General features: G+C 39.3%; 9 protein-coding genes across 9 annotated transcripts; 5 read left to right on the plus strand and 4 right to left on the minus strand.

Annotated features, from left to right (window-relative positions):
• Positions 1-1,193: 1,193 nt before the first annotated feature.
• Positions 1,194-5,029, plus strand: LOC140934009 (uncharacterized). The gene is made up of 4 exons (XM_073383695.1): positions 1,194-1,672; positions 3,235-3,391; positions 3,945-4,134; positions 4,486-5,029. The coding sequence occupies exons 1-4, from the start codon at positions 1,268-1,270 to the stop codon at positions 4,589-4,591; spliced, it is 858 nt and encodes a 285-aa protein (XP_073239796.1). The 5' UTR covers positions 1,194-1,267; the 3' UTR covers positions 4,592-5,029.
• A 540-nt stretch (positions 5,030-5,569) lies between these two features.
• On the plus strand, positions 5,570-10,604 carry LOC140935445 (uncharacterized). Its single transcript, XM_073384995.1, has 4 exons — positions 5,570-6,172; positions 8,078-8,258; positions 9,384-9,600; positions 10,319-10,604. Exons 1-4 carry the CDS (start codon positions 5,636-5,638, stop codon positions 10,449-10,451), a joined length of 1,068 nt encoding a protein of 355 aa, XP_073241096.1. The 5' UTR covers positions 5,570-5,635; the 3' UTR covers positions 10,452-10,604.
• Positions 10,605-10,966: 362 nt separating this feature from the next.
• On the minus strand, positions 10,967-14,518 carry LOC140935446 (dickkopf-related protein 3-like). The gene is made up of 4 exons (XM_073384996.1): positions 14,432-14,518; positions 12,875-13,043; positions 11,880-12,162; positions 10,967-11,433 (listed from the first exon to the last, which is right to left on the minus strand). Exons 2-4 carry the CDS (start codon positions 13,014-13,016, stop codon positions 11,388-11,390), a joined length of 471 nt encoding a protein of 156 aa, XP_073241097.1. The 5' UTR covers positions 13,017-13,043; positions 14,432-14,518; the 3' UTR covers positions 10,967-11,387.
• Positions 14,519-15,031: 513 nt separating this feature from the next.
• LOC140934845 (dickkopf-related protein 3-like) lies at positions 15,032-20,512 on the plus strand. Its single transcript, XM_073384405.1, has 5 exons — positions 15,032-15,250; positions 16,226-16,364; positions 16,813-17,002; positions 18,390-18,548; positions 19,940-20,512. The coding sequence occupies exons 1-5, from the start codon at positions 15,104-15,106 to the stop codon at positions 19,986-19,988; spliced, it is 684 nt and encodes a 227-aa protein (XP_073240506.1). The 5' UTR covers positions 15,032-15,103; the 3' UTR covers positions 19,989-20,512.
• A 1,075-nt stretch (positions 20,513-21,587) lies between these two features.
• Positions 21,588-25,533, minus strand: LOC140934857 (uncharacterized). Its single transcript, XM_073384420.1, has 4 exons — positions 25,386-25,533; positions 23,295-23,490; positions 22,672-22,885; positions 21,588-22,144 (listed from the first exon to the last, which is right to left on the minus strand). Exons 1-4 carry the CDS (start codon positions 25,515-25,517, stop codon positions 22,084-22,086), a joined length of 603 nt encoding a protein of 200 aa, XP_073240521.1. The 5' UTR covers positions 25,518-25,533; the 3' UTR covers positions 21,588-22,083.
• A 3,021-nt stretch (positions 25,534-28,554) lies between these two features.
• LOC140934080 (uncharacterized) lies at positions 28,555-49,051 on the plus strand. Its single transcript, XM_073383763.1, has 20 exons — positions 28,555-28,673; positions 29,271-29,795; positions 30,499-31,245; positions 32,141-32,205; positions 32,343-32,423; positions 32,552-32,672; positions 33,126-33,251; positions 33,900-33,969; positions 34,940-35,048; positions 35,748-35,794; positions 36,212-36,341; positions 36,600-36,706; positions 41,706-41,814; positions 42,573-42,723; positions 43,218-43,284; positions 43,947-44,013; positions 45,567-45,646; positions 46,072-46,198; positions 47,455-47,496; positions 48,353-49,051. Exons 1-20 carry the CDS (start codon positions 28,616-28,618, stop codon positions 48,500-48,502), a joined length of 2,979 nt encoding a protein of 992 aa, XP_073239864.1. The 5' UTR covers positions 28,555-28,615; the 3' UTR covers positions 48,503-49,051.
• A 3,524-nt stretch (positions 49,052-52,575) lies between these two features.
• Positions 52,576-54,103, minus strand: LOC140934010 (uncharacterized). Its single transcript, XM_073383696.1, has one exon. It carries the CDS (start codon positions 53,967-53,969, stop codon positions 53,151-53,153), a length of 819 nt encoding a protein of 272 aa, XP_073239797.1. The 5' UTR covers positions 53,970-54,103; the 3' UTR covers positions 52,576-53,150.
• A 3,557-nt stretch (positions 54,104-57,660) lies between these two features.
• LOC140935448 (uncharacterized) lies at positions 57,661-59,470 on the minus strand. Its single transcript, XM_073384998.1, has one exon. It carries the CDS (start codon positions 59,326-59,328, stop codon positions 58,573-58,575), a length of 756 nt encoding a protein of 251 aa, XP_073241099.1. The 5' UTR covers positions 59,329-59,470; the 3' UTR covers positions 57,661-58,572.
• Positions 59,471-66,203: 6,733 nt separating this feature from the next.
• LOC140935413 (N-lysine methyltransferase KMT5A-A-like) lies at positions 66,204-67,234 on the plus strand. The gene is made up of 3 exons (XM_073384965.1): positions 66,204-66,360; positions 66,467-66,666; positions 66,912-67,234. Exons 1-3 carry the CDS (start codon positions 66,271-66,273, stop codon positions 67,135-67,137), a joined length of 516 nt encoding a protein of 171 aa, XP_073241066.1. The 5' UTR covers positions 66,204-66,270; the 3' UTR covers positions 67,138-67,234.
• Positions 67,235-68,981: the final 1,747 nt, after the last annotated feature.

The raw sequence follows: 68,981 nt of genomic DNA on the forward strand, positions 1-68,981 counted from the left end.
TACCCATGCCAAGAAGGTATTTATAATTCAAGACAGTCTTGGATTCTGGATTCCATGCTGTGTATTCTATGGACTAGATTCCGGAATCCCTGTCAGTGGATCTTGGACTCCGGGTTCCAATCATTATCTAGATTCCGGATTCCTTGAGCTGAATTACGAAATTCAAAGCCCAGGATTCTGGATTCCGCAAGCAAAAATTTCCCGGATTTCGGAATTCGCACTTATCTTACGTGGGGCGAAATTACAATCAGGAGCCTGATTCAATAGACGAGAAAGAACGTGTCTCTTGTCTTTCCGAATGACGACTCAACTGTTCTGCTTTATAAAATAACTAACATAGTACTCGCGCTCTGATTGGTCGAGAGGAGTGTTTGCATGAGAGTATGTAAACATGGTTGTGGCGTCAAGATGTTTTGTTTTTCACGCGCTAATCACGCAAGCATGAATTTGAAAAAGTTTTCAAGTTCAAAACTCGACAAGTTTACTTTATTTACCCATTCCTGCGTTGGCTAAAACTTGAAAAATCGTCACAAAGAAAGTGTGTCAATTTTTTTTTTTCGCTTAAGCTGACATTTTAAGCGATAAAAGTCCGTATTTTGGAAAGCATCTTTTTGCAAAACAAGAACTTATTACGCGTGCAAGACTTCGTGGACAAGACTTTGCGGCTGGTAAGAATTTCTCTTTTTAACAGTGCCATACAAAGAGTTTTGCGTTTTGGTTTGGGGAAAGTTATTTTATAAAAGCAATACAAAACTTTTTTTTCCTGTTTGCATAGCATGATATAAACAATCGAGGCGTTGGGAGAATCTCGACTTCGTCTCGGGTTTGCATAACTGTCTCGAATTCTCCCAACCCCTCTCGGGTTTTTATATCAGGCTATGCAAACACGGAAAACGTTTTCTATTGTTTAAATGCAACTCTATGCCTCTGACACCGCATTACTGATTCAATTTAAAAAAAAAGTGTTTTTGCAGCTCTCGAATTCAGTTAATTTTGTTTTGTTTTGTTTTGTTTCATCCAAATTAATCAACCATGCACAGGTAGAATGTGAAAGAATGAATATGTCAACCTGCAGTCACTTTTGACAATCAAAGGGCATTACCCACGCGCGCTCTGGTTGGCTGCTTTCCCTTACCAATGTTTAACATCCGGGACCTTGCAAGTGGGACGGTTTCCATGACTTCTTACATACAGTGTAACGTATTGACTACGTAGACTTTGTTTTGAGACGTTTGCCTCCATAGGGAGATATTCTTCGCCTCCTAAAATGAGGAGATCGACGATATTTCTTTTCTTTGCGGCCCTTTTGGTATATAGTTGGGCGATTGACTTCCCTCACTTTTCCACGTTTGAGAACGACGTCGACTTTTGGGACGAAGGTGCCAACAAAAGATCGGACTCGGCTAGTTCCAGTTCAAGTTCTAGTTCATCAAGTTTTAGTTCAAGCTCCAGTTCTAGCTCAAGCTCTGATTCATCAGATTCGTATCAGATCAAAGTCGAAGAACACGAGCAAAAGACGGACAAGTATGGAACTCACGAAATAACGAATATACACGAGAAGAAGAAGCCCGCCGGCGGAAACGAAACTTCAAGTAGCAAAACCATCGAAGTGTTTCGTTATCCCAATGGAACGATTCGTCGAAAGGTGAAAACCAACGGAAAAGGGATGCAGGTATAATTTTGTTTGCAAAAATTACCACCAGAGTTAGTATCTCAAAGAGCAATTTCATTTCTTTTAAAAGTGTTTTAAACTCATTGAAATGGTCATCAGGATCAACGGGGCAAAAATCGCGAGTCTTAAGTCTGCCCCTTGTTTACGTGCAAATTTCAAATCGTTGAATATATGTACGTTCTACACATTCCTGTAAATTTTTAATGTATGTAACCTCGTCGTACTTTTCTCCACAACTTACAAAACAGACGAATGGACCTCCCTGCCCTGTGGATGTATGCAAAAAAAGTAAGCCCGTCATGTAGTACCCAGTCGATTGCTACCCAGTCAATAGGCCCTTTGTAGGTTGCCATTCACGTGGTACAAAACCGGCACATTGGGACGCAAACGTCGCACTGGGACAAGACAAGCAAAGGAAATTACCATTTAAAATTATGCATGCCTTTTGTTGGTCTTGCTCCAATGCGACTTTTGCGTCCCAATATCCCCATTTTCCATCCCACATGAATGGAAACCTGCAAAGGACCAATTTGTACTCACATTTTGGTCAAATTGGTACCTGCATTCGAGTAAATTTGTACACATAAAGATAGCGAAGTGAATACAACTCACTAATAATAAAAGCGTGCTACGCATGAATATATCTCGTTCTTTAAGCCACATGCCGAAATTGTGCACTATAAAAAATTAATGTATAATTAACAATTATTATTCCTCGAGCCTGAATGGGCTCTGAGTCAATAGGCCATGAGGCCTAAGGCCAAATGGGCTATTGACTCAGAGGCCGTGAGGGCGAGAGGAATAATTTGTTTTAGTAAAAGCCAACTAGTTCGTCAAAAATATTGAGACAAAACAACTTTAGCAAGTTAAAGCTAGACTTTGATTCTTTTTTTGCCGCCAAAAAGCTGGCGCTTTTCATTACAAGTGGGCTATAACATGTAGCCTAGTAGTAGCTCAACTAATTGGAACGCAGCATTGATAATGGACCACTTGTTGGATTTTACCAATTGACAATTATTCCTTGAACTCTAATTGGTTCTCAGAGTCAATAGTCAATGGGCTATTGACTCAGAGGCCATGAAGGCAAGAGGAATGATCGTTTTATTAAATTCCAACTAGTTGGTCAAAAATATCAAGACAAAACAACTTTAGCTAGCAAAACACGATTCAGCCGCCATTGTTTTGGTTTGCAAAATATACCCTAGTAGTAGCTCAACCAATCAGAACACAGCATTGTTGAACTTTGTGTGCTTGTTGGCCTAAATAAGGATAAGTAATTTAAAAGACTGAGTACAAAGCAACTAAGACTGGTAGTCAGGGAGCAAGTGTTTTCCGGTGGGAAGTTAGTGCTTAAAGCAGGCCACTGGTCTAGATATGTTGAAGGGACGTTAATGAACATGGGTATGAAATCGACCGAACTTGGGTATGAATGGACTTGGGTATGAATTGTCATGGGTACAAAACAGCTGTAAAATCATTGTATATAAATGTTTGGGGCTGTGTAGAGATGCTATGTACAGAGCACGTGTATACTTAAGAAATTTTTTGGTGTCTTATTCTAGGCTGAGTGCACCAAAAACGAAGACTGTGGTGACAAAAAGTTCTGCAGCAAATTCAGACTTCAGTGTCAACAATGTATCGATGGCTCAGGATGTTTCAGCAGTGATCAGTGTTGTGGAGATAAAGTCTGCAAGCTTGGCTGGTGCAAGTCTGAACCAAGTAAATATCAGTAGTTAGTATACAATGTACCACACAATGTGATCGAAAAGTGCTTTTTGTGAATATTGATTGGTTAGGCCAGGGGTGATTAGCCAGGTTCTATTAACCTCATGCAGCCAGCACACAGGAAATTAAGTTTTCTGAGCATTTGATAAATAAATTAAAGTACTTTGTTAGTCCATTCAGTTCAGCTTGTGCAAAGGAGTAAAATCTTTATAATAAAACAAAAAAAATATTATTTTTCATCTCAGTATTAGTGAAAGTGATAGTAACCAGTGAGCAGAGGTTTCTTCCCAGCATGGCTTTTAGAATTAACAAAGTTGTATGTGTCACTGTCAGCCGTGTAGTTGGTTTTTTAATGCCTCATTAAGTGGTAGATATTTACCTCACTGCTTTGTGGTTTGTAGTTGAATGATAATTTTGTCATGCACTTATGACTACATGTCTAGGGCTATAGTCATTTTAGGTCTCGTCTTACAACTTTTGACTTTCTTCACTGCAGATTTTTTTGAATTTAGCAATGTTATTATTTGTTTTGTAATCATGTTTTTAGAGCGCACTGGCCTTGCCAAGTCCCCTTGTGATGATGACAGCCAATGCAATGCAGGTCTGTTCTGTTCATACAATGTATTTGATGGTGGAAAGTGTGAAAAACTTAGAAAGGAGGGAGAATCATGCACCATGGGAATGTTTGACAGACGCCGCCCTAGATGCATGGAAGGTCTGAGTTGCAAACGAACAAGGTAGGTACACCTAGATCAAGTTTTTAGAAGCGCAGTTAACCTAAATCCTGGGTTAACCCTGAGAGAGCTAATATATTGCTCCACAAAGCTGCAAAGTTTTGCAGATGTGTCTATGGTGGGGACATCAACTTGCCCCCAATCATACAAACGTCTGTAAAATTCCACGATTTTGCGGAGCCGTATCTTTCAAGTTTTCATCAAACCAGTTTCAAACTTGGCAACTTGACTGATTTTGTGGGTTTATTTCCAGCCATGTTGACTTATTTTTGCTATGGTTCCAGTCAAAAGTTGAATAAACTGGGGAAGGGTCTTTTCTTTTAAGGATTATAATACTTTGTTTATCTTCTGTAGTGGTTTTACAGTATTCTTCAAATACAAGTGTTTGAAGGAAGGCAGTGTGGAGGATACATCACCCGCTGAGTCACCATTTGATTGGTTCAACAACTGGAAGAAATAGACTCCAGCCGAAGCGTCTTGAAAGACAGCTCATTAATTTAACAGAAAATACTTTATACTCCAGCAAGAGCGTCTTCAAAGAAAGCTCATTAATTTAACAGAAAATTCATTAAAGTGTATAGGATACCTGTAGATTTTTGAGTTTTATTTAAGAGAACATTATATACTTAATGTCAGATCCGGAGGGAAACAGTTAGTTTTGTTTTCCCGAGAGTCAGGGGTCGAGGGAAAAAAAAACATCTTTTACCTTTTAAAAAATTATGGCCTCTCTAAGAGTAAGATGTAAAATTTTTCTTGTCATCTCCATCACGTTTAGAGGCAGCCGATAATTTTGAAAACTGGTGAACTGTAAGATCAAGATAAGGATTTTTGCGTATTTGTGTGTAGAATACAACAATAAAATCAGAAACTCCTCACTAGTGTGTGAAAAGAAATTAAAGTTGAGCCTCTTTGAGTCTCTTTTTTACTGAAAATAGAGTCCTGAACAATGTCGCTTGCTTTGTGTACTTGACGGCAGATAGTCCCATCAGCGAGGGAGTTGGTGAGGGGGTTCGTTAACTGGCCTCGGAGTCTCGTACCATTTTATCTCCCTGTCAACTGGGAACGAATAGTTTGCGATACGAGCTTATTAACTGGTGAAATGCTTTGAAATGTGAAAGACTGTGGTTATGGCTAGTTGTATAGAAATACTATAATTGTGTTGGCACGGTCTTTTCAGTCAGTTGTGACATCGCCCTCCAACAGTACTAGTTAAGTTTCTAATATTTTTCTATCGAGGACTCTAAAAATATATAGAGCTTTTACAATACTGTGAAATCCTGTCGCCCCTAAAAATTTTGTTCTAGGGGTGTTGACTACATATTCAGTGTCATTAATGGTCATTCCTTCTTTATTATCTAAACGAATTAATAAATAATAGCGCCTCCATTAGCAAATTGCATTAGACCACGTGTTAGCCTGTATTTAGATTCGTAAGTAAACAACAACTGAAAGGGTAAAATCATTGTGTTTAGATCAGGGCTGGAAACAGGATTCCACTACTGAGATGAACAAGGCAATAATTCTGCTCCTAGTGCTGGCGTTGACTGCCCTTCAAATCGACGGTAAAAAGTCGAAAAAACATGAGTCAGAGAAAGAGAATGAGGTGAAAAGCGAAGATGGTGTTGACACCGAAGAAGAACCCGTCTTCAGGAGCTATTTCCCAGGGTTCGCTATTCGTATCCCGGTACCGAATTTCGGCATCTTGTCAAACATAAGAGAGCGTTTGGACAATCTCTTCTCAGGAAAACAGCCTGAAGGACTTAGCGACTTCGTGCCGGGCGACAAAACGAAGTACAAGACCACAACCAAGACAAAAAATTCAACGCGCGGTCCGTTCAAGACATATACCGTGACACAGGAGACAGTATCCACGGAGAACAAGAGTTCGCCCCACGTCGTGTCTAAAATCTTCCAGTCTCTCACTACGCTTGACAAAGATAAGCTACTGTCCAAAGGAAAGAATGGCAAAATTAAGATTCCTTCGATGCAGTTCGAGCTTGGACCATTTGGACCGGCGTTTGAAGATGCCAAGGGAGAGCCGGTGGGTTTTTCTTTTCTTTTCCACTTTGTCTTGTGCTCCTAACTTGAGTAAAGTGCGCGATCTTTCAGTAAACTTCTGGGTTATCTTTATCGATCCTTCTCAGTTCTGGGCACTGTTCACAAATGTTAGCAAACGAAACAAGCTTTTTTTGTACAAATGACGGCGGAGTGATGTGTCTGCTATAAAAATTCTTCTTACAGACTGCTTAAGCTGTGCCATATTTCGAAATACGGAAGTCTAGTAAGAAAAATTCATTTACTCTGTGAGGGACTAAAATATATTGTTATGTCAATCCCCCATCATGCTGTCTATATACATTTTATCTTTTGTTTTTATATATCATGGAATTCCAGTTAGCTGTTAGGTTGAGTTTGCATTAGAGAATGGCAATCAGTGAAATTCCAAACACGAAAAATTAGATTCCTTGACGCGTTAAGGGTAAAAAAAGAAGAATCATCGAAGCATTGAAAATTGTATTTGTCCGAGTTTCCATCTTTGGTCTATCCTTGCCTTGAGCTGGTACCTGCCAGAGAACCTGCTAAGCTAAATACAGTCTCGGCTAATTGCTATCACGTTTATCATTGAGAAATCAGGGCCCAGTTGTTCAAAGGCCGATTAGCACTAACCCAGGGTTAAATTTTAACCCTCTTTTCTTTTTCTTTTGTTCAAAAGCATTTTTCCAAATAATTTTCTCTCTTCTTTATTGAGTATCCAATCATCAAATTGTAGGCAAAAAGAATAAAGCTGAATTTGCTTTTCAAACTTTCATATCTGAAATCAAATTTTGCACTAACTCTTGATTAACTTAAACCTGTTTTGAACAACCCGGCCCAGGTATTTAAGGTGGAACGAGGATGTCAGAAGAGATTGCTTGATGACTATGAACGTCTTGCAAGGGAGAGCGTATTTTTAGCCAACGGGGAACTGTACAAATGTAATTAAACTGTTACTTAGTCGTAACATGAATAGAACTCAATTTGCCTAGTCCCTAGGCTTCATTTTTCCTTGAATTGCGGCCAAAGCTTTTCGGGTCACGTGGTCCATGCGAAATGTGAGGCCGTTTCCCGCCCGTTCGCCTCGGATACGTCACCGAAACGAATTGACCGAGAGGGACTGGGAAAACACTGTACAGGGACTAGGCAAGAACTCAATAATATTACAATCAATGCTCCCTTTCAGCGGATATCCAGCCTAGCTATGTATATATGGGAAGCTCCGCAAATAGACCTAGCTGGCCGCTTTAATATGCATGGCCATGGTTTTTGTAAGCGGTCACAGACTTTATTAAATGTGTTTTTTTTTCAAGGGCAGCTGTAAGTAGAGCTGCTATGCTGTTACGATAGTGTCCTCTTGAAGAGTTTAGCGGTCGGACTGTCCAGTAAGAGAAGAACCTTTGAACCAGGAAAAGTGTTAAAAGTGGTGTCTGAATCGGCCTGCATTAGCCTGAATCGTTATTACTCCCTCAGTAACAACGGGAGTAATAACGACTCGAAGTAATCGATAAATGTCCAAGGTATTACGGGAAGTGTTCGTTGTCTAAGTGTCGCTGAATTAGAACAATAAATAATAAAAAGAAAACAAAAAAATAGGCAATCTCCCAAAAGAGGGCTAACTTCAAGGGTGATCCACGTCTAATGTTTTATCAGGTTTTATATGATTATTTAAAACAATCTGTGCGATGTCATGATTTGCATACTTCACTCTCTGTAACGTTTGTTAATAACGGGCGAAATAAAGACATTTTATTTATTTATTCAAGTGAGGGTTTATAGGCAGGACTTATTGATAAATTGTGTAATCGAAGTGTAAAATAATTGTGGTTACCATTCAGCAATGCATATAAATTGCAAAAATATATGTATCTTCCCTGTGTCACTGAAACGTTATTTCGTCATGCAATTTCAGAAATGCAGCAAACCTGAAGATTGTAAGAAAGGTCTTTATTGTGACGCGTTCTACGGATTCTGTAAGAAGCTTTTGGACGCTGGAGAAGCTTGCACTCAGAGAGACCAATGTGACAGCAAAGGGGGCAAATACAGATGTACCTGGGGTCGCTGCATAGCAAATTCTGAGGAGGGAAGTGCAGGTTTGTCATTATTCCATGAAACCGTGTTCCTGCCTTTTCGGCAAGTTCACAGAATGTAGGTCAGTATCGTGACAATGTAACACTCTCTCGATTTTTTTTAATAATCCAACTCCCACCACATGTGAAACGCTAGGCGTGTTAACCCCGGCCTCTAGGACAGCAAAGCTGGCCTGGGCTCTTCTTCCTTTCCCTTTAAAAGGGAAAAAAGAATATTAATTGAAACAGCTTAAAATCTCACGACCCATGACCAATGACGCGATCATGTAAACTCAGGCAAGGTCATTATCACTACCAGGCTGTGATATCAGTTTTGGGTGTGTTGGTTGGTTGTTATCTTCTTGTGAAAACCAGTTTCAAGTTTTTCATGAATAAAAGAAACTTATCTAAAGTAAATATAATATATATATATGAATACGAGGCATCGTGGCCGAGCGGTTAGAGCACTGGACTTGCAATTCGGAGGTCCCGAGTTCAAGTCCCGCCCTGACCGCTAGCTGGATCTTGACGGTAGTCCCGAGTTCAAATCCTCGACCACGCTTGTAAATAGCCAGCTTGTTTGCCTCCAGCCAGTTGGGATTTTTAACCCTGCTATGTTTGATTTAAGTTATTTGTTTCAGGCACTTGCTTGGCCTCACAAGCATTAGTGCTATAAGTACTGCCGAGGGTAAATAATGGAATTATTATTGTTATCTCGCTCGTCAGAACGCATCCCAATCTTGGTGTCCCTGTGGTACAAAGCCAGAAATTTTTGAGGTATCACGGGTGACTGCCGATTAGCCGCCCCTATTGATTTTATCAAGGGCATCTCGGCCGGGAAACTGAACTCCTTTCAGCTCGATTTCGTTTCCGTGAGTGACGAGCGCGGATCCTTAATCAATGATACCTCTAGTTATTAATATTATTTACGAATTTCAACAAGAATATGTTAACAATACTTAATATTTATTTATTATTAGCCTGGGTAGCAAGCGTTTCCGCGCGAGTTTGTCGAGAACGTCTTTTTTTTGCTCCCGCTCTAACTTTTGCGCAATGACTCAATTGGAAACGCTTGCTACGCAGGCTTATTTATTATTGCAGATAGGAGGTGTTTGTCTATCAATTGACTTTCTTTGCTGTTTTCTGTAGGTACTTTCTGTGACTCCGATAGTGAATGTCACTCCAATGAGGAACTCAGCTGCCAAGAACAAGCTGATATCAGCCGCTTCACCCGTGTCTGTATGGCCAAGTTAGAGGAGGGTTCAGTTTGTGGAAATGCAATTCAAAGCATGTTTAATCTGTTCAGGAGAAGTGATCAAGACTTGTCCAATATCTGCAAAAAGGGGCTGGTTTGCAAGACTGTTGGGTAAGAACTTTCTCTGGCGTCTGATCATGTGCCTTTTCAATCTGGCGGCTTTAATTTCTTTTTTTGATAGGGACCCTACGATTCGACAACGGCGACGCCAATGGAGCCGTCCGACTAGAAAGTAGATTTTTCAAACTTCTTGGCTGTTATTCCAAATCACCCAGTTACTTGAAAGTTAGGATATTGGAAGAGAGGTGAACACCTCCGAGCCTTATAGAGAGATAGGAAAATGTAAACTACTTTGCCGTGTGCCTTCTCCAGTCGACCTAAAATTTGGTCATTTTACATCGTAGTTGTGCAGCGGCGGACGGCAAAGAAATTTACAAAAATGCCTGATGCACGCGCAGAGTTGCTGCTTTGCTCACATAATCTATGATATAAACGTCCCCGTCGCCTTCCCCGTCATAGTTTTGTAAGATCCCTAATCTCCCATTAGCGAACGTCATGCAACCTCTCTTGACGATCACCCTATGTAATGTTCATAAAGCTTTTTCTGTAATCGGGGAATCTGTGCCATTTTCAAGTTTCTGAACGAAAGTTTTGTATTTGATGGTTTTAATTGAGCTGCAACTAATTTCTAGCCAAGTAAACCTGCTGTACTTTCATCCTTTCTTTCAAGAATGGAATTTTCTGATCCTTTAGATGAGATGCTTGCGCAGACTCCCCTCCCTGCCCTTTCAATTTCCATCCTCAAAGGTTTTCTTTTATGTTTTATTAGGTTTCTTGGACGCATGCGCTGTATCCGGGATTCCCAGGTTTTCAGTTCAGAGGACACGAAACTAATCGGATATGAAAAGCCCGAGAAAGAAACGAAATCGAACGACGAGAAGAGTAAAAAAATAAAGTTCTAAATCCCAATACAGAGTTCCTGGGTAGTCGCAGGAATATAGATGGATGCGCAGTAAAGAGTAATGTTATGATCTAGTAATATGAAAAAGAGGAAACTATATTTTGTAATATCTAAATATAACTTAATAAAGAAATAAACAAAATAAAATAAATAAAAAAAGAAAGAACTACAAATTTTGCCTATATTTCAGTCTCCTATTATAAAAAGAAAATTCACAGATACTGTAAGTACTAGTGTGGATGACAAAAAAGGTAATAACGTAAAAGTCCATTCTCTACAAGGCTATATACTGTAGAGGTAGACTAGACTGCTTGCGGTGCGCGTTTTCTCTTAAAATCCATCCAGTTGTTATCCCAGCGAGCGCGACTAGGTAAATAACGACGTCACAATAAGGAATTAGGAAGAGACGAAAAAAGACAGCAGTCTCTCATCTTTTGTTCTCGGGCTGACGCTCTCTTTAGTTGCTCGTGGAGACGAGTAACTTTGTAAAGAAAAATAAGAGACTGATCGCGGTCTAGAGGTAGCCACAAAAGTGGTCCAGTTATAGGGTCGACCTTACAATAAGATACACTGTTTTGTTCTATTTTGTTCGTTTATTTCCTACGGTTAAGAGGCAATCGTCCCACATATATTTGTTTTTAAGGTCTCTTACTATTACTTTACACGTAGTGTGCAGTTAAAACGTTCAGTAACCGCAACACGTATAATAGTCCAGAGCATGTTTTAAAAGTCGTTATGCCTAAAATTGGATGTCTTTGTGATAAGCCATCAGTGTAATGAATTCGATTCGTATGAATAGAGAGACCAACAATTTACTAATTTACTAACTTCTTAACAACTTCGAAAATTTACAAAAACCCATATAATTATGATTGTCACTTAGTTGCCCAACAGGAGACCAAATTTTTTTAAACTTGTTTTAATGTGGCACAAGGGGTCAGTCCTCGTTTTCTTTCAAGCAAATGAAATGGAGGCCTTTAGTTCTGAAACAAAAGGAACAGAAAGCAATTTAAAATTATAATTCTCTAATAACCTACTGTATAATACCAGTTTACTTCTACCACGGAGACTACCACTACCACTGCCACTAGAACTACCACAATAGTAGTGGTAGTAGTATTGGTAGTGGTAGTGGTAGTGGTAGTGGTAGTGGTAATGGTAGTGGTAGTGGTAGTGGTAGTGGTAGTGGTAGTGGTAGTGGTAGTGGTAGTGGTAGTGGTAGTGGTAGTGGTAGTGGTAGTAGTAGTAGTAGTAGTAGTAGTGGTAGTAGTAGTAGTGGTAGTAGTAGTACCACTATCTCCGTATTCGAGTAAGTGCTTAGTCAAAATTACTTTCCGCAACGAACCCCTACAGTTACCACTATACCCACTTCTTCTTGAACCACGTCCTAGTGTGTTTGTTGCGAGCGAACATTCAACAGATAACGTACCCAACATTTTTACATTGCAGTCCTGCTTTGCACGGCCCGCAGTCCGGTTCCACCATTCCTCCGTTATAAATGTGATGGAATAAGTTGATTGGACCACATGACTCAAATTCATCCAACAGTGGTTTGCATAGAGATGTGTGTGGGTTGATGGAAATTTCCCGAACGCAACACGACTCTTTACCGAGGCAGTCCGAAGTCCTGTCGCAATACGTTCCGGGCTCTCCTTCCTTTACACCCTTGGTACAGTGGCCATATTGACAAGTGAAGCCCTCGCAACACGTTCCTAATTTGGTTTAGAAAACAAAAATAATCATCCATTAAATTCTCATGAGCAGCAACGTAACGAAGACTAAGTGCTACCAGATATTTAGTCCAGGTCTAGTCTTGCTAAATGTTACCGATTACTAGTAGCTAGATCATGAAATTAAAACGATCAGTGTTGGGTTCTATGGCTAAAGGATCGAACAGGGATAGTGGACTAAAAAAGTCAGGCCGATGTTTTCCAAGATTGAAAGTTAGTAATGGAACAAATCACCATAAACAATAAATAGCGGCTTGAAACACCTTGGGAAAAAATATATTATATATATTTCTTCGTCCTTTAGTTCAGAGGACATTTCAGTCGTGGATCAGAATGTATAAGTTTCACAATTGCAGTGATCATGAAGTTTAACTAAACTCGGGGAACTGATTTTCGCAATTTACTGACCCTTAATTAATAGAAGACAATGTCCACAAGAGTGTTTTTGACTTGGTATAAAATGCATACAAACGTATCCGTTCACGGCTGTTCGCATAAGGAAGAACTGCTCAGAGGGTCGAGTCTTTTAAGATAATCGTTTGCGTTCTTAACTTGTGGAAGAAACCTATGAAGAAAGAAGTTTGTATGTGTTTGCGTTCTTAAGAGAAGTTGTCTGCATGGTCATAGCTCAAAGGGCCATTTGTCATGGTCGCGTCGTGATAACTCGATTTAACATGTGCTGACATGTTCTCACCTATAAAATGGCAAGCTGCATTCTCGTGTACACAGGCCCTACACGTGTGAACGTCACAAAATCTTCCTTTTGGACAGTCCTTATTGACGCTACACTCTTCGGTACCAGCCTCCACCATAGCTCGGAAATGCCAAGGTGACATATGAGGAGGCAAGCCAGAAATAAATTGCTATTTATAAAAAAAAAAATAAGAAAGGAAGAAAGAAAGGCAAAATCACTTTTAGTTATTGGTAGGAGCCTTGGGTAAACTGCGCTGTTATACAGGGTACAGGAAGCTAGTAAGAGTACTTTAAGGGTAAAAAAGACCCATCCCAGCTTTTTCAAGTTTCGACATGCGCTAGCTGTTAGGAAAAATCGATTGACACAACTGGAAAGAGCACCTCAGTTAAAATTGATACAATTGCCAAGTTTGAAAGTGATATTTCTAATAAGCACGCGAAGTTATAGCTGCTCCACAAAGTTGCAAAAATTTATAGACGTTTGTATGGTGGGGGGCAAAATATTTAGGGAGAACTGATATATACAAACTAAAATATATGAACTGAACTGAACTGAATTTTTTCTGTAAAATTTCGCGACTTTGAGGAGCTCCATCTTCGTTAGTTTTCAGCAAATCACCTTCAAACTTGGTAATTTATTAATTTTATAGCATTGTTTTTTCCAGCGGAGTGGACGGATTTTCCCTAACTTGTCCTTGCCAGAAGTAGAAAAAAAGAAATTAAAAAAAAAATTGCGGAAATCCTCTTGTGATATTGTACGCGTTTCTGTCAAATATTAGCTGCCTTCGGTTTAGTTTGCTGCAAAATTGTACAACAATGTTGCTATGTCACTATTTTTGTCATGTTTGCTTCTGATTGGCTAAATTCGATTGGTGTTTACAACTTGTAAAATAAGTTTTATAGTAATCTTCTGAGCAGCTATCACCTGATTGATCAAACTAAATTTGATTATGGTCATGATTGACCAGTGCTAATTAAGATTATATTTAAAATGTGACATTTTCTCATTTTTTAATTCTACGAAGAAAAAGGTCACAAGGTTTTTTCCGACTTGCTTCCCTTTGGTACCAGTATTGACATCTTGCGAGAAAATACAAACAATGTCAGTTCTTATTAAAACATACAATACGCGCAACGCAAGTTAGGATCATATATTAACCCGATGAGGCTTACATTCATATACAATATGTATTATAGTTAGAGTATTTATATGAACGAACTTCTGCTAAAATTAAAAGGTACTCTCGTTGTAGCAAACTAGCCCAATGACTAAAGGAACTAACCCGTTTATTTCCTATAGTTCCTCCAAGTTCATGTTCTGCTAACGCGTTGGTGGTATTCTTCGTTTCACTGGCACCATATGCATTTATAAAGAAGACGAGCACTTTACAAAACAAGAATAGCCTTTTTTCCAATAACATTTTAAGTCATTTTAACAAGAAGGCAAGGACCCTTGTTTCTAGAGGCTAATTAATGAATATTTTATTAGTCTTGGAAATAGACTCGAACCGGTTAAAGGAAGCAAGTGTGACAGAAGCGATGTATGAATACCACTTACCACAGAAAATCAGCGTACACAAATCTGGCAAGATAAGGCAAATAAACGCACCGAAAGGACTCTTGCTATCTAAACACAATGTTACTTGTCAAAAGATTGTTGTTTTATGGTCAGCGGCATCTTTAATGGACGTTTGGCCTACAGGAATGCAACTAACTACTGGCTCACAGAATCAGCAGTGCCAAGGTATTAAAAAACTAAAAGGGATTATCGTTCGATGAATATCCTCGACGTGAAATCAGAAACGGCAGCAAGAGACTTCTTTGCCGATTCTTTGCAAAGTGGTGAAAATAGAAATTTTCAAGGACTGTCTTCTATTGTCCCAAAGTGCTGGTACCAGCTTTGCTCACAACTCATTGATTCGCTCGTATAAACAGTTGAAAAAAATATAATAAATAAAATAAATAACACTGTACTACATCGAACTTTTCAAATTTCCATAGAAGTTATAATCTTATCTTGGCAAAATTGGAGAAAATATGTATCAGTTTCAAAGATCAGCACCAAAAGAGTTTTAAGATCAAATGTTGACTTTTTTTTTTTCTTTTGACTATTAATAATGAATAAGTTTATGAAATAATAACTTAAGCTTGACAAAAACTCTGTAACTTAGCCGGTCCATAACGAGGGCCTTGATAAAACTAGGGTTTTTAAAGAGTTCATTTGAAAAGAATGAACTTTCAATCAAATTGGTGGCTTCTAATAGGCACCGTATTGAGTCAAGTTTGGTTGCTCTCTGCACTTCCCAAGAAAAAAACCTCCTTAAAGCAACGATGGAGACAGGAATCGAGGCCAGCCGACAGTGAAAGAGTTAAAAAGGTAGGCAACTTCACGCTGGGAAAGGCACATAAGAACTTACGGTAATTAAATTTCCTTCAATTCACCGTGAAAAAAAAAAAAAATCTTGGGAAGTTAGCATGGGAACAACATTGAAAAAGGTTTTTTAATTTTATTATTTGATGCCGTGTAAGTTACCATATCAGTGGAGGTATGGTAAAATTAAAAACTGGGACCAGTCACCAGCTACACTTCAGAGGCGTCGTTACCAATAAAGGAGGATTAATATTAGAGCGATGTAATTCTGCTAGTTGTATGACTCTCATTGAAGCCCAATATAGGTCAACTGTTCTGTCTAACACTGAAATTGTTTTAGGTTAAAGCTGCATCGGCATCCTTTGCCGTCGATATCTATATTGTTTATGTACAGTCACAATAATACTTACTAATTGTGTTTCGAAATCAAAACAAATTTACAGAAATAATAATTTACCAGCGTTTGTACTTGGCTTAAACATTTCCGTGATCCCAGTTATATATTAAAGAGCAATAAAGGGCTGAAGGATTAAATAGTTCTGACAGAAGAATATTATGGTTAAATCTTACAAAGAGGTGTGTATTTAATTATTCGATGAATGAAAAAAACATCACTGATGGGTAATTATATAGCAATATTTTCTTCTCAATCTAGTTAAAGCTAATGTGGATCAACCAGTAAAGATTTGCTTTGGAAGTGAAGCTATATTTCGGTCATATCTATTGAGCCCTTGCTTTTCAAATCACTTTTCTGAAGGCGTCAGTGATTCCACCAAAGGAACACTAACTGCACTTTATAGGTCAACTCTATAACTGCAACACCAGTTCTTATACATCATTTTTTATGCAGTCTGTCGTGGTTGTAATTTTAATCTCGTTCTTCGAATTGTTAGTGAAGGAGACAACTTGTTTTGCCAGTTTTCTTAGAAAAATGTCCCAAAATAAACAACATAGCTTATAATCAGATTTATTTTCATACAGGGCCTGCTGCCATTTCCACAGCTGGATTCCGATGAAATGCCATCAGTTGCTGACAGTGGAGCACAGAGAGCCCAACCGCGCATGCTTGCCCCAGGATATTATTCTCAAGAATGTAATGCTCACAAACGTTGTGACCAGGGTAATCCAATAATTATATGTGCTAGGTTTACTCAGAATCATTGTACTCTTTTTTGTTCGTTTGTTTTTTAAGAGGTCTTAACTATAGCTTGTGCCTGTCTCTGACAGTAACATGGTGAAAGGATATTAGGAAACGCGTGATTTCATTCTTGGAGCCTGGAACAGTCTAAAGAGGTCCTAAAGTTTGCTGAATGTTGTTAATTAAAAATCCAGTCTTAAATAATATTGATGATTTTATACGTACAGAAAGATGGTATACAATATCGGCAATGTACAGTTACCCTATATTACGTGCGCCACTCAGTATGTGTCGATTTTCCACTCTGCAAAATAATAGCTTCGTAAGAACCTATGACACAAATTTGTACAAGACTGCAGCATAAGCTACCCATTTTCGCTTGAAGGAGAAAGACAAATTCGCTGATCAATTTGACTTTAATTTTTTTTAGGAAAATATTGCCACATGTTTCTATGCGTTCATTGTCTAAAGGAAAATGTTGCGTGCACACAAAATGGCCAGTGTTGTAAAGGACAGTGTACTTACGGTCGATGTAAGAAAGACGCAGCCCCAGGGGCACCTGGGACATTTTGTGACCGACACGATGATTGTAAAGATCCACCAGGAACATGCTGTGTGAGGTTTGTACAAAAAATGTTTGAAATTTTCTGACGTTTGAGAGACATGGGACGAATCAGAGTCAGAAATTATTAATCTGACGGCACGGTTGAGAGGCGCGCGAGGGGTTGTGGGATAGTTTCGAGCTATTCATGGCTTTTGTGAGAGGTTTGTACCATTCTACGTTAGCTCAGTCGTCGTGATCGTTTTCGTTTTGTTGTATAAAGTTTCTTTTCCGTTGTCTCATATTCTTTCGAGTTCAGAATAACATATGTTTGGGTACTTTATGTATTTATGCATTTGGTCCTACGCTCTTTTGGAATTACGTAGTTATTTTTGCAGTAGTGTATAACATAACAACGTATTTAGCCTTCTATGTTTTCGCTTGAGCCTTCTCCCGGGGTTTTTGTGCCACTGCATAAGTAGGGATATTTGTTTCCACAGATTTTTTGGCCACTTCTCAAGGGTGTTTAACTGGTTTTTCGTGTCTGGCTACATGTTCTAGCTTAGAAGATATGATAGCGTTTTGCTATAGCTATTGCATTGAAATGACTTAACTAGGATACGTTTTCATCAGATGACTAACCAACTTATCCTAAATAAACTTTTCATTTAATGCCTCGTGTTAGTGAAGTCAGAATCTCAATCTTCAATGCAATCGTAAATGTACAGTGGAACCTCTATTCAGAAGACAAATAACTAGGGACCAAGGCAAGAGTCCCCTGAAAAGAGGTCTCCCATGAATGGAGGTTGGGCTGTGAGGTTTGTTAATAAACCAAACAAACAAATTATTTTTTCCTTTATTCTGCCTCGGAATCTGCTACAGTCATTATTTCAAGCAGCTAGATAATGTCTAAAACAATCGCGATAAAATTATCTCTACGATGTTGTGTGTTGACTCCCACAAGTGCAATACATCGATTTAAGTGAGATTGTTCATCTTTTGGAAGCTGTCGCCACATTTTGTGACTAGTAAACATTTATATTTATCAATGTGTACACTTAAAATTAAATTTAGGTGTCCCCTGATTGGAGGTTAAACTTGGTTTTAAGTGTCCCAGAAGAAAGGTTGCACTGTAAAATTTTTTTTCCCTGAGAAGGTAGACCAAGTTGCTATAAAGTTTTGAGATTGAGCCCTTTCGTAACATTAACTGAAAATGACCTTTCTAGTTAAAATTAGGTTTAGAACAGTTTCATAATTATTATAATGATTATGATTTCTTTCTTCTCTTCTATCGGAAAACCGAGGAATTCTACCATAAGCCTGCGGTCAGCATACCTCATTTCACCGCACTTTCACAAATCCCTGTTTTGTCATTAACTGGAATTTGAATAATTATGTAATGATATGATTTTTTTTTTAATGATAATGGTGAGATTTATTTTTCTGTGAACATCTATTTCTCGTAGAGAACCAGCTATTAACCCTCATATTTCGGTTTGCAAACCTCCTTTGGAGGAAAACATGGTATGTGGCCCAATCAATTACTTTAAAAACGTCTACATCGGAGCTCAAGTCCAACAAGCGTGTGGGCCATGCAAGGCGGGACTGGTTTGTAAACAAGTTGGGTAAGTTTTTTTTGCTTTTTTTGCTTTTCTTTGCTTTGTTTTAGAAAACGAAAATCTCAAACGCGCCGCAAGTGGCCTGTTCCAGGCCTTCATGGTAGCTGATGAGCGAGGTAAATCCTACGCGGGGAAAACGAGGGGAAAAACGAGGGAAATCTGAACGCCTGGAACAAGCTGCGCCTCAAGTTTCCAAAAATCCTAAAGGATGTCAGGAGCCCATTACCCGGAGCCTCCATACACACTGTATTCTTGAGTCTGGCTTTGCTCGTATCTTTTTATTTTTAGAACAGTCTCAAGTTTCGATTTCCCGCTTGTTTTCGCCTGCGTCCGCAAGTGAAACAAAAAAAAAAATGGCGGCGAAAGCGAAAGGACGCTGATGTCCTTTTCGAGTAAACCCTTTTTCCGATATTCTTGCAAGTTCGGTCCACTATTACTCATTTCCAACCCAGGAAACCTGATAACCTTTAAGAAATGTTGATAAATAACTCCCCTGAACTTCAGCTTTGGATTTTTTTCTTTTTTCGATACGAGCCATCTTGATCAGGCACTGTTATAGCTTCAGATGAACAGCCCTTAGTAATGTAAGCTTTGCAATCAATCAATCAATCAATCAATCAATCAATCAATCAATCAATCAATCAATCAACAATCATATCTTGTTTTCAATTCGGATTTTAGAATAGCATATCTGATAGCATCTCCGAAAGAGAAATAATTATAAATAAAATGAAATGAAAATAGAAATAGTAGAATTAAAATACATGCCATATAGACATCAGTTACACACCTATGTAATACATACAACTATTTTTTAAAAGTTTTAAACTGTTTTATACATCGTTTGAAAGTATTTAGATCAGGAGCGCGTCTCGTTTCATCGGACAGAAAATTCCTGGTGGAAATAGCTAAGTACTGAAAAGTGTTTAGTCCAAAAGTAGTAGTGGCCATCTTCCGCACAAGGTTTAGAGCAATGGGGGACTCTGGGTGATGGGCTCCTGACGATGTCCATCATGATAGCCTGGAACAGCCGACATTTCGCGACGTGGAACAAACGCAGAATTTTTACACTGATGACGCAGCGCTAAGTAGATCTGGGTTCATAATGTTTCTAAATTGATTGAAGCAAATTTTTAACCAATCAGAAGCACTTTGTTGCTGGTCCCTTGGACATGAGATTGTTATATCGAGGTTCCGCCTAAGTCCCCGTGTTTTTAAGATTTATCAGTGAGAGTGGACCGTCCTTGTGCTTGCCGAATGGCGAGTCAGACCAAGATGCTACATGAATATAACCTAACTCTGGTATCTCTTTCATTAAAACGCACTAATATAAGAATACTTTGTACTGGAATGTGAATAATATTTATTTTTGTTTTGCTTTTGTTTTTTTCTCGTAGAATATTTGGTGTACATGAGATTTGTGTAAAGGAAGATGACAAGAAATGATGTGAAGAAGACAGGACATCGTTTGTCCTTTAACGGTACAGAGAAGCCAATCTATCAGTCTCAGTAATTTTCGTCTTTTGTCGGAATTCACGGCTTTGAAGACTATAAACCGTCAAGTAGTTTTACAACTGAGAATGTAAGAACATATCTGAAATAACTGTATGGCCAACTGTATAAATCTTTAAATGCTATATACAAAGATTGGTAGGCTGAAGAAAAAGCAGAATCAGTGAAGATTTTAGCTCTATGATCCGTTTTTGCTTTTGTAGAAAGTGAAGTGGATCACAAGCTAGGGTACGTATTTTTGTAACAGTAGCTTTACTCACTTGTAATTGTTTTCTTTAGAAAATGTAATCTAGTTCAAAAGAATCGGCGTAATCTAGTTCAAAACTACAGTAGTTTTCTTTTTTTGCAGAAAGTAAAAGTGGATCTTAAACGAATAAGATAGTCATTCATGAAGTCGCTTATTATTAAATTGTACCTTTATCAACATTAGCCATGCAAATAAAATCATTTTTTATATAGTCCTTTTTTGTTATTGTGCTTTTGGCCCTCGCAGTACACTTTATGGAAGAATAATTGCCGGATTGGTTGGGTGAACGTTAGCTTATACTAATCCTTATCTTTTTTTTTCACTTGTTGGAGCTTGACATTGTTGTTTTGTTTTAGTTCTTTATTCTAACTGAACTACCACACAGGCCCGGAACTCAGAAACCCTCTGACAAACTCCTACATTCCAAGTGAAAGAGAGGGCGAGATCGCTTTGATTCACTTGACTTCTTCGCTTATAACGAGCTTGTGAATCGATACTTTGCATTTGAGGCATTCTGTACCGTGGTTTACGCTTTTGCATGTGTATGCATCCTCATTGTTACTGTTTAGTACATATTTTCTGTCGCCGAGTGTTAAGGAATCGCAATTGACCTACGTTACCTTTCTGTACGTCGCTTCATAGACCTATTCGGCTAACTCAATGTTGTACCCAATTCGAACCCTTTGGGAATAAAACGTTTTGTTTCAGTAATTTCCATATCATTTAAATGTGAATCCCACATTATAATGCAAATACAAGACACAAAGAAGCCGAATTGGTCTATTGGCTTGGTACCCATAGAAAAATTTCCATTCGTCGTTAAGGTCATGTGGTTCGAGGTCTGCTTGAGCCTAAAATTTTTTAGGTTATGATTTGGAGAGAACATCGGTGAACCGACTGAGTATGAAAATCTTTATATAGTGTATGATGATATTGGTTACAAGCTCACTGTTAGAAACTCTAGGGAAATTGTCTTCTGGTGCTGCTGCATCTAGTCACGGACTAAAAGGAATTTTTCTCGGGGATGAACAAGGCTGATTAACCAGTCAGTTAAAAAAACGCCAGACCTCCTTCACTCGGACACTAAACTGGATACCGAGCCAAGTGTTTGCGTTACAGGGGTGTCCGTATCACAGAGAGGAAGCCGGGGGTTGTATGAAGGCGGTCTCCTCGGTACTAAGAGAACTGTCTGTAAAACAGATATTCGTATAAAAATTTAGTGAAGGTGAACGTCAAGAGCGGTTTGACTTTATTCAACTAACGACATACTCACAACTGGACTCTGCTTTATCAAACAAGGGTGTTTATTACTAGTAGTAACTGTGCTCTTTCTGTCCTTCATACCTGAAGCGCGACGCGACAAAACACTGGAGAAACTTACTCAAACTCAAATTTGTTGAGGTAAAGTGGATTACGGTAAAAAAAAAATGGTCGGAGAGTGATTTAATTAACATTGAGTTTACAGAGAGCAAACTTCTTCTATTTGTTCGTGTTCACCTTAAATGCTTCGAAGTATTTCTAAAAGATACGAATTACGGATAAAGCAAGGAATAACTGATTCATGACCACAAATAATCACTTAAAACATCAAAATTGATTTGTTAATAAATATATACTGAATGCTGCACACCGTCGATTGGCACTGATTCAGTGACAACTATTTTTTCTCGGCAAGCAAACATCGGATTTCTCGCACAATTTTGAGCTCTTTATTACTGGCTTAACTTTGAGTTAAATGTTCTTGAACTTCTCATCCTTAAAGCAAAGTTCGATGGTGACTTTTTACTTCTTTCCTACGGAAGGGGTTGATTCTGGAAGACAAACTTGGTGGACGCCAAATATCCTGAAAAGTTAAATAAAACAAAACATTTATCCCAGAGTTCAACACAGGCACCACCAGTCCCCTTACGTGGACGTTCTTTAAGTCTTCATTCTATATGCCTCTCTCCAGGACACAAAGCAAGACTGTGTAGGAGATTAATATTTCACCAATTTCACTAACTTCCTCTTAAATCTATAATCCGAGCACAAGTCCTTGGACCTTTCTATCAAAGGGTCAATGCGCGCAAGGAATCTTAAATCCCGCCTATGACATAAATATAATGACCTCAATTACAAAGGCTGAAGTCTTTCGCCTTATAATTGCATAACTTCATAATTTTTAGATTAAATTTTTTTCCTTGGTAAATTAAGAAAAGAGAAATTTAAGACGTAAAGCAGATATAAACAACCTAAAATGTAACGTGAGAAGTAAAATACAGTGAGACGCCTAGGTCCGCCAACAAATCAAATTGCTACAGAGCCTGCAAGCAGACTATAACTGGTTTATGTGCACGTGAAACTTTTACCATATACAGGTATTTTTCTTACCCGACTTGTTTGCACGTTAATCCTTGCTTGCATGGACCACAGGCTGGTTGCACAGTACCACCAATGTAGAGCGTACGGTACTGATTATACGGTCCACACGTTTGATGTTCATCTAAGGCGGGCTTACAAATCGAAATGGCGGGGTTAATGGCAGCCTCGCGAACACAACAAAGATCTGGGTCTTTACAGTCACTTTGTCTGTCACAAAACGCTCCTGCAATGAAAAACCAGCACAAAGTGATTCAGATTTAACCCATGTGGGACATTTAAAAAGCTTTTTCATTTGAACCTCACTTTTTAACTGCTCCTAAGTGTTGAACAGACTTTCAGCCAAGTAGCATGGAATGGCAAAAATGAATTGTGCGACACTAAAGGCATATTTTCCTGCTAATTTGATGTAATTAAGCAGTGGCGCATGCGCATAGGCCACAATTTGGATTTTTCTCTACGAATCTACATCCTTCCTTCCTCCTCTCTTCCCATCCTTTCTTTTCTGAATTCGCTGCCTACCAACTTAATCACTTATAAGAATCGAAAGCTCAGTCTGTTCAGTTCAGTAATGCAATAATTTGCATCATTGACCATGTCGACCCGATCCGTGACCAAGAAATTAACGATCTTACCTGCTTGTCCAGCGGCAGCCCCAGTCTTACAGCGGCCATAGATACACTCTGATCCAGGACAACACTGACCATTCTGAGTGCAGGCTACGTTTTCTTTTAAACAGTCTACGCACAAAAACATGTGGCAATATTTAACAGGATCTTTGCATCGCTTATGTGCATTACATTCTTGAGAATAATAGCCTGGTGCTATCATCTGTAAAGAGATAAACGAATATCATGTAACAATGCATTTGTTTGCAAATGGCTAAAACTTAATAATTTTTCTTTTAAAATTGTGAAAAGAATTGAAATTACTTTAATTCTGATTTTTTACTCTTTCTGAAATATTCTTTGGCTTCTCTCTAATCCAATGTGCGTTTCCTTCTCTTGGAAAGCCAAATACACAGCTATTTGCTTCCAGCAGCGATTGGCTTACTTGGATGACTGCATCCGCTTTATTTGAAAAAGCTTTACTTTAAAACCGCAAAGGCTTTCTCAAATGTTATTAAGATTATTAGTATTGGTAACAGAACTGAGTGGAGTCCAATTCGGTCTGTAATCATACGAGTGATTAACAAAATCGGACGACCGCGTAGCGGGAGTCCGATAGTTAATCACGAGTATGATTACAGACCGAATTGGACTCTACTCAGTTCTGTTACCAATTAATCATAACTTTCATAACTTAATCTTTAAAATTTGTGATATATAAGGCTCTTTTTTAAATCGAAACAGAAGAAATTCCAATTTTTTTTTTTGCTAGCAGTGAAAAAATGCCATTAAAGCGCGTGTGTGATGGCGCGTACTTTCCAATTAAATTGTCCTATTAACGCTGAAATCAGGGCAGTTGATAGCCAATCAGATCGGAGAATTTTGTTATACTTATGATTACATAAGTAACCGGGAGATACTCTGCAGTAATTGTGTGGAAAATGGTTTTTACAATTTGCACTCGCTACCTTTTGCAGACTGATTAGGCCCCGTCTAAACTAATAAGGAATGGAGTCACTAGGGTAAATGAGCTCCAGGCCCTGGTTGTTCAAACGTTGGACAGCACTATCCTCCGAATAAAACACTATTCGGCGGATAGCGTAATTGATTTCCGTAATACAGTAACTGATCCGCTGGATGGTGATTTATCCGGTGGTTAGCGCTATCCAACGTTTGAATAACCGGAAAGTAATTAGAAGAATTGAACTTGTTTTGGTGAAAATTAAAGGTCGTATTCAAATTTTTATAGGGTGAAAATTACTAATTGGGTAGCAAGTGATATTACGATAATGATGATGATCTGAGCATGATGATGATGATGATGATGATGATGATGATGACATCCTGCCCAATTCACCCTTGATACATTATCAGCGTGACGTTTATCCGCCAGTAATTTTTAAAATATATAGTTACCTTTTGCCGTATGTACTAATTATTGTACTTTTGTTCGTGTTTCCAACAAAGAAGTACTAAACAAATGGTAGAATAACAATCAGCCACTCCAATTTCGCTGCGCTTATATAATGGAGCAGCACGCCTAGTCATGATGATAATATACAGCTGTTTCGAGAAAGCTTGTTGGAAAAAGTGCACACGACAATCCCGAGAGGTATTGTGGGTGGTTTTTAGTTCACTCTTCTACAAAGAAATTTGAAAAAATGGCACGGGAGGCCACGGACTTACGTTTGCGAGTACTAAAGGAAAACAAAAAAAAGTAGGTTCGACAGCTACAGTCGTTAGGTACAGTGTAATGATCATATCCCATATTACCTTTCGGGATGGTCGCGTGCACATTTTTTGCGACAACCTTTCTCGAAAAAGCTCTATATCTCTGTTGGTTTTTCCTTATGTAGGAAAACGGACACTAAAATGCTGTTGCTTCAGATATAAACAATCCTTAGCTAATTAGATAAAAGGTATAGTTTCAAAATGGCTGCCTTGACGAGGTAAAAATAAACTTAATTTCCAATAACTCTACCCTCATACAAAATACAGGATGCTCCTTTCATCGTTCAGTGATCAGGCAAGAACGATAATACACGCAATAATAGATTGTATGTTAATATCGATAATATCTGGTACTTCGTTATAATATAATTATAAATTTTCCCTGACCTTTTTAACTATGATACTCTTTTCCTCATCGGCCGGCCCTTTGTGTCGCTGAGTAGCATTTGACGCGGCGAAACAAATATAAAGCAGCCACAAAGTTGAAGAAATCCACAGAAATCTAGAATTTCCAGCCATGGTGAAAACGTGATTTAACTGCTCATGTCCCAAAAAATATTTATGCTTTCACAACATTTATTGTGTTATCTTGGAAGAGAACTCATTCGTTTCTGTGACAGACGTGTAAATTATTAATGGCTCGTCGTGATTAGCTAATAAATAAATGGTGCTTTGAGAATTCAACGCATTCAACGCCATTGAACACAAAATAAAGCACCAGAAGACTACCTGTTGATGAAGTTTCTGTAGTTTTAGAATTTTTCCCTTTTACGAGTAGTTTATTAGAGATCGCGCAAATGTTAGCAAATAAACCAGACTAAAACTGATGTTAGCGAAACAGATTTCACTGCAAGTTTGCTATAAAACATTTTTAAGCCCCTTTCATTAGAATAGTTAATTTGCGGGAGATCCTGAAAAGCATATAAGGCTGGATTACCAACGGATTAAATAGAAGTCAGAGACGAAATCGTAATGCGTACTATACGCAAGAGCCTTCGCGAGTTACAGCCTGCGCCACACACTAACTTCTTAGGTTGCTAGCCAGGGTGGGGCTACTCTGCGACGCCGGCTATATTTTAAGAGATTAAGTGATAGTAAAAAATCAGAGTCGTATGGTAAGTGGTTATTAAAAATTCGACTCGTGTCAGAGTCGCAAGAACCAGCCTTCTGAGAACATTTTCATGTCCTTTCACCGATTCCGCCACCGGGGAAGACTCCAGTCTTACCGTGATAGGAGACGAAACTGTTCAGGTAAAGGCAAGCCCTGGTTCCAGTAGCGAAATTAGATTGCTTATACGTAAACATTTTGTAATGTACCCGCCTCGAGCGAGATTTTTAAACCCTGGGGACGAGAACAAGTTCCGGGTCACCCTCTTTTTCTTTCCGAGGGCTGTAGCGATTGAGCAGTCCCGAAAAAAGGGCAAAAGTTTGCACGTTGAAAACGAAACAAAAATTAACTCGGCTACGAGTCAACTATCCGTTCCGCTGCGAAGCAGGACCATAGGCCCCTATGTAGCTAGTTGGACCGTCCCAGGAAGTATACCATTTGCACTTAAAATTTTTTTCCACCAGTTTGTCGTTGTATCCATCCATTCAAATGTAAACGAGCTCCGTCCTTTGCGGTTTTGTTAAGACGTTGCCGCATAGTTTCAGGAATTCAGATAGTGGATTGTGGCGCGAAGTCAACTCTTCGTTATTTTTCCTGCCCACTTCTTTATACGCCGCACCCACTATCTGGACGTCTGGAACAGGCTCGTGAAAACCAGATAGACAAGTCGAAAGAAGAAGCGAAAAATATTAAGCATATCACACATATCTCATATCACGTATCACATGAGTACTGCTTGCAGGATTATACTGTACTGAACTGTACTGTACACTGCTTGCGACTTCGATGATCTGCTGTTTCACTAAATCATAAGGGACAGCCTTATAATTAGAATAGCAACCTCCCGGGGGGGCACTCCCCTATAAAAGTGACGGGGGTGCTCGTCGGAAATTTTCGAGAACACCCTTAAAAAGAACCAGAATCAAGTTTTATGGGCGTGTCCCAAATTCATCTCTGCCGTAAGAGGTACCAATTTAACAACAACAAATTATATTACTGGCACTGCAAATTTTAATAGTAATAAAGATAACTTTCAAACACTTTATTCATAAGGACTTTTCGAAAGTATTGTCAGAAATCTTTTTTTTCGCAGCAGTCATTTTAGGTATTAGCACCCTAATCGGTACCAATCCAAATTTAAACCCCTAAAAGGTACGACGAGCACCCCTGTCACTTTTATGGGGGAGTACCCCCCCCCCCAACCGGCTAGCAAACGTCGCCAGTTGCTTTGACCATTTACACTTCTGATTACAATTCTGATTCCGACTCCTCCACTTGTGACAACCAGCCTTCACTCGTTTGAGATAAGGTTAGAGAAAATGCCCACCGTAAAAAATCAACCCAAGTAACGTAATCAAGTAAAGATATTTTGCTGACATTGAATTAATTGTCGAGACTGCAACGAGATCGCCCATTGAACTTGAGTGAGGTCGTTGAATAGCAGTGCTAGATCTATAATTTGATAAAACGTTTGTGACGTAAAAACTCCCGGTAATCATCAGTTGAAGTGCTAGCGTTGGGAAAGATCTTGAGATAACATGAGAAAATATAAGCCATGACCACATCATCATTTATATATATGTCAATTGAAGTGAGAACAAAAAGATTTTTGAATGATATTTAATTTGTAGGAAATATAGTCAATTTGAACATTATTGAATATTAAAATAAAAATTGAAAATTGCCTTGATAGTGATGTGGTAACGATAGGTCACATCGCAAAGATTCTTATTTAAGTGTTGTTAACATTTTCAGCCCCAAGAATAATCAGCACGAAATTTCTCCTTGAAATATTAATTCTATAGAATCATCAATGTGTAATAAGGACAACAGATGAGAATTTGACTTGCGATATGTCAGGGTTTAAAGGATTAATATACTGAATACGTCAACAAATGAAGCTCACAAAGAAAAAAATAATCTCCACTCTAGCTCAGACCTTGCCAAACTGGGAATACAAAAGACAACTCTCCTTATTATCGAGCAGATGTCTGCTAGTTTTTATGAACTAGATTTATTTTTCTTTGGTTAAGCCGGATACTCTCTGATTCATATCCTCTGTATACTTGCTGCTTATTGCACGATGTTCTAGTTTAAGTGTCTTCTAAACAGGAAAAAAAATAAACTTTCTTCCCTGATTTTGATTCTACGCAACTTTCTGTCATGTCTTAACCAAAATTGTCAACTGTAAACCGCTTACTGCCGTTCCCGCCTTTTAATGATGCCGAAGTTGTCATAGGAACGCAAATAGGCGATTTATGAAGGGATGCCCTGTTGATTTAGAAACTTCCGACTTCAAGTTTTCTTTTAAAAGTCATCAATATCCATTAAAAGAGCTTTTTGGCTGTTTGATTACGACAGGTGAAGTTTCTCATTCAAAGCAAACAACACTTCTTCGCAAAGGCGAAGAAAGAGACGTCTTCTTTTACTTACACAGCGTTCTTGAAAGGCAGTCATAAAAACACTGATCAGCTCAATTGCTGAGTCACTTAGCCCCACTGTGATTGCTATGGGTGTTGAGTATTGGATACTACTGATTGTTTTCATAGGATGCTATAAACGATCAGGTTTGTTGCCGAATATTTTGCTTTTTGTCGAATTTATGAGTCGGCTGAGCTAGTCATACAATAGCAATTACTAATACTGTTATGAGGGTTACATGGCAAATCCGTAACAAACCTAATTCTATTATTAAGAAGTTCTTATAGTGGAAGAAAATTTGCAATCCCAGTTCCTTGCAATTGTTATTATAGAGCATCGTTTCGGCGCCTTCTTCATATGATAAAAAAGTCCATCTTGATATTAAAGAGCCTTCCCTTCGATCTTCATTAAAGTGACGAATTCTGTTTCAAAATCAAATTTCGGGTTGCACGTAATGCGAATAAGCTGCATTATCTTTGTGTCCCAGAATGCACCACTGAAAGGAAAGCTAATAATCCGTCGGTCGCGAAAGAAGTTCCGGCTTTCATAGTTGCCGTATCTCTAGAATAAATTTAAAGCAACTAATAAAATCATCAATAATAATTTAATAGTTAACGTGTAATCACATGGGCCCGAGCGGAATTAAGGATAACTGAATTTCACTAGAAAAGGTATAATTTCAAAGATTTCACAAAATTCGTATCGAAGAAAGTAATTTTGCTCATTTTTCTCTAAAATGACAGGTCAAACATGCCCACATCAGCCAAGAGTTGCTTTTGCAGTCGACTCGTCTCAATCAATTTCCAATCAAGAATTTAAAGATCAACTCACCTTGGTCACAAGCATCGTGACAAATTCTTTAACAAGCCCTAAAGACGTTGCAATTGCCTTGTACAACACACAAGTCCGCGTAAACATCACATTTGACCGATTCAATTCTTTTACCAATTTACGAAACGCAATTTCTGATCTACCACTTTTGGATTCAGCAAAGGACGAAAGTGATCTAGTAAACCTTTTTAATACAAAGTTCACCAAACTTCCAGAAGTTTTCATGATGATAAAGAAGGAAAGGAATGCAACGTATTCAGCAGGATTTAAAATCCCGGATGGAAGGCTTGGAAATGTAAAGAAGATTGCAGTCACTTTTGGAGTTAAAAGCAATATCGGGAGCATTGCTGACTTTCACAGAGTATTTCAGTATAAAAAATCTGAAGAATTCAACCCTTACTCACAATACAGCAAGATTTCGAAGACCCTGTGTTACGGTAGGTTTGTTTAATATGTTTTGAGGGTAGACATTGGTGTGTTGGTTGACCCGAATTTTAAACGCATGCACTGGTCGTAGAATAAACGCCAGGATAGATTCTTTACATATTTCTCATTCGCGGCTGTGAAGTCAGAAGGTCAGAGACGGTCACGCGACCTGACTTTTCCCGCGTTTGCCGTTTTTTTGCCAGCCGCAGTTTCAACGTGTGCTTGTGCTTTTAAGAGGTTTTTTGCCGGACGGTTTATAAAAATAATAACAATGAATTCGAATAAGTAAACAATAAATAAATAAAATTAATAAGATCGGCCTCAAGAGGGAAATATGAGTTAATTTATTTCCCAAGATTTTATTGACAGCAGTAAGCTTCCACTATAGGCACCCCATCTCGATTCCATGAAACGTTAATACGACCAATGAGATATTTCTATAAAATAGGATTACTGTTTAGTATGGGGACTTAGCATTGTAACTTCGAGATGTAACTGTGAGTACGCTCGATTGGCTTTTCTATGGTGTAGGAAAACTCAGCCTTATCCGGAAAAGATCCATTCGATTAACCCGCTGCAGTTATAATTTCAAAAGAAGTCGCATCGCGTCTAATCTAGACATTTTTTTTTATAAAGACTATTCAGGAAAAATACAGAATCTATTGCTATGCCAAAAAAAAGGGCTAATCGAACACACCCTCCATTTCGTTGTAGCTTTGGTTTCGCCGTCAACAAGCGTTCCCAAAACAGAAAACTCACCGAAGCAGCCCGTTGGAACCTCCTCTGATCTCCCAAGTTACATATTAAATTCCGTGCCATACGATATTACCAGCACTCTGGCCACTGGAATGAATTATTCTGCACTAAAGTCACCTTTAATGACCGCTTCGCCTTTGACAGCTTCCTACATACTGAGTACACAAAATGGGTTTAATGAAACAAATGATTCCTTGCCAACAATAAAAAGGACGTCAAGTCTAATACTAGCGACTTATGCTTCCCATATGACGTACTCAGGACAAGGAAAAACGTCCCTTTCAAAGGGACGTGTCTCGTTGTCGATTAAACCTTCGCAAAAAGCAAGTACAAAGCCTTCTTCCCTGCTAGTGATGTCTAAGAAAAGGGATTTACCACAAACAGTAAACACTGAAACACAAGGTTTCTTACGTACAAGAAAGTGGTCGTCAAGCTTTTTACAAACGACTTGTGCCTCTCATATGACGCCGTACCCTGCACAAGGAAAAACTTTCCCTTCGATAACACCTTCACTTGAAAAAAGCACTAGGCCATCGTCGACAATTTCTGTTTCATCTCAGGAGGGGGATTTATCAGATACAACAAACCTTTTACCAAGCTCTGTCAAAATTGTGCCCTCCACTGCCGTTAAAGAATTGATCACGCAGACTGTCAACAGTTCCATAGAAGTAAAAAATGACGACTTTATAGATAAACTACTACGAGGTGAGTGCTGATCATAGAACGCTCTGTACTGAAGTTTGGTAAGCTTATCACTATATATTACTATAAAAGATGTCAAGCTTCATGCCCCGTTACAGGTGGAAGAACATTCAAACAGTCTTAAAAGCCGATGCTGTGTTGAACAAGGTTTAAAACTGTTTTCTTTATTAATTAAAAGCTTCTATAACTGTTTTTCAGTGTTGCTAACTCTTCGCAAACGAATTAGGCACGATCGAGCTATATTATCCATTGTGCCACGGAGCGTTTTCTCGCGAATTAGCTAGTATGAATACGGCTAAAAATAACATTTTTTAATAAATATTCTTTGCCTATTCTTGCCGCAAACGGCAAACGTCAATTTGTCGTACGTGTCAAAGTTTCCCTATTCTTGTCGTTTATTGTCAGCACTACTCCTAAACGAAAATTAGTAGTTTCACGCCAGTTTCATCCATAAGAATTTTTTGGAGCTGTTCTTGTCTGCTCATTTCCTACTTTGAGAAATTTCTGGCGTTTGCCGTTTGCCGTAAACGTGACTCTTACTCTACTTGGGCCTTTTACTCCAGCGCCGATGGCGCTTGCTGAGCATCATGGGTAAGATAACTGGTAGCTCATTGTGCGTTTCAAATTTTTCCTTGCAAGTGACGTCCATACGACTGGGATCGTCCGCACCACTTTAGCTAGTGACACATAGCCAAACGAAATTCAAATGTAGATACACTATCCTATTTTATCAAGATCCGTTGTCTGCTGTGGAGCAGCATAACTTGACCTGATTAAAGGACAAAACATCATGGGTATAATGTTTTTTGATCTTAGGTTCATATAGTGGCTTTTAATTCGTTTTCTATAATTTGAAAGTAAACGGTCAGTTGACGTCAATCTATTTTGTTCATCGCAGATCGCCATTTTATCCTTAACTTCAACAGCAACGAAATTGCCACCGACAACAAAACGCTTATACAGGCAAGTGTTGATTTTTGACATTTTGCCGATCTCGATTATGTCGGTCCATAAACTGTTTCCTGGAACAGAATGTTGTCTGAAGAGCTTTTTATTCTTCCACATGTACACCTCACTTGAAAATATTTGTTCGTTGGCAGGATTATTTCAATAAAGCAGCTTCCCTTTTAAGATACGGGGACTTTCTTGACAACGCTTTGAACTCATCTCAACAACTACACGTACGTCAAAATGTTTTGATTTCGATTTTTTTAAGTTCTTTGCTTTGTTAATTGATGCCTGAAGTTGTTCAGCATACAGTAAGGACGAAATTAAAAACGTAATCGGTGATCGACCGGTTTCATTTCAGGAGCTATCTACGTGCATGGCGGTACTACATGCCTTGGAAAGGTTTACTGCGATGGTTGGGCATACACTTGGACAAAGAAATGCGTCTGTTTTACATTCAAGCTACTTTGCTGGAGGACTTGGTAAATTGCTTACAAAGCTTGCATTATCAGTGTTTTTTTCTTAAGGATTGAAAAGCGCCTAAAATGAGTCATGGAGGTTACTTAAGGCAGTCAATAGCAGTTATGGGAGGCTTGTTAGCTCTAGTTTACCAATATGTTTGAACACTATGGTTACAATATATTGTTTGTTCTGTAAAGTCTTACACTGTGGATGACGAAAAAAGCAATTGATAATAATAATACTTAAAAAAGAAGAAGAGGAAGAAACATAATAAGAAAACTAAGACGATGGTGATTATGACGACAACGACTAAGACGATGACGAAGATAACGACGATGACGATGACGATGATGATGATGATGATGATGATGATGATGATGATGATGATAAGCTGTATAGCATTTTTCATTTGTGTTTGTGAACAAACATTTGTAAGATTTTTTACTTGGTTATATTTCTTTCTTTTTTTCAAGTTTGCCACATATTTGTAGTTCAAATTTCAACCTTCGAGGGAATACAGTTGGGCTCTTTGGACGCTGATAACAGTACCATCATTTTTCCAAGGGGCGTGTTTGGTCACATGTCCAATAAAAGAAATGGTGAGTCGTGCAGCTGATAGCAGGCCTTTAGGTCTTCATATGGTTAAGGGCGTGTTCGATTAACAGTATTCCGGAATAAGAATAAAATTGAAAAAAAAATTCTAAAATCATTTGTTTTGGCATTCGTTGCATTGCAATGTCTATAAATCTGCTTGAAATAAAATATTCCAATGCATGTAGCGTTTACGTTGACAAAAAATCACGAAAGAAGAGATTTATAACAAAATGTTTGCGTATTCTTTTTCTGGAATACATTCAATGGAACGCAGCCTAAGTGTCAGTACCGATAAAAGAAATGTATTAACTAGTTTATTTATGTTGTTTGCAACCGCCCGTTCCGTTCACTTTGTTTTGAAGAACTTCTAGGCTTAAACCCTACTTATCTTTACCTCTCGGCGCAAAAAAAATACGCCATGAGAAATTAATCCAACTCAATCAAATTTTATCTTCTGGCGCCATCTGTATAAGCTGAAAGACAGCGAGTACGTCAACCAATCAGAAAGCGGGATTCGCGATAGATATAATAAATACAAGGTAATTTATATTTTTCCAATGCACGTATAAGAAAGAGTTTATCACTGACCTGTTTACGCATGTATTGAAAAACAACCAACGTATGACTCTCTTAAATCTTTTAAATTCCTTTAGAGACTGGCGTTTTGATCACTTTGGTGTTTGATCCATTTCAGCAGCTCCGAGAGCGGGGAGCATTTCCGAGGTATGTTAGCTACAGTCTCAGTCAAAATGGTTGGGACACTTTGGGGTCTCCTTGTCCCCTCAATGTTGGTGTACAAGATTTGGTGACCAAACCGCGATAAACAACTTTGAGAGGGACGAGGGGAGCACGAGAAGGGAAAAAACAGCGTTTGGTTAAAGTGTCCCAACTATTTTTGTCTGAGACTGTAGTATTGAGTCTTATTGCTAGAGCTGCGCTCTAAGTGTTTCCTTTGCATTGCACAATTCTAAAACTAACAAACAGGTTTGCATCTCAGAACAAAACGTGGACTGACGAATCAATGAGAATTAGGTCATGTAAAGATTTGTTTAATCTTGCATCATTAATTGTAAGTGGTAACAATGAAATCAAGCACTAACCTAAAATTAAAAGCGGATGTGAAACTGCTGTTGTTACTGACTGTACTTTAAGATAAAAACACAAGCGCATAAGGATGTTGTAACCCGTTTCAGGTCTCAGATAGTAGGCACGTCGCGAAAACAATTAAGGTCAAGTGAAAATAAAACTTGTGTTATCTAAGAAAGGTCGGGGGGGGGGGGGGCGGTTACTTCCCCGTCCTCTCAACCCCAGCCCCCGCGCACTGAGTTGTTTGTAGATATTGCAATGGATGCACATTCTTGGAAACTGGTCAGGAACAGAAGGATGCTGGGAAACATAAAAAACTGTCAAAACTTCCAAAATGAATGATACTTTTAATTGTTCGGGCTTCCTTTTCCAGTGCATCAACCTACCATTCCCCTATAAGGCCTACCTGAGACATAAGATTTCATGCATTTGCCGTCAAACATGAAATTCATCTTTATTCAGTAAAACTGACGCACAGTTTTTCCGAAGGTTTGTGTTTAATAAATTCACGAGCTGTCCTGCTAGTTCAGTCAAAAAAGGGCTTATTTTTTTTTCAATCGCGTTAGGCAATATTGCGTATTCCTGTTGTTGTTTGTTGATATTTTAGCTTTGGCGCTGACCATTACATTGTGAGCAAGATTGTCAACGCCTTTACCAGGCCTCCTCCACTCTATCCATTGCCCAGACCTATTCAAATTAACTTGCGTCATTTTGAAGTAAGTATGAGAGCCACTTAACTGCTCGCTAAGTCAACTAGTCTTCTTTTCTCGAAAATTTTAATGGATGCGCCGGGGAATCTTTTTGAGCTCTTTTTATGACAGCCGTGCACAGGTCAAAACGGGCGTAAGGAGCTAAATAATACTTCCATTTCTCTGGCCATGCAGTTTTTTAAACAATGAGAGATTTCCATGCCACAGTTGAATGGCTTCAACACTTTCTTTTAAACCTCCATGTTCATCTACTCCTTCAGTTTCATTTAAACTCGACCCAAAATTTAAAGTTTTTTTAATTGTTATATGAAGTAATTAAATAATTTCTTTTCAAAAAATAATTTTGCTGCTTTCAAGCATCTTTCAACGGACAAAATCCGATCTTTGAAACACCCTTAGTTTTTGATACAAAGAACTAATAATTACAAAAAGACAAAAACACCCTCTAAACATCTTAATTACAAGTAGCCACAGTGATAAGAAGGATGTTCAAACCCGGCCTGTTAGTATTGAGGAATTTTTTATTTTGCGGGGTTTGACTTCATCCTGGTAGTGCTGGTGTTATGAAACAGTATTTAGTTCATCAAAGAAAGTATTTGCTAATTATTTGAACTTCTATGATATAAATGGTGTTTGAGTATCTTATCGCATGCGTGATTGTCAACCGTTTGTGTATCTTTATCTTGAATGCTTACTTCTTGACAGGATGCTTACCATGAACCACACTGTGTTTTCTGGGATTATACAAATGCGTACGTATGATTTAGTTTTGGTAGTTGCCAAGAAATTCATCATAAAGAGTAGAGGCCGGATTTCAGTAATACATGGCGGCGCGAAGATGCGAAATTTGTCTTCGAGTGTTGTTTTTTTTATGTTTGATTTATTATTATTTGTCTTATTTTTTTTTCATGACAAGAACAGAAATTTCGTATCTCTAAGCTGTAATCAAACTATTTATTATATAAAAACCAATGCCATTAGCTATAGCATGTGTAGCTATATCAACGTTGATAGTGTTTTAACTTGTGAGGAAAAAGAGGAACATGTTATTTTCATCATGTTTTAGCTCCATAACTCACCTGGCATTTCATTGGTATTATATAATAAATTACTTGGCTTGATTTCCCTTGACTTGGACCTTCTAATTTTATAACGCCCTTCTTTTTTAGTGGAATAAGCGCAAAGTTTGGGAAATGGTCCAGACGTGGCTGTCGTGTATTTTACAGTAACGACGGATTTACCGAGTGCCATTGCGATCACATGACCAACTACGCAGTACTCATGCGCGTAAAAGAACAGGTTAGGTACAATTTCATCGTTGTGTCTTGTTCTTCCGTTCAGGGAACTACAAATTTAAGTAAACAGAGGATACTGTTATAAATATGTAAAGTATTCCTAGCGTTAATTATCAAAGTAGAATTGCTGAACGTGCTCCAACGCGGTTTTACAATAACTAAGTGGTTTGGCGTTCGTTTTTTTAGTCGAGAGTTACAACAATTTGTCTGAATTAAGGACAGAAGTGAAAGTGACGTAACGATTCCATTTGCTTTGTTTCAGGTTTTGGATGTTTCTGATGAGTTCATCTTAACAGTCATCACGTATATCGGCTGTTCCGTGTCTATTTTTAGTGCATTTTTGACAGTTATAACATTCCTATCATTACCGTAAGTAATAACAACTCTTATCATTTTGTCAGGCACTTTTTCTTTAGTTTTGTTTCTTCTCCTCATTTAAGCGACACGTTAAAAACAGATCTTTCGCAGTTGGTAACTGTCAGGTTGCTCGCCAGTGGTCGGTTAACTAGGTGCAGATTACCCCTAGTCCACCGGGACAGCTTTTGCCAGAACTTATATGCCTTTTTGTTTTTCACTCTTATTTTAAAAGAATAATTAACTTGTCGATCCCTGACACTACAAAAAGTAATAATAATAATAATAAGATATAAATAAATAAATAAAACAACAGCAACAACAAAAAACCTTTGCTGGCTACTCAAGGCCACGTCTAAGAAATGATGGCGAAACTGTTTTTCTAGAGTTTATCATATGACACTCGCGTGCAATTTCGTTGTAAAACTATTATAGAAAAAAAGTCCCTTATGAGGGCCGTACACGCCAAGGTCGGGCCGGACAGAAAATTATTTGGCTCTCGTTAAAGCTCGTTAAAGACGCACGGACCTCGCTCGCTGCGCTAGACCTCGAGCCAAATATATTTCCTCCCACTCGGTTAATACTTGTGGTTGGGGAAAAGCGAAAAGGGCCTCATTTGCACTCAAGGTACCATAGACTTTACGTGCGCGGTTTCCGGCGGTTTCGCTCTTCATTGCTTCGGCCTTCCGCCGAAGACACAATCAGCCTGCAGCCGACCCAGAAGCACCTCCGCCGCACTCAATCGCCGCATGCGAGAGGAAAAAACGCTGGTAACTAGAGTATCCCGCTTGCTGATCGTTGTTTGCCAGGAGGAGGCCACAGGCTCCTGTTACTAGCCCTAGCTATTTTCATGGCAATTGCATCGCACAGGATGCCTAAATGTTTTTGACAACATGCAATTAAAGCCGCTTTTACTTGACTTGAGAATTGACCTCCCGAGGGAGAACTCTTTGTCAGCACGTAAGTAATTATTCAAATTTAGGTCGGTCCAACATTTACCGCGGGAGATTCAAAGCGAGTCCGTGTGGTATGCGAGATTCTGAGGAAAGGGCTTGCGAGAATGTTTTAGTAAAAAAATTCCTTAATGACCAAAAGATAGAAATGTTCACTTTGTAACCACTTTGAAATAATTTTAACTTGAAACTCACTAGAAGGCCTCTCGCCTAAATTATAAAAATATGGCATGTAATAAAAGCCATATAACTTTAATTTTTACGCTACAACTGGCAGCCTGTCGTTTCACTGCAGAGTCATTTCGCTCAATTCGCGGCAGTCTTTTGGCGTCAATTTGGAAACAAAACTGCAAGAAGACCTTTGGTTTTAGCTATGTTGTTATGTTGAAGTTTGTATAAGCCATGACTAACATGAAACGTGGTGGTCCTTAGAGCCGTTGGTTTGTTATTTCATGGCATCGAAAACTTCGGGCGACAAAGAAACAGACTTAAGGATAGCGCCTCTACGTGCGCAATCTGCATTCCTGTGTTCTTCTTATCGATACTACTTAAATTTGCGCTGGATTTGTTTTATTTTGCTCAATGAATTCAAAGTGTGTCTTTGAAGTGGCTCGGCTTTAAATGAAGAGAATCTAGTTCATAATGCAGTGAAACGAAACAAAAAATGCTCTGCAGAGAATCGACTTCGATTCGTAAATGCAGCGAAAGGAGTTTGTTACGAAACGACCCGGGCATACTGCTTCGATCACAAGATCGATTTTCTTTCCTTGGTCTTCCCCGGGTTCAAATCCTTGGACATGCTTTTAATCCCGTTTTGTTATACTGCGGAACTTTTCGTCTTTTGTCGGCTTCAGGTCATTTTCTTTTCTAAGCCCGACGCCGAAATTCTCTTTGAATTTCTCGCGCTTTCTGGTGCTTGTTGAATGTGAAGGCGAGTTCACACTGATATATTGCATAAGGGAAGACTCAGTCTGCCAAAGAAAAAAAAAAAGCCATAAATCACTGGTGACGTTCTTTTAAAGATATTTTATTCGAAGTGATTGTAATTCAGGCTTGAAAACATATCTGGAAAACATTTTCACATCATTTTAACTGCAGCTAGGGCGCGACTAATCCAGCATAGCAACAGGAACGAAAGCACGGCGTATAAGTTAACATTTTACTAGGTAGCGAGCGAGCTTGGGTGCTCTGAATTGCATTGAGTTGGGTATCAGTAAAACATTTATACTGGAGCTGAGTTTGGCTACTTGAAATTTCAAATGAAAAATAAAGGAGTTTTTTAAAAAACTGTGTTGCTTCGTCGAAACGTCAATTGCTTTTTCTCTTTATCATAGAAAGTTCGGAATCTGGCCTGAGTGGACTGTCCCCAGAAGATCTCGTCGGCAGTATACGACATTTTACAACAACATATGGATAAATGAATAATTACAATTTAAAAATAGTATTAATAAAAACCTTTTTGCAAAACAACTTTTCCTGAGCACAGTGCACTTGAAAATAACCTTGCATCCAGTCCCTGTTAGCTATATTATATAATGATCGCTTATAATCACTAGAAGATCAAGAGTTTTCATGGAGCAGTCCGTCTGTTTATGGCTTTAATTTTCCTCTTCATTAATCCATGTGTGGCTCTTCTGATGTCTTTCTTGAAAAAGGCGTAGACGATGGGGTTGACAGCCAAGTTGATGATATAGAGGAGATAAATTATTTTCTTGGCAGTGGGATGGACAACGCAGGTTTTTAAAACGAAGCAGTAGCAAATATAGTTTCCTCCGGCGAAGGTGATATTGAAAAATATTAGAAGCAGGATGATCATCATCGACGTCCTACTTTCGGGGCGCGAAGGTTGATTGCAGCAGGTTGTGGGGGACTGTGAGTAAATGGCTCGGTTGTAGGAAAGTTGATGGGTAAGAATGATCTCTTGGCGCCGCATCTCCCTGACAATACATAACAGGCGAAAAATGACCAACAGAAAGAAGATGCAGGGGTAAACTTGAAACGTTAAAATTCTGTTGGCCTCGAAAACAAGGGTGAAAACATCGTTGCCTTGGTAAGAAAACAAAGCCGGCAATGTGAAGAAGATCAATGGCGTTATCCAGCCTGTAAGAATCAGGATATTCTGCCTGCTTGTTTTTGAACTGGTAAAAGTTGCATACTTTAGTGGCTTAACGACAGCTAGATATCGATCAGCGGCCAGCACACAGAGGTTTGTCGTAGAGCAATAGATGAACGTAAAACATACTTTGTACCATATTCCAGCGTGGCTAAGGTCTATCTTGTGAAAGAAGTTGGAAATACACATGACAGGAAAATAGCTAAGCGCTGCGAAAAAATCCGACACGGCAAGCGATACGATGAGGCAGTTAGTTGAAGTACGGAGACTTGCCTTGAAGATAATGAGTAAGATGATCAGCGCGTTTCCAAGTAAGGCCATCGCCGAAAAGAACAATCCAAAAAACCAGTACCACATGATCGTCAAAAAAAAGATGAGATTGATTTCGACGGCAATTTTAGAATGTCCTCCGGAAGCATCACGCGGTCAGTTGTAAAAGGCAGTTACGTGTCTCATTTGTTTTATATAGACACCTGTTAATTAAAAATTGAACAGAATATACACAATAGCATGATGCACCTTTCAGTGGGAGGGTGATTTTTTTCCCTCTTCGCCAAATAATAATTATAAAATTGCAACCAAATGATTTAGAATGCTTAATACAACGCACTGACATTCATATGAATGAAACGCCTGATAAAAAATGCTGCTCTTTGCACTGTGCGGCCCGCGATGCTCACAACAAATTTAACTCATCGGTTCAATTAATCAAAACTAGTATCTTAGAAATAAATCTTCTTTTTTTTTCAATCTAAGGCGAAATTTAGCAACAAGCAGCTTATCAAAATTATCTAAAAGTAAAGGTATTATTGTCAAAAGACTGTCGTGAATAAGCGTTTAATGCTAGCGTCACTGCGTTAAATGGGTGCCGAATTGAAAAGAAGAATTATGTAATACTAGGCTGGTAACCACCAAATTTTTATTAGCAAATTGCTTATGTGGTCATGTAGAAAAATGCAAGTTCAATCAGCATTCTGTCCTTATAAGAAGCGGCGTAATGAGCCAGTGTTTTAATTTCACTGAAAAGCCACCAATCTCGTTACCCCTAGGAATAAGTTTGAAAAGCCACCAATTCACAACACAATTGCATTACATGCAATGTAATTAGGCACAGCTGCGCTGTAACTCAAACGAAGAAGAACTAGCTGCAGTAGATTTTCTTTTAAAACGTCCAGGTTATATGAACAATCGGTGTAAAGAACGAGAGCATAGGGAAAAGAAAAATTAATCAGGTCGGAAGGAGAACTGACCGCTTCCTTGTTTTTATTTTCAAATGAAATAGTCTCGTATATTTTTCATTTCTTTCTGTCCACTTTCATAATTCATTTCTCCTTGTCTTTTTCTGCCTGTTTGTTACCACAAAGAAATAGATGCAATTAGATTTTGTTCGTTTTTGTTTACGGCTCTTTTTGTTTGTTTGTCACTGCCACTGCTGTTGCGTTTGTTGTTGTATTGTTGCATCTCGCGGAACTTCGTTAAAAAGTAGGCCCTAATTCGTTCTGGTGTAGCCCCGAAGCATTTACATCTCCGAAGAACCCCAATAAAACCTTATGCTACGTTAAGGCTTGAAAAGATGGATAAGCTGCCCCATCTTCCTAAGTAAGGAAATCCGGATTCCGAAATCCAGTAAAATGTTTGCTTGCTTGTGGAATCCGGAATCTGGCACATTTTTGCTGTGGAATCCAGAATTCTGGGCTTTGGAACACAGCCAAATGAATCCGGTTTCCCACTAACGACCGAAATTCAGAATCCAAATTCCCCGGACAAAGGCTAGAATCCACTACATGAAATCCGGAATCCACGACGTGGAATCCAGATTCCAAGACTGTCTTGGATTCCCTGGCATGGGGCGATGCCCTTGGGTCTCCGAGAATGTTACACTGTTACGAAACGCATAAAAGACTTATAACCTGTTTCTAACTCAGTTCAATATACATTTCATTCACAGGATTATAAAATCAGAAATCACAAAGATCCATTTAAATCTAAGTATTGCTGTGGGGATTGCACAAGTCCTTTTCCTCGCAGCGGGATCCGAGAAGCTTGTTGGAAAAACGGTATATATTTAAGGAAAGGAAAGCCCATATTGTTAGTACTTAATTGACATTCTTGCTTGGAAAGTTAACGAAAGTTGTTGAGGACGCACAGGAGCGAATACTATGATTGATGATAAGTGTTTCCCATTTAAACCATAAGAAGTCGCCATTTCTAGCTTTCGACACATGCATTCTTGTCCCTCAGAGCTACTCTCTTGTCTTTCAAAAACTGACTGCACGTGATCAGTAATAAATATTCTCCCGAAGGAGGCTGAATGTACCTTTTCATACCAATTTTTTATTCATTTATTTAGTTTTCTCATGAGATGATCGAAGTTTGTCCAAGAGACGATCTTAAGACGTTCTATCCACCTGAAGCAGACGGACAGAGCGTGTTAATCGATATCCAAACTCATTCAAATTTTCATGAAATTAACTTATTTATTTATTTGTTTGATTTACTCAACCACTTCATACACAAAATAACAGCATTACCCTGATTCAGTTTAAAACGAAAAAAATTATCGTGATAGCTGCATAATTACAATCGGCAAAATACATCTTGAATTACAATACAGTCCTGTTTTAAACAAGAACAGTTACATAAAAACAACGTAGTAAGATCAAAATAAAAAGGATTAATTTCTACTGAGTTATAATTTTTAAGGTTGAACCAAGTACCTCTATGATAGTAGAAAAATGACTTGATTATATATCAAAGGTCACCCATTCCAGCCTAAAGTCTAACGAAATTTTATTTGACGTATATTCTTTTACAGGTTATTTGCAAACTATACACTGGTCTGTCATTCTACTTTTTTATGTCTGTGTTCACTTGGATGTTTGTTGAAGGCGTACATCTTTATCAAATGATTGTGATTGCTTTTGTCAGTAGAAGTATGATGAAGTTCTACGTTGCTCTTGGCTGGGGTAAGTTTAATTTACTTCCAATCCACCGTAATTTTAGGGCTTTGTAATAGGTACGTCAGGCCCATTGCCTGGTTTTGATCCGGAAATCAGGAAAAATATGTGGATATGTATTTCCATGCCATTATGACAGGTTTAATCGAAAGCAGATGACTGGAAAGTATTAGAAAAATATAATTACGTGGTTTGAGTTGGTTACAATGAATAGAAATGAGATGATTAAACTTTAAAATCCCCATAAGCAGGATCGTATTTAAGTGGACCTCTTCTTACAGTGGCGGGGAGGAGAGGGGTGGGGGGGGGGGGGGGTGGGGGAGGTGCGTCGGCCCCCGACGAACCACCCCAGCGTACGGACCTGCCGGCCTGTAGATTGCCTAGATGTTTCTTCATTTTTTATCGCGGAGCTTCGTAGGATCGATAAGGCGAACTTTTCAACAACAACGTGGTTTACGGTAGATGGAAAGTACTTAAAGAGCATAATTTTTTTGACTGTTTAGGTCTTCCTGCCTGTGCTGTTGTGATTGCTTCAAGCATTGCGCAAGATGGATTTGGAACACCGAAGTTGTGAGTTTCTTTATTAGCCTGTTCCGGGAGTTCAGATGGTGAGGGGCGAGTTAAATAGTCTTTTTTTTTGAAATTCTATTTTATAATTATATAATTTTTTTTTCGCTCGTACGTTTTTCTCCCACTCGTCGCTCCTTGAACAAGCACATCTGAACGCCTGGACTACGCTATTTCTTTATTTTTTTTTTCAGGTACGTAAATAAATTTTCTGTTAAGTTGAAAGTGTTAAGCGTCGCCCCATGCATTTAAGAGAATCTAAGGTCTTGGATTCTGGACTTCACGCTTTGGATTCCGGATTCCAGAAAATGGATTGCGGACTCCTTGTCGGTGAAGCTTGGATTCCGGATTCCACGAGCAAAAAAAAACCGGAATCCGGTTACCCGTAAGCAGTGTTTTCAAGAGCTATCATATGATGCTGACGAGGCTATACCAGGGGCTGATGAATTTCAAGTAATTTATACCCTAGATATCTCCATTTTGGTCCTGAAAGTCTTGTGTTTCTTTCGATCGATGGAATGGGTTAATCCGAGATAAAATATGCTCTCTTTGTTAACCATAAATTAAAAAAAAAAATGAAACAATAAATAACTGATAAATAAAAAAATCTGGGATAACAGCAAAAAAAATGACCACTAAACCGTATTTGTTTGTTTGTTTGTTAGCTGCTGGTTATCTTCTGTGGGTGGTGCAATATGGGGCTTTGTTGGACCGGCCGTGGCTGTTATAGGGGTAAGATCGTCCCTGATGTAACGTGGGTATAAGGGACTGTGCAATAATTATCAGGAGGGGGGGGGGGGGGGCGCTAAAAAACTAGAGTTATCTAGCATAAACTTAGACAGTACCCCCCCTCCCAAACAAAAAAAATTAAGTTCTAACCCCCCTCTGTTATGTTAAAAATAACGTCGCATCCCCCCACCACCACCACGACCCACCCAAGATTTACACAAAGCATTTGCTAAGTACCGGGTGCTTACTACATTGGCTCATAATCGAAAACTTCTGAAGCCAGAAAGAGAAAGGAGCAGAGAAAAAAAATCAAAGAACAGGAGATTGAACGCTTCAAATAACAGACGAAAAAGAGCTTGCATTATATTTAGATGCTTGGGAGGAGAGCTTGATGAACTTTGGTATGAGCCAGATATATATGGAATTCAGCAAATCGATTCAGTCGATGAAGAAACATTACTTTTATTCCCATCAAAAACCGACAAAGCTTGTCTACGAGATCTGTTTGATTCCCATTGTTTTATGGGGGAAGCTGAAAAACAAGTTCATGATTTTTGCTTTACAAAGGATCAGCTCAATTGATTAGAAGACAGGTTAAAATTTATCAGTTGTGAATTTGTTTTTCATTTTGATGGAATATTTTCAATAATCGTTAAACAGCTGTTCGTATTGCCTGTATTGAGAATCGTTTATTGCGTTTAATTTTATTTACATTTCGAATAAAACTTAAGGCCCCCCCTCTCCGTCAAATGACTGATTTTACTTTGAGCCCCCCCCGATCTTGGCAGCAATTTTATGTAATGCCCCCCCTCTAGTTTTTCAGCCCCCCCTCCTGATAATTATTGCACAGTCCCTAACTTGATTGTGTCTTATTAGTTACAGCTATCCGATGAGAAATGAGATGAAGACTGATCATTTTTTATGACTCATCATCATCATCTCTTCGTTGCCGATGGAACATTTTATTTAGTTCTCCGCTAATGCTCCCCAACTGAGCAGTGACTCATTCTACCTAGGTCCTCTCTCCTTGGGCTCAAACATCCTCAAGTGCCTCCAGCATCGGGTTCTTCTAACTCATTTCATTAACCACCAGGAAACATTTGCCTCTCAAGCATTGCCCTGACTTCTCACTGCTCAGGCACACATACTTTTTGCCAAATTTGGCAAAAGGTATTTCATGGGCGGTTAATAGGTGTCATTCTTTGTTTCGCATGTTGGTTCAATCGCGGGCGTTGTCATCTTGTGCTACTACTTCCCCACTATTGAGCACAGTGACAACGTTAGTTCAGTTTTCGTAATAAGAAGGTTTTACGCGAGGTGCTTATTAGCCTTCCACCCAACCCCCAATTTGGACGCCAGGGGATCACTCTTTTTCTGGCCTCTACCCTTCAGTCTGCTCGGTATGGGTGGCCCTGTAAGGATTATAAAACTCCAGCCAACATATATACATTTTAAGGTCATGATACATGCAAAAAACACACCATGGTAAGTGATCCCATCAGAATAGAAAGTTTTAACTTATCTGGCAAAAAATTTCACTGTTTTTTCGTTGGCAGATTAATTTGTTTGTTTTGGTTCGAGTTCTTTGCGTCAGGGTAAACATCAACAAAGAGGAAGGAACAAAGGCACAGCTAAGGTACTTTAAGGATGGCTAGTTTAAAGTGTCAGATTGTGGGCAGTATATTTCTCCGAACATTTTAAATATTTTCATATATTCTACATACATGCTAACTTGATTGAGGGGAAATATAGGCTACATTATGAATTTGTCTCCTTGTAAGATTTCTTGCAATAAAGATTTCACCCAGAGCTGTGGCTGCTAGCTCTACTTATTTGTTGGGTTGCTGTTATTTTACCCTGCACGATGCGGTAAATTATGCCAACAAATTCTTATCACAACGACTTTTTTTTCCTTCAAATAGTTTAATACACCTGACCTCTTTGCATCCGCGTTATTCTAACGGGAACTCAAGTTCTCTTTTAGGACAGTTTAAGATCTACCAGCCTGAGCGGTGTATGTTAAACATTTCAATTTTTCCATTTTTTTCTTTTCTTTTTCAGAACAACTGCCCGCGTTTCACCCATTTTGCTTCCTCTTCTGGGTATATCCTGGGTGTTTGGAGTATTCGCTGTCAATGACGACACAGTTGTGTTTCAGTATATCTTTACAATATCCAACTCAATACAGGTATGTGCAAGGAATCAAGAGGAATTATCTGATCCAAAGAATTTGCATTGCTACATAGTTGGATGAGTTGAGAGTACATAAGTTTGGTTACTATAAACTGAATACTTTTGTTATCAAATTGCTTAATAAAAACTATTATTTGAGATATACTAATTGGTAATTCACGAAACATAAAAGGTAAGTTAACTAACAAGTGCCCCAGATCGAGTGGGTTTTATGTCGAGAGGTAAAATCAGACTTGATACCCGGAGAAAAAACTTTTTTTAGCCGAGTGACAACCCACATGTAAATCCACGCCACATTATCGGTGGGAGGCGTCTTGCCTTCGAGCAGGCTCTGACTTGTGCAAATTCGGGGAAGATTTCTACGCAACCCCTAATGAATTCTTTGAAAGTGGTGTTATTAAAAGTAGTTATGTATTGGTGTTGCTGGTCATGATTTCACTGTAGCACAAGAATTGCTGACAGGAATTTTTTCTTTTGGTATTAACTATATCTTTCCTAAGGGGAACTGTTAATAGGGTTTGTTATCTGAAATATTCTTTTGCCTTTAACGGGATCTCATACGCCGCCGACTTTCGCTCCGCGACATTTGCTGTTGGTCACTGTCTGATGAGACTATCGGTAGCCTACGTGGCAGGCGTCGAAACAACCTCTTTTCCAGGGTTCTCTCCCACCCGTCCCTTCGGAGTGAGAGACGTGTAGGAGAGAGAACCTGGGAACGAGGCTGGCGTGGAAAGGGATAGTGGAAGAGGGGAAAAGGGGAATCGTAGCCTTTAAAAACTTGATGGTTCTCATATTCCGCCAACGACATCTTGCGTCATGACCGCCGGTACTTTGCCTGGGATACTGTTTCAATATGAGAATAAAAGTTGCCGTCAACAGAGGCCGGCACAACACGGAAAATTGACTGGACTTCAACTTGGAAGGCATGTCGGAGGTAAAGACTTACACTGTTTCTTTGTTCAGGCGTCGTATGTTCTCATATGTCGGAACAGTACCCGTGAGGCGGTACTGGTTACTATGTAGAGGTAGATTGGTGGCATTTGAGAACCAGGCGTAATGTCGGTAAGCCTACAAACTAGACTTCGCAGGCCCGTTGGCAGCAAAACCTGTGATGGCTGTTGTTGTCGGTGTTCTGTTTTTGTTCCAATAATATACCAGTGCAGTTGGTTTTGTATCTTATACAGTACACTACCAGCAGCTTTGTTGTAGGTGGTGCATAGTTTGATGTTGGCTTATTTTACTCAATTCTAGGGACTACTGATTTTCGCTTTCCATTGTGCCGGTAACTCAGAGGTATCTTTTGAGTAGTTTACGTATCTTACGCATTAGTAGAGAAGGAGTCTTCTAGGTTTGAAGCTTTTTCATTCAGTTTGTCATGAACCAAGTATGCGCTAACGAAACAAGTAAAGGGCCAAGTGGTCTGTAATATATGATACATATGATTTCGTTTTCCGATTTGCGGTTCAGACGCCGAACTTTTTATGAGCCGAAACTTGTTCAAATTGGGAGAAAAAACGGCATTTCGGTCAAACTGCTTGCAAAATACATTATAATAATTTGTGCATTAGGTTCGGCTCATGAAAAGTTCGGCGTCTGAATCAAAGCCGTTCCAAGGTCGCTCCAAAGTCGAAATTTCCGGCCGGGCTAGGGGGGAAGAACGTTTGAGCCGTTCAAAATGAAATAGGCGTTCCAAACCGATTCAGACGCCCGACTTTTCAAGTACTTGATTTACTGTGAAGCCTTAGGTTCGGCTCATGAAATGTTCGGAGTCTGAATCGAACCTTGTATAAAAGGATATAGAGTACTGAATACACAAGGTAGATTTTAAACAAATCTGACCGGCAACGATTGCAATTATTGTTGAGGATCAGTCTTACTGAGGGGGGAACGTTATTAGGTAAAACAAAAACAAAAACCTCCAACACACAGTTCACGGTTTTAATTTGAATTAAGCAAAATTTAGATTAATGCAGAATTAAGCCAATAAAATTTCGTTCTCATACATGATCGTCACCGCGATAGCTGAAAGTTTTGCCCAGATTTGCTTCAAGCGAGCCTCATCAGAAATCTCCCTGAAAAGCTGAATTAATTGGTTGAGAAAACAGCCTAACTAAACTAGTTTTGTTTTCCTCTATTTTCTCTACATTAGGTGCGTCATGAGTTTCAGAGAAAAGCTTCCCATCTAAGTCTTATGAGAGGTTTTACCAGCCCTTCCTCGCCCACCACTATCCGAATGTCTCGAATATCACAGCAAGATTTCAATAAAAAGAAGAATGGATGGGTTGGGGGGAAACTGTAGTGCCATTTAAGGTGGAAAATCATGACAAAATCCCATTCACAGCAAATTAAAGCTTGGACATGTTTAAAAATCTGTTCAGGCGGTTAAACACGATTTAAACTTGTTTCATTCATAAAAACTGCTTACTGATTTGTATAGTGATTACAAACTTAGCACAAATTACAAAAGAGAAAAAAAATGTTGAATTTCGTTTGAATCTTTTGTGAAAACCTGTGTTCCAGTTTTCCGTGTCTATTTTTCATTTTTTAAACTTGGTTTAATTACTAAACATGTTTTATAGTTGGTGTTAAGGGGGCAAACGTCTATCAACAGTGATCTGTCCAATGCCCCGTCCACACGTATCCGGATATTTTCTCTTTGTCTTATTCGTCTGTCCACAGGAAGAGGGTGTTTGAATTTCGGGCACCAATGCAAAGACGCAGGTTTTCGAAAACAGTCCCCCGCCGAGTGGAGTCTTATGAAAACGCCGAATTGTCGTTTTCACGCGGACGCACGAAAACAGAGGTCTTCGCGCGAATGACCTGATGTCATTCATCGCACAGCACATCCTCTGTAAGGGATGCGGCTATAGTTACATGGTTTTAGAGTTTTCGTGTTGACGGCAAAAATGAAGAATAAAACAAAAGATTTGAATACACAACTTTTGGATGCATACATTTTTAAAAAGAAGAAAAATTCCCGTTTTCAAAAGTGCCCGGATGCGTGTGGACGTGGCCTTGGTTACACGCTCTGTTTTCAGCAGAAAACTGAGTCTTTTGCAAAGACTTCTGGGACTGTTAATAGCGACAGAAAAAAAAAAAAGCGCTGTTCTTTTGCGTGTTTCCATCGTAAACGAAGCGGGCGTGGAACGCGAGACACCGACGCGCTTGTCTCCCGCTCTACGTAAACGTGCTCACTTGAAGAACGCAAAACAACAGGCTAGAAATTTACTTTCGTACGGATAATAAATCTATCTGGAGGAAATACTTCATAGTACGGTCTTCGGTCTCCTTTTGTTTGAATCGTCACAGTCCTCAAGATCTATAAAGACACTTCGCGTAGAGCGAAAGTGATAGTACTGCATTTCCCCCTTTTCACCAAAATGATAACCAGCTACTTGTAAATATAACTAAAATTGGCACAAACTTAGTGGTCCAAGACCAAAATATAACCTTGACAAAGTATGATCCTCAGAATAAGTGTTTCATACGTACCCTACATTTTTATAATGACAACATGAGTTATTCACATCATTTCCCACGCAATAATTTAAAAAGAAACTGACACATACAGGACTCTGTAAGCTTTTTGGCAAAATACGTTTTAAGGAGCTGTGTCACGGCCGTTCAGTTTAATAATTGTTGTTTTTGTTTTGTTTTTTCATATGATGCCAATTACACGTGCCCTTTTTTTATTCGCTACGGGGCTCGCGAAATACTTGCGAATGACAAAATCAAGGATTTGTGTTAGAAGAAATTCAGAGTGTCCCCCAAGCGTTATATAAAATGTCACAAGAAACAAAATATAAACTTTAAAAAACTGTTAGGCGAACATCTTGTCAAAAACCACGCTTGCAATCCGTTTCAGTCTTCTTCAAATTAATTTTCCGTTCGTGCCTCAGTTTTGTATTCGCTCTTAGTTGTTCATGCCTTCTTCAGTTCTATGCAGTTATTTTTATGCTTGGTGGCAGTTCCCAACTTGTTTGAATTTTGATGAATTTCGTGACATAGCTCTTTTAAGGAAGCGGTTTTCAACAGTTTTTTTACTTTTTTTAATTTTTGGACAAATCCCTCGTTGATACTGCTCTGAGATCAAGTTCCGGTCGTAGAATAATACAACACAGTGTACAAATGTATAAAGACGAATTTCTTTTAAGAAATTAAAATTTCTGATGTTCACTTTCTATATACACGATAAATTTTGCATGTACTTTCATATTCTTATAATGTATATTTATTACCGTAAGATTCATAACTTTTCACTGACCAATAGCTCACGGTATCAGTCTGATTAGTCATCGTTGCCTGCAAGGTGACTCTGAGATTAAGAAAAACTTTTGTCTTTGTAGTACGTGTATATCATTTCCAGTATAATTTTATATTGTTACCCACTCATGCGATCAGTGCCTTGAGTTAAAAACTATTGTCCTGCACCTTATACCAATTAATAATAAATAAATGAATAAGTAATTGAATAAAAATAAATAAAAATTTTTCATCTAAAAGGCGAAGTTTTGCCTCTGTTTCATAAGTTTTTACATTAAGATGCATTTTATTTGTTGTTTAAAGCATTATATACAAACTGAACAAAGCAGAAAGAGGCTTGTTTTGAATTCGAGTGTCTCGCTAACAATCGTTGTTATATTGTCTGGATGATGCAGATTACAAAGTTATACTCCCTGACTATTTCCCTCGAATAAACGCCACATTCTACTAATTGGGTGCGCCGTTTATTCGTGAGCGGCGTTTAATCGACAAGTAATTACTGCAAGTGGAATCCGAATGACAGAATGTCCCTTTTTCGTGCGCATTCATTGATTTGAATGTGCCAGATGGAAAATGTCTGTGCAATATATTAAAAAGAGAAAAAAATCAACCACACCGGCATCTTAAACTAACTTCGCCTTCTATGTACCCCCCCCCCCCCCCACCCCCCCAATGTGCAGTCGAGTGCATAAGAAGGGGTTTGGCATGATTCCTCGCGAAGTGTCAAGCCGCGAGGTTTATAATCTCCTCGCGCGTGAAGCGCGCGTGTATTACACAAGCATCGCAAGGCCAGCGTGATTTCCTCTTGGCTATAAATGTATCATTTGCTGGCACTGTCTCAACAAGTTCATGCATGTTTAGAATGGAGACCAATGGAGAAACTGATCATCTTCAACATGACTTGTTTGTGGACATTTCATACAAATTCACTCTTGCATGGGGGTTTGTTTCTTATGCATGTACACGAATACTATGAACACTTGCCTAAGTGGTAAAAAATTGGTACTTTCTACGTGGATTCAGTGCTTTATGGTGAATGCCCACACATTCAATAATCATAAGTCATGATCACTTTAGTAATTCTAGGGGTGGCGAATGGTACCTCGAAAAACGTGGGTCTCGAAAAATTTTGGTAGGAACTCGAAATCTCGAAAGCATTTTTGATCACTCTCAAAGTCTCGTTTTAGCATGGTTTGTTTTTACCTTTTTTGAGTCTCGAAACTTTTTACCAAAGAGTCTCGGGCTCAGATTTCTAACTAGGACCTCGGCGTCTCGGCGAGTCTCGGATTTTACCATTCGCCACCCCTAATTCTCATGAACCGCATCCTTAATGACATTGCTACTTGTAATTTTCTATTTCAGTGACTGTGTTTGCACTTTACTGTTACAAACAATAGTTGGCAAGTGTGATTATGTACCAAAACAAGTGCAGACACTTTAAATTATAGCTGTTGTTTGCCTAACAATAATTTTTCCTCCAATTACCAGCATTTTGTGGTTGTTTTCACTGCGGCATTATCTCCTAGTATTGCCATCCACTCACTTCTACTGACACATTTCACGAATAATTATTACACTTAAGGGTGAGCTTTTATTAAGCAAATGCAACTGCATATTAGCCGGCAGTTATCAACTATCACCCCCATTTCCTTTTGACCATAATTACACATGAAGGAGGGTCAAATGGGGTGAACATGGGGAGATGGGACCTCTGCAGCATTCGCTAATAACAGCGACCCCATTTAAATCTCAGAAGATCCTTTTTAAAGCCAGAGCACTAGGTTCAAATTTAATCCACAGGAGGTTAAGTACATCTCATCTTCCAATATTAGACCTGCCCTCCCCAGTTACATGATTTACTTCTTTTCTCTCCTGTCCTCCCACCCCTTATGGGCTTTACTTCATTTCTCCCTTGTCCTCCCACCCCTTATGGGCTCTCCTCCCCTCCGAGCTTCGCGAGGTTCTGCGATACACGTATTTCTAGTATAATATATCCCTAGTGTGTGGGGCATTGCTTCCAGTGACAAGTGAAAAATTCGACAACAGAGATGAAAACTTTGACCATCTCCATTTTTAACTTTTGGTGTGAAATTGTTAATTCAATAACGATGTGATTAATTGCTTTATTTAAATGTACAAAAAAACAAAAGAAGTCAATGAGCTGTAAAAGATATCAAAATACCGCAAAGCCGCGCCGTAATAACTCATATTGAATACCGGTATAGGCCAGTTTGTTTATTGTGATATAATCCGTCCTATAGAAGTCTAATACGTCTTGATAACTGCTTATTTAAATGTTGTTGGTAAGGTTACACGCCATACTAAAATGAAGAACTGTGCTGACGTTTCCATCACAAGACTCAACGTACACAGGATCAAATTAGTAGCACGCAGCATGAGCGAGCAGTTTTTCATTGACTACAATATTTCTAATAGTATTTAGCAATTTATTGCGCTTGAATGGACGCGCAGACGCTTTGCAAATTTGAGAATCATTCTTTACAAGTGTGAAAATAAAGACTTTAATTTACTCTGAGTGATACAAGAGTATTTTTATATGCTTATTGTGTCATGAAAAGCCATCGTTTAATATCATACGTTATTTTTTTTTTGCATGTGACTGAGATTAGTACTGTACTAGCAGTTAAAGGAAGTCACGCGAAAAAAATAATTTGAAAACATGATCACAACCACTCGGATTCCTCACCTAAAGCTATGCTTGCCAAATATTCATACCTCCGCTCCATTCTTTTTAAGTGCTTGTCTTTCTGTTTTAAAGCGTTTTCGTGCATGATAGCTTTAGCCATCATCGAGTCCAACATTTGTGCCATTTCTTGTAAAATATTTCCGGTATCAGTGTATTTTGGCCGTGTCTGCGAGATTATGTCCGCCTCTGAAGCTGAAGACTCCGAAGACGAGATAAATTGTTCCTGAATACCACAATAACTGTCGCTCCCCTGATCATTTCGTCTGCCCTTCCCGTTATGAATCGTTTCTTGCGAAACCCAAGCGTGGTCTCTTTTACTAATTTTATCGGGTGTAACAGTGATTGAAGACACTTTCTCATCTGATCTACCTTGGGTATTGCTATTGGTGTTAATAATGCTGCCTGTAGTTCCACAGTTTGGCTTGTTCACAACAGCTGCCTCCTGATAGTTATTCCCCGCAAATTTACTTGACTGGAAAACCTTCCCTTTAGTGCCTGCACCCTTTGTATAATCGTCGCTCATTTTACAAAAGTCTGTAGCAGTTACAACGACGTCTTCAGCATCTGCTTCAATGGTTTGACGTCTAACGGTTGTAAAACGATCTCTGTCCTTTATCGACTTAGTCTTAAGATGTCGCGTCGTTTCTGGCTTCTTCAATAGCTTTTGATAATTTTTGATCACGCCATGTAGATATTTTACCATTTCTTTCTCCTCAGTAAGGTTCAACTCCAGCTCATTGTGCTTGCCACGTAGTTTTTTGTTCTCATTTATAAGAGTCTCCAGGTGCTTATCCATGGGTCAAGGGGTGATAACAGGAGCTGTTTAGTTTCAGAAAACAGTGATGCGTAGAACACTACACAAGTAGATGAGATAGAGATGCGATAGCAAAAATATCGCGTGTTGGAATTTAAGACTGTCACGAGATCCAGTCAGGCAAAGTTACTTATTAACGTATACCACACGGAAGCTCACACGGCGAGGTGATCTTTCTGTTACGCAACAACGATTCTCACCCGTGAGCTTGGGGTACTGGTTACCAGTGCACTGGCATACGTCACTGATTTTTCTTCTAACTATTTCCTTTTTCTTTTTTTATTGCAATTTGCAATTGTGTCGACCTTGGGAGACAGCCCACTGGCAAAAATAATATTACCTTAGATGACAGGATTTGCATATTGTACGCGAGATTTGGACACCACGGGTCCAATGTTAATATTAAAAAAAATTAAAAAGGCTGTGCATTATATAAAACACTCGAGCTTTGTAAGACGTAGACTGCAAAACAGCCCGTATTTTTGCGTATTCAAGTACGTGCGAGTAGTCAAACAAAAGGTATGGAACGAGGCTGAAAACAGGCGTGTGAGGCTCGCGCCCTTCGCGCGCGCAAGACTCTTACGCCGCGCTTTACCGATTTCTTTACTGATTTTGGGGAAAAAAACGACTGTTTTGCAGTCTATGTAAGACGAGAGCACAACTGCAACCAAATACACTGAATACACCCCGTCTTATCCCTGAGAATTTTAATCAAGCAGGGTGAGTTTTTTAAAAAAGGATGATACAGTTTTTGTTTTACAAGGTCAAGGACAAAAACACTAAGAAGCGTGATATAGGCTCCTGGCAAAAACAACTCAATTAAAGCGAGTTGGCGTCCTTGCCGTATATTGGCCGACTCAGCTTTCTCGTATCGTTATTGTTTAATTTCGAGGCTCAGTTTTAATTACCCAGTGAGTCTTTCCCTCACAGAATTTTAAATCAGTGAAACTAAACTAAACAAGTTTGAGACTTTTGAAGCAACGAAAGCAAGTACCCTGTTTTAGCTATCGAATTCCTCGGTCGGTAATCTTGATCTACAAATGACGGCATACATTGACCGTCATTGTTTCGGCCTTCGATAACCGATAAATCAAAGATGTTGTTTTATACTTAACAAAATGCCCGTACTTCATGTGATCAGTTCATCGTGATAACTCAAAGCGAGTAGTATTGGTATGCATTCAGACGATTTCCACTCGGAAATTCAGTCATTTCGCTCGTTCTGCACATGACCTTTGATCACCCCAATCCCTTCTTATTTATCTGCCTGCTTTTACGAATCGGAGCGCTAAACTCAACTGTAGTCAAACCTCGCTCTACGGACACCTCATTATTATGGATAGTTTGCTTTGTCCTTGGGGAAACTAAGCCCCGACATCAATTTTCTCTACTGAAATTCAACCCGCTTAATACTGATCCCCCGTTTATACGGACACTTTTTATGGTTCCCTCAGTCCTCGTATTAACTGGGTTTGACTGTAGAAAACTGGTGAAAATTTTTCATTTCGAATCTTGAAAATACGGTGGACTGGATACAATGTCCGTCTTAAAGTGCACACCGGAGCAACGCAATCATATTGATGCAACCGGTCGAAAGTTTTTCGCCCCTTTCAAGGGAATCAGGATGCGAAATCCGGGAAGTCAGGAGCCTGGGGAAGTGTAATCTGGAATCCGGAATGCAGCTCAAGGAGTCCCGAATCCACTGAAAAATGATCCGGAATCCAGTAACTGGTATCTGCAAATCATGACGTGGAATCCAGAATCCAAGACTGTCTTGGATTCCCTTACATGGAGCGATTTTTCAGTGTTTGGTCCTCAGCTTGGGCTGATCAAACAGCAAAAAAGCGGCTTTTCTTGCTTTGAGTCGTGTAAGGTCGGTAATTCGCCACAATTTCAGTTCAATTGTTAAATCCAGATTTGTTTATTTTCTTAGGAAATACGCAATTAATATAGGCGGCCCAAACTCACGTGTAAAGTACTTTACATGCCATAGGTGACGCGTGACCTTTTTGCTGGACGAGCTGGTGTCGCATAAACAAGCGACTGTCAACCTTTCATGAGAAATGCTGAACAATAGTGAGGTCTGCGAGCGCTAAAAAAAGTTAAATCTAAACGTCTGTTCCAGGAAATGAATGAAGAGACTTACCTGCGATGTATTCCACTGTGTTTTGGTGTTTCAATGGATTTTTAGGCTGAATTGCGTAAACTCATATATGAACGAAGTCGAAGCTGGTCGATCATTGCGATCATATCTGGCAGGGTCTTGGACCAGTCTCATCAAATGCCGTTTTTTCGCCGAAATTCGAATCCACTACAACTGTTTTCAGCTCCAGCCCAAGAAGGAAACCTCCCATTCCACTCTGCGAGATCGGCTCGAAAAAAGCTTCATCATTTGCCCTTCAAATTGAGCCATTTAATTTTGTAGGCGGACTCCAGGCCCGTCTGGCTATCCTCCAGTGCCTGTGAACGCCCCTTGCGCGCGCCTATACCATGCAACTAGTTTGCATTTGAAATTGGAAACTTTGCCAGCGTGACAATTGATACTTACACGGCTGGCGCAGGGAAGGGCGCTGGACGGTTTTTGACCGGATGGCTGGACGATTGGCTGGATGGTTTTTGACCTCTTTGTCCTAAACAGTGTGCGTGTCTGTCCTCACCAGGATGAAATCTGTTTGTACAAGTATAAAAGACCTGATTGTAACGCAAATTTGCTGTATTTTAATTGCCAATAAATGGCTTAAAAACAGTACGGCGTGCATTTTGTCCTAAACCGCGAGCGGTCGTCCTTCTTTCCTCAGAGCCACGCGAGGCGAGCGAAAAGTTAAACTTTGCTCGCCGCTCGCCTGTCGCGCGCGCCCTCATTTCTCGAGCTCCTGCTCGCATTCTACCGTGTCTCAAAAGAAAATAAGAGACCGCTCACAGTCTAATTTTGTCCTTTTTCCTAAACAGGGTAATAAATTCGAGGGTGTTGTCCTAAACAGGGTATGTATTTTAGGATTTTTTCGTCCTAAACAGGTTGGGGGGGGGGGCTCAGGCCTATACCCAAGTATTGGTCGAATACCCCCTCCCCCCCCGGGCGTCGCCGGAAAATTCAAAATCTGATGTGACAAATAGATTAAAATAACTAAAAGGAAAGCCGTATAATTTTACAGACGGTTCACGCCCCCCACCATGCAAACTGAAGTAAAGCAATATCTTCTCTCTCTTTGAACGTCCTTTGGTTAGGTAAGCCATATTTTGCCTTTCCGGCAGCTGTACAGTTGACGGATATTCCGGTGCCTTTTTATTGGAAGGGTCTATTTGCGGTCATTTGGCTCTTCCTGCAGGCCGAGTTCAGTGCCGATTTTAGATTTCAAGTACTTTGTTTTTAAACGGCTTAAGTGGGTAAGTGGATGGAATAACGAAACATAATTACTTAATATATTTAATCTGGTGCTCTTTCAACGCCATATTTGGAGAAGACATGACTTAACAGCAGAGATCTAATTTCTCCAATACACCAGACACACAAAAGTTTAAGTGAGAATAAGGTAACTGATCATCTTTGGACAGCTGCCCCACATATAGCTACTTTCTCCCAAACGATTACCAAAGAACCTCTTAGAAACCGTTGCATAAGTGTCCGTTTCTGCGTAAAGAGGGACCAGAAGGGCCAATGAGAAGCAAAACCAGGTGAAATAAAAACAGATTTATTCTACTCATTTCAGACAAATTATTCTAACAAGTTGCATTCCATAGACGCGAATTTGTAAAGCACACCTCGCTGGGGGTGTCCACGAAACTTTCAATAAAGGAACAAAGGGTATACCTCTGTACACAGACCACAAGAGCATAAAAGTGTAAACAACTACGCACATTTCCGGAAAAAAGATTGGTCTCCAGAAATGTTTGTTTGCTTGACCAAAACGTTAACATCATTTATGGATTGGAGAAAGCATCTAGAACAATCTTAAATCTTAAGTATGAAGTCTTAAGAGCGTGGTTGTTATCAACAGATAACATTGCACTAGTTCCTAAAAATAGCGAGAGAATGTTGCACTGTATTTGCGTGGCGTTACTTTTCCATGTATTAGACGTTGCGTGACAATCAGGCTTCTTGAAAAGAAGCAGTGGAACGCTTCTCTATTATAAAAAACCCTTCGAGGTCAAACGTAACTTATTAAAAATATATTTGTACATATACAATGTTTCGTTTCACAGCGATAAGGCCGGTAAAAGGTGATGAAAACTAAATAAAATTGGCTAATAAAAACTAGTGACCTTGGTGGCTTAAACAATTACACAAGACGGTATCACTTTCACCAGTTGCAGTTAAAGAATTTTACCTCCGGCCACGTTCAGTAAATACGCCTTCTTGACATATACAACAGCATTTTAGAAAAGCACACTTTCCAACGATTACTGTCTGTTAAATGAAAATAAGAATGAGAACAGAAGCACCACATGAAGACCATGCCAAAGTAAACCCTGTCTTACTCTGCGTCCAGCGCATTGAATGATACAGCTGGTGATGACAGCGACCCCAGAAGACGACAGCCGCGACTGTTGAGGCAGCGGAGCAAAGGTTGAGAGCTTATTGTGCAATTTACTTTGTGGAAGTCAGTGAGTCCGATGAAGAATACCCTGACCCAGAGCCAGATTTACTCGAACCTCCAGTCTCCAAAAGTAACCGCTCAAACTGATTCACTTTCTCGTTGAGAAACCCCAACACGTCCGTTACGTCTTCCCATTCGCAAGCTAAGTCATCACTCGAGTTCGTCTGTTTCAAAGCTGGTGTTGCTTGCGGTGGTTGTTTCGTTTTTAAATTAGCGTTTTGGCTACCACTACTGCTAACGCTACCGTTACTGCTAGTACTACTACTACTGCTAGCGAGCGCTGCTCCCTGGTCTTTGATAGCCGCAAGGTCCTTGTTTCGTTTGAAAGAGTCAGATCTTTTAGGAGGTTGTGGTCTCCGGACCTCTTCGTCCTTGGCATTGTTGTTTATATCTTTGCTTTCCCGTTTTAGACTCCTCAATTCCGCTTCTTTGGCCTCCTTTCGCAATTGCCTACTTTCTGCTTCCTTTTTCTGCAGCGTTCTCTCGTATTTCTTGTTCACATTGTGTAGATAACGGACCAGCTCCTTTTCTCTCTTCAACTCTTCTTTAAGCTGATTTTGCGTGATTTTAAAGCGGTCGTTCTGGTATTCCATCTCCTTCATCTTCCGCTGCATGTTTTGATTCTCGGTCCTGAGCAAAATTATTATCTTCTCGAGGTTGGCGTTTTCCGCTTTCAGCAGCTTGATAGCCATGTGTAAATGCGAGCCCTGGTCAACAGGCGATGAAGTCCGTCTCTCCTTGGTCATACTTCCAGGCAGACTAGTCCTCTCAACAACAGAGCGGTGCCGAACACTCAAGCAGCGAGAATCAGTAGAGCAAAACACTGTCACAGTAATCAAATCCGCTGATATTACACGTGGAGGTATGCATATTTTAAATGATTCTCTTTTAGCTACTTGTTTTCTTTCCGATCCACGCTTTGACCCTATTGTCACCCGTCACTTAGTCTAATGACGTCACAATAGCACACCCTTAGGCCATTTAAATCTCGAAGGAGTCGTGGTTTGAACGAGAGGTTTGCGTTTTGTTTTTAAGGTAAGAGCAGTCCTCAAGCACGAAAATGCTGCGTTGTTTTTAATACTGCGAACTAAGCTTACTTTAGGCAAACAGGAAGAAGTAAAACTATAACAAAGAGTGCCGTTTTATTGTCTAGAATTATCACTCCACCAAAGTCCAAGATTAGTTGACAGACATAGTAATATCACATTGGAATATCCGTATCGCCGAGATCGAAGAAACAGAGTACACGTATGCGTAAGTTAAAATTGGCAATGTCGGGGATAATTTTAGCCGGCCAAGAGTGTACTGTTTAGTATTAAGCTTTATTATCCTACACCTCTGCAGGTAATTATACCCCCGACCGATATCCGACAAATGCCAGTCAACCACATCAACTTTTTTCTTAAGCAAATTAACACTTGCTTTTGTGCATGTGTAACATCTTACTCGAAAAAGTATGTATAATGAATGTAATTGCGCGGTGATTGGCAAAACAAACAGCCAACAGTTAAAGTGGACAATTACACATTCCATAAGCCAATTACATAGTTACTTTATGCTCTGCTCAAAATCCCAGTGCTTTCAAATGTTTTTAAAATACCGTACTTCGCCTTTTGTTTGTTTGTTTGTTTGTTTCCTTTTTGCTTTTGCAGGTTTTTAAAAATCTTTCTTTTTAGGCTTGTTAGACCTGGCCCTGGTTGTTCAAAAGATTAATAGCGCTATCGACCGGATATCCAGTGGATAAGTGTTATGAACTATCCAGTGGATGGACATTTATCCCATGGATAGCGTTATCCACTTTTGAACCACAGTCGGACCAAACTCACGTTACGAGGAAAGGCCGAAAGGGTGTAAAGATAGGTGACGCTTGACCTTTTTGTGCTGGACGCGGCGGTGTCGTGTTCCAGGCGACCGTTGAAAATAAGAGACCTTGTTTGAGAAATAAACTACTGAGATCTGCGAACGCTAAATAACGTTAAATCTATTTTTTTTTTCTTCAATAAAATGAATAAAAAAGACTTACCTGCGATGTATTTCACTGCGTTTTGGTGTCTGCACCCAAATTTATAAAGTTTTGTATGGAGACGCCATCTTGGTGTCCCTTTGAGGGGCACAAAATGTCCGCCGAAAACTAACAGAAACATTTGTTTTTGAGTTTTTCTCAGTATAAATGCGCGAATTCATCGTTTCACTGAACTCATAAAGATTCAAGTAATAATTATTTTGAGACAAGCAATGTTTCTACAAAATCTCAAAAAATCAGTAACGTCAGGTTATGGGCTCCTGGGAACGTTTTTAAGCCACATACGAGCTTTCCCGGCCGCCTGCTAAATGCCACGTCACCCAAAAACCTGAAAATTCAAACGTCCTTTATGACAAAACGAAGAAAGCTTTCGAACCGAAAATTTATACAAGTAAAGTTGTTTAGCTGCTGTAATGCCTCATGAAAGTAGAAACTCAGAAGAAGCGATAGTTTCTTAGTTTGAATTTTGGTGAAGTCATATGAACCCGAACCGAGAAGAAGCGTTCGCTAAGGTGTGGAATTTTAAAATATCAGTAACATGTGTAAGTAAAATTTTTAAAACATGGTGTATGGTCAACCTACTTCCATGCATTTGCGTCCCCGACAGCTTAAGACCACTTTGAAATTAAACTAACTCTGATTAACCAAGACATACTTAGATTCTGGATTCCAGTATTTGTCATTGAAACTCGGTTTCTTATCTTAGCTTATCGTGTAGCAAAGAATTGAAATAAAATAGTTACTCACTTTTTGCTGCAGGTTATGACAGGATAGCAAAACCAGTCCATAAGGCTTCAGAACAACACAGAACACAAAATACAGCAAAAATAATAGACCGCGAGCAGTTGTCCTTCTTTCCTCATTGCCACGACCGAAAGAGTGAAATTATTCAAATGTTTAAATTGAAATTTTTTATCATTAAAATGATAAAAAGGAGGAGCGCTTCCGCCCTCGTTCCTCGCGGCTTCGCCACTCGCCCCTCACACGTGCTCACGATCTCCGCGACTCAAAACAAAAATAAGAGACTACTCGCAGTCTACAAAAGTTGGTATATTTTACTTTTTTTGCAGCACGATAAGCTAAGATAAGGCCATATATATATATATATATATACCTGGTTTTTTGAAAACCGGGCTACTAAAAAATGTCAGTCTCTCACACTGATTGTTAATTTGATGGCCCTTGTTACTTGAAAAGTAAAATCTCACCTCAAAAAGAAATTATTGAATACATGAGCTTCCATTTGATAGAATCATCTGTCTTGAAAGTAACAAAAGTGAAGTTTTCCTCATTAATCTGGAAAATAAGGCATTTTAAGAAGCAATTTTTAGTGTCGGTGTCACCGATTGCAAAGCCAATTCCCCAGTTCACCCCATTTTTAATTGAAGCTGGTCTCCCAAAAACAATCTAAGCCAACACTGCTCAACAATACCAAGTCCTAAAACCAGCAGTTCAACTGCTTGCTGACTAGGAACATTATCAACAGGGTGGGTCATTGCTTGCATGCAAACAGCACAAACAAACTGCATAAGAGTGCAAAAACACATCAAACTTTACAACAACCCCACTCCCCTGGAATTTAACCAGGCTACCCCAAATGCATACCAGACGATAGCCCCGTGTCTGTGCAACAACATGGCACCCAGCCAGACACAACCCCCCCTTAATTTGAGTAAGACATTGACCTTTGAAAGACAGGGGTAGCCCCGGTACAAAAACTCAGCGAATCCGCCCTCTAGCACAAAGCATAGTCTTTACAACAACCCCACCCCCCTGGAATTTAACCAGGCTACCCCAAATGCATACCAGACGATAGCCCCGTGTCTGTGCAACAACATGGCACCCAGCCAGACACAACCCCCCCTTAATTTGAGTGAGACATTGACCTTTGAAAGACAGCGGTAGCCCCGGTACAAAAACTCAGCGAATCCGCCCTCTAGCACAAAGCATAGTCTTTACAACAACCCCACCCCCCTGGAATTTAACCAGGCTACCCCAAATGCATACCAGATGATAGCCCTGTGTCTGTGCAACAACATGACACCCAGCTAGACACAACCCCCCCTTAATTTGAGGGAGACATTGGGCTTTGAAGGACAGGGGTAAGCCCAGGTACAAAAACCCAGCGAATCTGCACTCTAGCACAAAGCATAGTCTTTACAACAACCCCACCCCCCTGGAATTTAACCAGGCTACCCCAAATGCATACCAGATGATAGCCCTGTGTCTGTGCAACAACATGACACCCAGCCAGACACAACCCCCCCTTAATTTGAGGGAGACATTGAGCTTTGAAAGACAGGGGTAAGCCCAGGTACAAAAACCCAGCGAATCTGCACTCTAGCACAAAGCATAGTCTTTACAACAACCCCACCCCCCTGGAATTTAACCAGACTACCCCAAATGCATACCAGATGATAGCCCTGTGTCTGTGCAACAACATGACACCCAGCCAGACACAACCCCCCCTTAATTTGAGGGAGACATTGAGCTTTGAAAGACAGGGGTAAGCCCAGGTACAAAAACCCAGCGAATCTGCACTCTAGCACAAAGCATAGTCTTTACAACAACCCCACCCCCCTGGAATTTAACCAGGCTACCCCAAATGCATACCAGATGATAGCCCTGTGTCTGTGCAACAACATGACACCCAGCCAGACACAACCGCCCCTTAATTTGAGGGAGACATTGACCTTTGAAAGACAGGGGTAAGCCCAGGTACAAAAACCCAGCGAATCTGCACTCTAGCACAAAGCATAGTCTTTACTACAACCCCACCCCCCTGGAATTTAACCAGGCTACCCCAAATGCATACCAGATGATAGCCCCGTTTCTGTGCAACAACATGACACCCAGCCAGACACAACCCCCCCTTAATTTGAGGGAGACATTGAGCTTTGAAAGACAGGGGTAAGCCCAGGTACAAAAACCCAGCGAATCTGCACTCTAGCACAAAGCGTAGTCTTAACAACCATCCGAGCAAGAACAAACCAGTGCAAAAGTTAATTGCAAAAAAAGTAGTCGACTGCTGTGAGAAAAGAAGATCATTAGTTCTTTAGGTTAACATTGATTATAGTTTCACTAGTGTGCAGTTTGTGCTATGATTTTAAATTAGTTGGATAAAGTCGATGTACATAGGACTGTATGAGACTTTAAATAAAGCATTGTCTTGTCTTGTCTTGTCTTACAACAACCCCACCCCCCTGGAATTTAACCAGGCTACCCCAAATGTGTAGTTCTAGAATATATTCATACTCCCTTTATAGAAGGGTTTGGAAATTGTTGGCGGGTTGGGGTTCTTATAAAGGCCGCAAAATTTAAGTAAATGTATGAAGCTTGACTGTAATTTCCAGAGAGGTTGGGGGGGAGGTCTAAGAAATAATCCTTTTCGTGGGGGAAGTATGGAAAATTTTCGGAACCACACAATGGATACCAGATGATAGCTCTGTTTTGGCAAAGTTTGATAATGAAAGATTTTTTAAAAGATAACGTCTTTATTATCAAATGCAAAAATATTATTAATCATTATTTTACAGTATATGTTTCATTTGTATTTGATAATGGTGATATGTCTCCGAATTTCACGGTTTAATAGAGTTCTGTAAAGGTTGCTGTACTTTAATGGACTCATTGTTGGGTTTTGGGCCATATGAAGAAAAATTATCACTATACACTTATCTAGTGCGCAATAAAGTTACATTACCTTGGCCGATGAATCTTCTTTTTAGAATAACTGGTATATTGACACCTTCTGCATTGTAAAGCTGACTTGATGGTACATGTCAGTTACATAAACAATAAAATATAAAATATGACAGTAAGCGTTTGTGAATTTAAATGTTATTGGACCAATCAATTTCAAGTATTTGGTAAGACAGACAAGTTGTTTACAAATTTTTTGGATTGGTTTTGTTATCGTACAGCAAGAAAAGTTTGTTTCTATAAAACCTGAAGTCTTAAGGTACGAAGCTCTTTGAAAGGGCTTGAGCTTATGTGTTTTTCTATGCCAGGATTTTCCTTTTTAAGAGTAATTAAACAGTAATAAGAAAATCTATAACTGTAAGTCCTAAATAATCATGACCTCCTGGCAAAAGAGAATGAAATTGTATTTTCTCTGTATGGTGTTAAAAGCGACACAGTTTGTTTTCTATAAACAAGGTCAGTAAACAAGTGTTATGTTCTTTGAGTAAGCAAGATCACCAAACAGTCCTATTATTGGTTTTAATGCACCTGACATCACGGCGGCCATGTTGGATGATAAAAACAAATGCATTTCTGTCCTCTGGGAACTCAACTGTATTTTCATTTTTATGTATTGAATTGTTTTCAAGCCTGGTCGCCTTGTCACGTGGTTACAATCCAAGAATATTAAAAACCTTATTTATGATTATGCGTTCATGTTTCATGATGTTTTGACTCTTCACGCAATACTGAACTTCGTAAAGTAGGAAATTGCTGCATTCACAATAAATGTAAGGTGTTGTCAGAACAGTACGGAAATCTTGCCCCAGTGTCAATATCTTCAAAGTTTATGTTCCCTACCTGAATCCAGAAATCCAGAAAAGAATTAATAGCCTTCTTTTATAAAACGCGGACTTAGGTCACATTGATTCCTTTCAATCGATAGCCTGGATTCAACGTTTCAAGTTCATTTGTTTCTGGCTCCTGTGGTCTCGGGTTCTCATCCCGTTATAAAAGAATCAAAGGCTGAGAAGAGATCCGAAGTGTTTTGATACACGGATGGTGTTTGCAGGCAAATTTTCAAAATAGTTGTATATTTTTTTCACACCCTCGGCAAATGTAGCCACCCTGCCTGGAAATGCGGGCTCATATTCCAGTTGCAATGAAGGTCATGTGACAAAGTATCAAAATTTATGCATAATCATGTGCAAATCTACGCATAAATTATCATAACATATTTCAAGTCACATGGCGTTTGAAAAGCAAAAACATATCATCAATACATTGAGCTAAAGGGGTCTATTGAAAAGTCTGTATGTCTCATATATTTTTCTTTTTAATGAAATAATAAAAGTCTGAAAAACAAATACAAATATTTTGAAAACTTGCCTGCAAACACCAGATCGACATTCAGTGAAGTAGCGAGATTGACACATTCCACAAATAGAATTGCAGCTTTTATAAGCATTCCCACACTCTGCCACACTTCTATACTTTCTCTAATTTTACCCTGTGGGAAAATAGCTCTTACATCCTTATCCAGTTGCCACAACGTTATTCAACATGTCCTACGCGAATGTTAGACGGGTGATGCTGCGGCACAAAAGAGCGGCAAAATGTCCTCTTTTGTCAAAATTTTTAAATCAATGTGTCACTACAGAGGAAGGAAACTTTGTTTCCACATCGGAGCTTTTTTCCGCCTATGAAACGGCAGTTTCAATTTGGACCGACGACGATAGTGTTCACGGCCAAACAAAGTTCCTAATGAAGAGAAGTGCTTTTAATCGAGTAAGTTCAAAAGTTGAAAAAGAAAACATCTCAAGGCATTGAAGGTGAAATGATCTAAAATCGTTTATTTTTATGTTAACAGCAACTAAAAAAGGAAATTTCCACCTTTTCATTCTCAAACAATGGAAATGTCACGTACGGCGTACAAAACAACACCAGAGGATACTTCAATATTAAACTCCACCGCGCCCGTCGTATGCTTGGCCATGAATTTGGAGGTGAACAGATGTTAAGAAACATCTCCGTATTCATGGCCAGGCATCCTCCACCAGTTCCTCCAATCGAGGTGAGTGTTTACTTGAGGCTCTTTCGTTCCTTTCCTGTTGAATATCTTTTCTTCTGGTTTAATGAAATGTTACTAGCTGATCAGTATTCGCACTTTTCTTGCACAGGTGCACGACGTTCCAAGTGACCCGCGAGGCGCGGGAAAATGCGCCTTCGCCAAAAAAGACGTGGAAAGAGGACAGGTGGTGGCAGAGTACACGGGGGAGCTTATATCGATGACTGAGGCAACGAAACGCGAGGCGGAGTACGCAAGAGTAGGAAAGACATGTACCCTCATGGTCATAGATCACCGCGGCCAAAGTATCGCGTAAGTTACTGGCTTAAGCGCATTTTTGCAAATACTTTTACTACCTCCAAGACGACGTTATATAAACACGTGTAACCGTTGTTTTGACTTGACTTGTCGCCTTTGGATTTCTTTGAACTATCTTTCTGTTTCAACTTACTCGCGAGAACCAACAGTTACCCAGTATGTTATGAATATATGTGGGATATTCTTAATGTTTGTGTTAAGTTGTACACACTAAAACGTTATTTATTATTTACTTTCAGAATTGATCCTTACTATGGTGATATTCATGCCGAACTAAACTTGGCGGCAACTATCAACCATTCAAGGCAAAACGCAAATTTAAAGCCCTATGTTGATGATACATCATCGCGAGCAAGAGTGTTTTTCGTTGCTTTGCATGATATTCCACAATCTGTGGAATTCCTCTGGAATTACGGCGACGCAGATTGGGAATATCATACAAACAGTCAAACTCTTCCACCCTAGCTTTTACCGTTTCTTTTTCTTCTTTATTCTTTCCCTTTTTTCTTAATCATAACTATAGTAAAATTCTCAAATCTGATTGACTATCAACTGTGCTGATTTCACCACTTATAGGCCAATACGCGTTATGCCTACTAATTGGACATCACGCACCATTGCAATTGCGCACTCAAATGCTTTTTTTCTCACCGCTAGCAAAAAAATCTCGGAAGTTCTTGCGTTTTAATTTTGAAAAATCCTAAAATATCACACATTTTGTTATAGTTATATATGATTAAGTTGTAACAAACGTTCATGCAACCCAATAGGGTCTGTAATCATAATCGAGATTTAAGTAATCACTCCCGCTGCACGGTCCTCCGATTTTTTGTTGATCACGCGCATCATTACAGACCGAATTGGATTCTACTTAGTCCATCTATTGCCCTTATTACTAAATTTACAATTTATCGTGACGTTATTACAATACATACGGTACTTGTTTCATCCCCCTTTTTTGTCAATTTGGGCTAACCGGCATTACCAAACAGGCAATAATTGCCTTTACCTTTTTTTGTCTATCGATGCCAAAAATTGATTTTTATGTTGACATTTGTTATTCAGTAAGATGTTCTCAGAAATATCTGCTTTGCGCTACATTTCAGTCATGCATGCAATTTGATTACGGACCAAAAGTAAAGTTTTGTTTTATTGTGCGCGAGTGATTTTACGAGCTAGCTTTGCGCGCTCGAAATGAGTTTTAGCATCGACGACGGCTACAGCAACGAAAACGTCACTTTTAAAATGAATTTGCGTTTTTCAAATTTTATCGCGTTAATTCCAATTCACTGAAAATGTCTAGTGTAGGCAAATTTCCCTGGAGTTGATTTCTTAAGGACTGCACTCAAGTTTAGAAAGACAAAGAAAATTTCCCTATCGCTTGTTTACGTCCTCCATAAAACGTGAAATTAGGCTCGTAGTCGTGCAGCAATGGCAAAGAAATGTGCAAAAAAGTGATCTGCACGTGTAAACGTGATGTTTTGTTTAATAAACTTATTGCTGTTTTGACGTTCTCGTTTTGCCGTCGCCGTGGACCTTGCTAAAACTCCCTGCTGACAGAGATTGCGGTAAAAGGTTTATGGCTTATAGGACATTTAATTTAGCCTGATAGGTGTTACTTTACTTTGAAGCTAAAGTATACTCACGTCTAAAAAAAATTCCTTTTCATGGGAGGTCGACGATTAGGGAGCTTTGGCATCGACGGCGGCAACAGCAGCGAAAACGTCAATTTTAAAACGAATAGGCGTTTTTTTTAAATCTTGCGGTGTTAATTCTAATTCTCTCCATAAAACGTATCGTAGTTGTGCGGGCAGTGACAGCAAAGAAGTAGATGCACGGGCAGACTTGCTTTTCTTAATAAACCTATAGCTTTTTTGACTTACTCGTTGCCGTGGCCGGACGTCGTTGCTATAGCTTCCTATGTCCTGATGTTTTTGCTTCATGTTTCTGTTATTTACCCTTAACTATAAGGTTTCCCTTAGTTTCTTACTGATTGCTTTTTGGCTAAGGGAATATGTTTGATAAAGTGGACACCTATAATTTAGCTTGGAAACATAGCATCCTTTCTTTCATCAGCTGTACATAAATTGCGGTTGCATATTGGCCAATGCACCTTACAAGTCGTTGCTAACAGAGAACTTTATAAACGCAATAGTTTCTCATTCCTTTCTAGTTAAATCAAATTGAGTATACACAGCCAAAGCAAACTGATCGTGAGGACGGCACGCTTAAGCCTTTACCGCAGCGGGGCGCTCGTGCGATTATCAGTCGCCTTTAGTTCAACGTTTGCCTTTTAAAAAGGTCTCAGG

Source organism: Porites lutea, chromosome 4 (assembly GCF_958299795.1).
Source record: "Porites lutea chromosome 4, jaPorLute2.1, whole genome shotgun sequence".
In the NCBI taxonomy this organism is placed as follows: Eukaryota; Metazoa; Cnidaria; class Anthozoa; order Scleractinia; family Poritidae; genus Porites; species Porites lutea.

Bases quoted from the DNA above. Each gene is read 5' to 3' on its own strand.
- LOC140934845 (XM_073384405.1), top strand. From the start codon at position 15,104: ATGAACTTTCAATCAAATTGGTGGCTTCTAATAGGCACCGTATTGAGT. The intron at 16,365-16,812 runs GTAATCCAATAA...AATTTTTTTTAG, and splicing joins TCACAAACGTTGTGACCAGG to GAAAATATTGCCACATGTTT. The intron at 18,549-19,939 runs GTAAGTTTTTTT...TTTTTCTCGTAG, and splicing joins CTGGTTTGTAAACAAGTTGG to AATATTTGGTGTACATGAGA.
- LOC140934857 (XM_073384420.1), bottom strand. From the start codon at position 25,517: ATGGCTGGAAATTCTAGATTTCTGTGGATTTCTTCAACTTTGTGGCTG. The intron at 22,886-23,294 runs GTAAGATCGTTA...TTTTCATTGCAG, and splicing joins GGCTGCCGCTGGACAAGCAG to GAGCGTTTTGTGACAGACAA. The intron at 22,145-22,671 runs GTAAGAAAAATA...TTAACTTTTCAG, and splicing joins TTAACGTGCAAACAAGTCGG to GATATTTGGCGTCCACCAAG.
- LOC140934010 (XM_073383696.1), bottom strand. From the start codon at position 53,969: ATGGATAAGCACCTGGAGACTCTTATAAATGAGAACAAAAAACTACGT.
- LOC140935413 (XM_073384965.1), top strand. From the start codon at position 66,271: ATGCTTGGCCATGAATTTGGAGGTGAACAGATGTTAAGAAACATCTCC. The intron at 66,361-66,466 runs GTGAGTGTTTAC...TTTCTTGCACAG, and splicing joins CACCAGTTCCTCCAATCGAG to GTGCACGACGTTCCAAGTGA. The intron at 66,667-66,911 runs GTAAGTTACTGG...ATTTACTTTCAG, and splicing joins CACCGCGGCCAAAGTATCGC to AATTGATCCTTACTATGGTG.
- LOC140934009 (XM_073383695.1), top strand. From the start codon at position 1,268: ATGAGGAGATCGACGATATTTCTTTTCTTTGCGGCCCTTTTGGTATAT. The intron at 3,392-3,944 runs GTAAATATCAGT...TCATGTTTTTAG, and splicing joins CTGGTGCAAGTCTGAACCAA to AGCGCACTGGCCTTGCCAAG. The intron at 4,135-4,485 runs GTAGGTACACCT...TATCTTCTGTAG, and splicing joins CTGAGTTGCAAACGAACAAG to TGGTTTTACAGTATTCTTCA.
- LOC140935446 (XM_073384996.1), bottom strand. From the start codon at position 13,016: ATGTCACCTTGGCATTTCCGAGCTATGGTGGAGGCTGGTACCGAAGAG. The intron at 12,163-12,874 runs GTGAGAACATGT...AAACCAAATTAG, and splicing joins TGCAGCTTGCCATTTTATAG to GAACGTGTTGCGAGGGCTTC. The intron at 11,434-11,879 runs GTACGTTATCTG...CTTTTGTTTCAG, and splicing joins CTGCAATGTAAAAATGTTGG to AACTAAAGGCCTCCATTTCA.
- LOC140935445 (XM_073384995.1), top strand. From the start codon at position 5,636: ATGAACAAGGCAATAATTCTGCTCCTAGTGCTGGCGTTGACTGCCCTT. The intron at 8,259-9,383 runs GTTTGTCATTAT...TGTTTTCTGTAG, and splicing joins TTCTGAGGAGGGAAGTGCAG to GTACTTTCTGTGACTCCGAT. The intron at 9,601-10,318 runs GTAAGAACTTTC...ATGTTTTATTAG, and splicing joins CTGGTTTGCAAGACTGTTGG to GTTTCTTGGACGCATGCGCT.
- LOC140935448 (XM_073384998.1), bottom strand. From the start codon at position 59,328: ATGACCAAGGAGAGACGGACTTCATCGCCTGTTGACCAGGGCTCGCAT.
- LOC140934080 (XM_073383763.1), top strand. From the start codon at position 28,616: ATGGGTGTTGAGTATTGGATACTACTGATTGTTTTCATAGGATGCTAT. The intron at 32,424-32,551 runs GTACGTCAAAAT...GTTTCATTTCAG, and splicing joins ACTCATCTCAACAACTACAC to GAGCTATCTACGTGCATGGC. The intron at 41,815-42,572 runs GTATATATTTAA...ATTCTTTTACAG, and splicing joins AGAAGCTTGTTGGAAAAACG to GTTATTTGCAAACTATACAC.